The sequence below is a fragment of the Falco cherrug genome, chromosome 7 (assembly GCF_023634085.1).
Source record: "Falco cherrug isolate bFalChe1 chromosome 7, bFalChe1.pri, whole genome shotgun sequence".
Classification (NCBI taxonomy): Eukaryota; Metazoa; Chordata; class Aves; order Falconiformes; family Falconidae; genus Falco; species Falco cherrug.
In genome coordinates, this window is record NC_073703.1 from 4,370,090 (window position 1) to 4,440,394 (window position 70,305).

General features: G+C 47.9%; 3 protein-coding genes across 19 annotated transcripts in view; all 3 read right to left on the reverse strand.

Annotated features, from left to right (window-relative positions):
* Window positions 1-5,356: 5,356 nt before the first annotated feature.
* On the reverse strand, window positions 5,357-22,579 carry KIF23 (kinesin family member 23). Of its 5 annotated transcripts, XM_055716627.1 has the most exons (24): window positions 22,442-22,557; window positions 22,270-22,339; window positions 22,000-22,128; window positions 20,825-20,930; window positions 19,990-20,126; window positions 19,216-19,325; window positions 18,451-18,621; window positions 17,453-17,494; window positions 16,916-17,028; window positions 16,651-16,772; window positions 15,999-16,101; window positions 15,616-15,695; window positions 15,411-15,530; window positions 14,721-14,880; window positions 14,023-14,190; window positions 13,640-13,797; window positions 13,062-13,235; window positions 12,189-12,362; window positions 11,499-11,804; window positions 9,346-9,576; window positions 8,266-8,348; window positions 7,894-7,972; window positions 7,705-7,775; window positions 5,357-6,146 (listed from the first exon to the last, which is right to left on the reverse strand). In XM_055716627.1, exons 1-24 carry the CDS (start codon window positions 22,450-22,452, stop codon window positions 6,131-6,133), a joined length of 2,934 nt encoding a protein of 977 aa, XP_055572602.1. In that variant the 5' UTR covers window positions 22,453-22,557; the 3' UTR covers window positions 5,357-6,130. The 5 variants fall into 5 exon arrangements, with proteins under 5 accessions (XP_055572602.1, XP_055572598.1, XP_055572597.1 ...); XM_055716623.1 differs by lacking the exon at window positions 11,499-11,804 and having other exon boundaries at window positions 12,183-12,362; window positions 22,270-22,336; window positions 22,442-22,579; XM_055716622.1 differs by lacking the exon at window positions 11,499-11,804 and having other exon boundaries at window positions 12,183-12,362; window positions 22,442-22,554.
* A 2,228-nt stretch (window positions 22,580-24,807) lies between these two features.
* PAQR5 (progestin and adipoQ receptor family member 5) lies at window positions 24,808-38,925 on the reverse strand. Of its 7 annotated transcripts, none has more exons than XM_055716982.1 (9): window positions 38,711-38,925; window positions 38,114-38,191; window positions 34,928-35,160; window positions 34,528-34,655; window positions 34,177-34,382; window positions 33,390-33,516; window positions 28,327-28,423; window positions 27,699-27,840; window positions 24,808-27,071 (listed from the first exon to the last, which is right to left on the reverse strand). In XM_055716982.1, the coding sequence occupies exons 3-9, from the start codon at window positions 34,976-34,978 to the stop codon at window positions 26,824-26,826; spliced, it is 999 nt and encodes a 332-aa protein (XP_055572957.1). In that variant the 5' UTR covers window positions 34,979-35,160; window positions 38,114-38,191; window positions 38,711-38,925; the 3' UTR covers window positions 24,808-26,823. The 7 variants fall into 7 exon arrangements, with proteins under 7 accessions (XP_055572957.1, XP_027667199.1, XP_027667202.1 ...); XM_027811398.2 differs by having other exon boundaries at window positions 38,574-38,925; XM_027811401.2 differs by lacking the exon at window positions 38,114-38,191.
* Window positions 38,926-47,970: 9,045 nt separating this feature from the next.
* The window catches only part of GLCE (glucuronic acid epimerase), a 55,630-nt gene continuing 33,295 nt past the window's right edge, over window positions 47,971-70,305 (reverse strand). For 5 of the 7 annotated variants that reach the window (XM_055716204.1, XM_055716201.1, XM_055716203.1 and 2 more), the window contains 3 exons: window positions 58,530-59,092; window positions 54,554-54,799; window positions 47,971-51,887 (listed from right to left, as the gene is read on the reverse strand). In XM_055716204.1, coding sequence (XP_055572179.1) covers window positions 50,863-51,887; window positions 54,554-54,799; window positions 58,530-59,079 — 1,821 coding nt within the window. In that variant the 5' untranslated portion in view covers window positions 59,080-59,092 and the 3' untranslated portion in view covers window positions 47,971-50,862. Of the gene's footprint in view, window positions 51,888-54,553; window positions 54,800-58,529; window positions 59,093-70,305 lie in introns of those variants that run through there. The other 2 variants (XM_055716202.1, XM_027811360.2) reach the window with 2 other exon arrangements.

The window sequence follows — 70,305 nt, forward strand, 5'->3', positions numbered from 1 at the left end:
TCCCAGCATTGTCCCCACGCAATGCCATCCCGTTCTGCCAACACAGGCTTTGCAGTCTGCCAGCGGTTCATCTGCTGCCACAATTTCGTTAGGGTTGCTTGTGCCTGCCAGGATTACTGCTTATAATTATTCACGCTGTGCCATGAACAGCAAGCCTCTCAGAAGAAAAGCAACTCTAATTTTAATTCCTTTGGGCAAGCAAAAGCTGATTCCTGCAAAAAGTCAGCTTCCAGCCTTCACTTCATACCCAGCCCTTAAGTACCACTCACAGACCATCACGGTGGATGGAGCTGTGGGAAGATGGAAGCCACCCCGCCACGGACCACCCCAGGCCAGCAAGCACTGCCCGCACCACAGAGCCACAACACAGGCCACACACGCTCTGCAATAACCAGGGTCGGACATGAGAGAGAAGACCACAAAAGGGAGTGGAAAATAGAAAACAGTTCACTGGAGAAAGTAGATTAAAAGCAAAAATAATCACTAAAAAGCAAGCATATCCCAAGCAGCCAGCAGTGGCTGTCCTTTGATCCCAGCCTGTATTTTGGGGGATGCAGTGTTCGGAGCCAGATGAATTCCTGCATCCCTGTTATGTGCTGAGCAAGGTCTGACAGAGACGGGGCAGCTGCAGAACCCCAGAGTTGCCCATCACAGGTCAGCGCCTGCCCCTGCAGCCCATCCTGCCTCCCCATCACACAGCCAGGACCAGGCAGCAGCACGGAGAGCCCTGGCTCTCGTCCCTTCGGGCAGCGCCGCTTGGCGAGCACAGCCAACGCATAGATGGTCTGCGATGACTCCGAGGCAGAAGCTGACTCCCAGCCCAGCCAGCCTCCGTTACCCCCTAGACAGTCAGGGGTTTTGGCCATGCCTTTGATCCCTCTCTGCAAATAGCTTCCACCAGGCAACGCAGGAGGATCAGGAGACTGACAGTCCCCGGGTGAGTGGCCAGGCTGAGAACAGCTGTAGCCACGCAGGTCAGGGTCAGAGCATGTCAGCATGCAAGTGTGAAGCACGCACAGGAGCTGCCAGGTCCAAAAGCAAACGGGCTCCTCCATATCAGCTTTTTCCTCCCCTTCCCTCTGGCAGCCTGCCCAGTGCACAGCCCGGGTTCAGCCAGAACACTTTTCACAGCAGCAGAGCGCAGGCACTTTTTTTTTTTTTTTGTGAGGCACTTGGCAAAAAGAGCAGGCAGGCTAGCGAGGCAGGCGGTAAAACCCCGTTAACTTCACTGGGAAGAGTTCAGCTAATTCTGCAGGCTTCTGGGACTGACATCCTTAGCAGTGATTCACTGCTGCAGACACAGAGAGGCAGAACACAACCTGGAAGACCAGTGTCCTGAACTTTCGTACCCGATCTCAACCTGTTCTCCACCGCGGACTTTGGAACAGCCCCGGATCAAGACCAGCTCCACTCCAGCTCGCTGTATCTACATTTTCAGGGTTGAGCCTGCATATTATTCTTCTGCTTTTCATTACTCAGCAGATGCTGCAGCCAATTAATGCCAAGAACATCCAAGCAACACAGGCAACAGAGTCCAGAGCCTTCACCTTTTGCCAGTAGGAAACTGACAATCTGGAGCTGGCAGGGGGGTCAGGCAGCGTTAACAGCAGACTTCAGCCTTGTGGCTGGAATTGTTACCTCAAAAGGTAAACATGAATTCAGTTCTCTATTCCCGACAAATGCTAAGGAACTAAAACACAAGCAAACTGACTAAGATTCCTGTCACCAGGCTTGCTCACAGAGCAAGCTCATCACCTTCCAGAGAGAAAAGCAGCTGACTGGAAGTGCAGAAATTTTGCAGGCTTCCCTACGTGAAGCAGAAATCACAGAAACGAGCCTCAGAACAGAAGCGCTAAAGCGCTGTTTTCACCAGCGGGCTATGAGCCTTCACAGCACGGCATGATGCATCACACACGAGTATGGTATGATCCTGTTGGCCGACAGGACTGCCGGAAACAAGAAGGACCTGCAATGAACCCTGTTTAAATGAAGAAAATCACTAATCACACGAATTGTCGTGCCTTTACATCACACTGGTTACTTTGTTTGCATGTAGAACTGAACTCTCCTTGGCAACAGGTTCAAACATTCCAGCAGGCAGGCGAGTGGGTGCTGCCACTTCCAAGCCCAGAGCAAACAGATCCTGAGCAAACATCCCTGCTGCCGACAGCGAGACCCCAGGACGCCCTTGGGTGTAGAGCCTCTGTTCTATAAACTGCTACAAGCCCAATAAAGTGCTCTATTATTAGGCAATAAATTCAGAGCTAACTACCCCCCAAAAGCTTGCCCACTAGAAATTTGAACTTTGAGTTACTCCATCGGGCTACTTCCTTACCGGCTCACAGGAAGCATTAGCTGCAACCAGTGCAAGGCTCAAGGGAATCATAAAGGAAAGTATACATGCTCTGCAAAGAAAAAAAAAAAGCTGAATTTCCGAAGATGAAAATTTTTCCCAAAAGCCCACGTGCTTCAGAAAGGCTTTTCCATCCTCACTGACAGCAGACTAGTGGGAGCCGGCCCTGGCCAACATCAAGCAGGCAGCCTCGTTCAGCTATTTCACAGAGGAACGTTGGTACAGGCAACCCTCCTACTGCGTGCTGCTGTTTGTTTTAATGCTTCCCACTGAATGTCGATGGAGACTAAAGAACAAGTACACAAAGATACCCACAATAAATGCCAGTCCTTGTTAGCCAAGTAAATTGTGTGCTTAGCTAAGTCTTGGAGGAATCTTTGCAGAGTAAACACTGCCAGTACTATGTGCGAGAGTAAATATGTGAAGAAGACGCAAAGACATGAGGGATGACTTCAGAGGAATGTGGCTGAGTGGCACCAAACGCAACTCTGCTGATGGAAAAGCATTGCTAGACCTGGGCTAGGAGTGATGGAAAAGCGTTGCTAGACCTGGGCTAGGAGTGATGGAAAAGCGTTGCTAGACCTGGGCTAGGAGTGATGGAAAAGCATTGCTAGACCTGGGCTAGGAGTGAATGGAAAAGCATTGCTAGACCTGGGCTAGGAAGCCGAGCTCGATGGGCACCTCCAGCCCCTCCTGCATTGCTGCCGCAGAGCCCCCCTGCCTCCCCCTCCCCAAGCTAACGGGCTTCACGAGCGGAGCCCCAGCCCCCATCCCAGTCCTGCTTCTCTCCAAACACAAACCCAGGGCAGCTCACAAAGCTCGTTCTCACTCATTAGGTTTCAATCTTTAAAGCTATCTATGGCACTCATCGCAGGAGGGAATAATGGCATTTGAGTAAATAAAGATGTAACCAAGGAAGATGGGAGGGCGTCGCAGCATGGCACACGGGTGGTGACCAGCCAAGACATCAAGCCAGGAGGAGCGGCCCAGCCTTCACCCAGCCCTGAAATTGTGCTCAGAGGCACAAAGCAGCACAGATAGCCCAGCCACAGGCCTCCAGGGCAGCTGAGGCACACCAGAACGAAACATAAGCTCCAGAGTAGTCGTTACCATGCTGCCACCTTCCTCACAGCACCGGCAAGGACAGACACCCTCCTTAGCAAGGTCTCCTATTTGCACTTTTGATTAACCTTTATAATAGGACAAAGGGGCTGCAGCAACTATTTCTCTGTGCTTAACGGCTTTCTCCTTCAAAACAAGAAGTTTCTGAGCAAAGCTGTTGCAAAAACATTATGCATCAAAATACAGAACTTGGCAAGGACCGAGAAATAACACTTTGGCCACGCATCCCTTGCCACCAGCGATACAAACCCCAGCATTTTGAAAGCAAATTCAGAATGCCTTTCACATTGCATTCGAAGCAACCCAGTCGAAGCCACATCCTGTAGCTAAATACTTTCCTTTACAAAGTTCTCAGCATCAGTTTCTCATGTCTCCCTCCCAGGTTTCCCCAGTAACACTTTCAGTAAGACTTCACGCTGATGACAGGCTGATTGAATCCAAATCAAAGAGACAATGCATTTGACAGCTGGCTCATCATTAATGGTGAATTATTTTAGTGTATGTGAAGGAGTTAATTTAAATGCCAGAAGTAGGAATACGGCCTTATTTCAGCTTCTTTCGTTATTTCTGTTGGCTGCCCTTTCTATCCCTATCCTCCCATAAAGGCAAAAGGCAGGAAGATGGGTGGCCACAGGGAAGCCACTGCACGGGTTAGGGGTTTCCCAAGGCTCAGCAGCACGGAAAGGAGGAATTCCCTCCCCAGGCGGAGGGCAAAGCCTGCCTCAGCACAGGGCAGGGCAGAGGGCTCAGCCCCAGCCCCGATGGTTATTTCACACCATCTAGTGGCACCAGCTCACCGCGCAGCCACAGCCCTGCCGCTTCCCAGCGCCCCGTCACCAGGCAGCAAGGGATTTGCCCCTTGAGCTCACAGAACCATCGAATCGTACAATCATTACGGCTGGAAAAGACTTTTACCATCACTAAGCCCAACCGTTAACGCAGCACAGCCAAGCCCACCACTAAACCACGTCCCTAAGCGCCACATCCACACGTCTTTTAAACACCTCCAGGGACAGCGACCCCCTCGCTTCCCTGGGCAGCCTGGCCCAACACCAAGTTCACAGAAGGCTCCGTTTCTTCAGGCTTCCCCCCCTCCCCCCAATTTCTTCTTCTGTTTGCCACTTACGACATTAGCCATATTCTAAGACATTGCATTTAACTAGTCGGGCAGTAAATAAAAGCAAAACTGTACTTCACCAGCACCCTGACCACACGTTTAACAGGTGCCTGCCTGCCACGCAGAGCTCTCTGCTCAGAGCTTTCTGAAGCAGCTTTTCTTGTCTCCCAGACTAAAGCAAAAAGCCTCCGAAACCATTAAGCAGCACTGCCTGCTCCAGACAGTAGAATAATGCTCTACCTCACGCTTTCTCAGAGTGATTATGATCAAGCCTGCTCTTAGCGAGGTGAACGCTAAGCCTACCAGGGGCCAGCCATTACTGCCTCTGTACAGCTTTTGCTCCAGCTGTGGGCCTCTGACCTGCAGAAAAGATGGTGTTTCTTTAAGACTATAAGCCTCTTCATAGACCGCCTGAAAATACATTTATTTATACCTATAGGTATCAACTACAAGCCACAAACAGGCACTCATGTGCCTCGTGTGCTTAAAAAAACGTCCAAAGCTTCAACACCTTTTAATGAGGCAGTCACTCAAAATGGAACCAGCTACCCTTCAAAAGAAATTTGCAGACATGAAAAAAAGATATGTTTTGGACAACCTTAAACGTCCAAGCAGATTCCTTGGTTTAAAGTTCTGAAGTATCCCAAAAGGTGCATTCATTCACAGGCCTTTGCACAAGACACAGTCAAGATGCTGTGGTGCTTACCTTAGGGGCGTGCTAAGCTACAGAAACTAACTAACAAGAATACACTTAGCAAAAGACATTGAATAAATGTATTTATTTAAACGTGTTTGCAGAGTAACACATAGAAAGCTCTCACCATAACTCTGAGCAAATTACCTTTTACCCCTATCTACAGATGTAAAATGTAATTATTTACTTGCAATACAAAATAAAGTAGGTCTGATGTCATCACCATTACTCATCATATCAGTATTCTTGCTTCATTACTATGAAGGTTTGAAGACTGAAGTGTTTTCACAAGCTGACTTACATATTAAATAATCAAAAGAAACTTCTACAAAGAAATCCGTATTACCAAACTGTTGCTATTTATAATAAAATATGAAATGGCATAGAAACACTCTTAAAGTGCGTTACTCCATCTAAATAAATAGCAGCATTTATGCCTCTTCAGAACAGAGGACCTCTCAAGGAAAGGATAAGTGACCAGAACAGAAGTATTTTGAACTATAAAAAGCTGAAAAAAACACGCAAGGCAAAAGCCTTGTCTCATTAGCCTATAAAGATACAGCTTAGTAACAAGGGCTTCATACACACAAGACAGGTGTTCTTCAGAAGTCCGGAGGACACAATGGCAGAACCCCCGTACATCTATTTAAGATATACACACCCACACATATGCTTCTTTGGGACTGCACAGAGTATCTCCCATTTAACCATTGCCTAGCACAGGCCATTATATAAAATATAAGCCTGTAGTAATAACAAAGCAATTTTTATCAAGTTTATCACTGGCAGCAGATATTACATCAGTTTGATAAAATCAAGAGGTTTCCAACGCAGTACACTAAGTTCATGGTTTTCTTCGCCTAAAAAAAGGAAAGAAAAAAGCCACAAGCAAGTTTCAGTTTTTACACAGCAGCAGTTTTCCCTAACAGTAGTCGGTAGCCTATTTACCTATTCTGCTGTATACGCAAGTCTCACATACCTCCCAAGAAATGCAACGACACAAGAAAACAAAGAGCTTATTTTTCAGAAACACTTGTATTTTGCTTTCTTTTTTAGGCAGCCGTGAGCATAAAATAAAGTTTTGTTTAAATTATTAAATAAGTGAAAACAAATACAAGCTCCAACTTGCACAAGCGAACTAAAGGATTCGCTACAACGTTACAAGGCTGTAGGAAGGCTGCAAGTAGCAGTAGCCACCCTGAGCACATTCCAGTTTCTAATGAGATGTAATAAAGTACATGCTAACATGACGAAAGGCAGGTATTTGTCACCTAATCTGAAAGGGGGATTACAGAGTTCAGACACTCCAAAACACCCTTTCACCATAGTTCTAAACTTTTTGGATTCCAAATGCAGTAAGTTTAGTAAGTTAGTTGATTTTGGCTTCACAGAAACCTGTTTACCTCTCCAGCCCTCTCTCCCGCCTGTCAACATGTCTTGCAAACCTGCAAATTTTCTGTCCCTGAGCTGAACAGGTGCTAACAGTGCCATGGAAGTCACCTATCCACAAGAGGCCAAATCTGGATATTGATTTCTGTTCTGCAACACCTAGTTTAACAAAACTATCTTATCTGAAGCATTTCATTTGTCACTGAAGCGTTTTGTTACATGTGAGGCTCAAATATCGGCACTAGCCTTACAAACTGCAGGATCATTTGGGCTTTTTGCTAGAAATTGGGACTTCCAATCTGGTAAAGCTTGCATTTATGTGTGCAGCCGCCACTGATCCTGCCACGTTAGGGAATGATAAGACAGCCCGAAGATTCCACTGTTATCTATGCATTTGAAAAAGAGGCAAATTTCTTCCAGCATGACTAAAGCCCATGCTTCCTTAGTAGATGCCTCGACAATTACACAGCAGGTAGCAGCTTTAATATTAGCAATTCAAGTTATATATGTACATATACGCTCAAGTATACCATTAGGGAGTCCCTATGGTTGCCTTAGTTCCCTACTCCATATTGTAACTTTAATTTAAATTTACCTAAACATACAAAAATGAGTATTCTTTACTACACCAGCATCTAATAACAGCTAGGGGACAGAAGAGGGAATACAGCTTAGTACTTTGTCACTGCCACCCCTCACCCTATTCCACTCTGGACCTGTCAGGCATCTTACGGTTCCCAGCTTTTTAGCCAAGATAGCACAAGATCAAACTTGACATTCTTCTCACTGCACTAAATGCCAGATTTCTATCCAGAAGACAAGTTAATAATTCTGCTTATCCATCCTGTCACCAGTTTCCAACACTGAATAAGCCTGCTTATCTTACAGTATTAAAGAGGTATGCACACCAAATCTAAAGCGGGAAGGGCAGCAAGGTCAAGGGAGGGAAGAAAAAAAAAGTTCTCTCACTGTAGATGTTATCAGGAAAGAGAATGCAATACCCCGGCTACAAAGGAGAGATGCACTTACTTGGGCTGAGCATGATGCTGATATCCAGGTCCAAGAGCTGACCCTGCCCTCATCTCCAGTGCCACAGAACACTGAGAAGACACAGAAAAATCAGTCTCTGTTGCTAACCCCCAGCCCAGCTATCAGCATTACCCCAAACGCTCATCCCGACCAAGCACAAGATGCCCCCCTTCTTCTGTTTTGGCTTACTCTGGTTTCTACATCAGTGCATTCAGAGTCCGCAGCATCCTCGGGTGGTTCAGGATTGGGAGATGATCTTCGCTTTCGACTGCAAGAGGAGTACCCGGAAAGAGTTACAAGCATCACATACTTTAGCAGATTCTTGTACACAAGAGAATGCATTTTATACTTCCTAAATAAATACTTTGCTCTCAGCAGCAGTCCGGCCTTAAAAGCAGCTACAGTATGTATAAACCTCTCCAAGTTACTTTTGCATGATTTCAAAGTTAGATGCGACAACTTCCTGCTCAATCACATTTGGACCTAAAGCGGTTACACAGGCACTGCTGGAGTTATGCATCTCCAGCAGTGTCAGAACCTGAAATTAAGGCCACAACTCACCCAGTTGGAGATTCTTGCTTCAAAGTCTCTATTTCTGTGAACTGCACAGCCTGTCCACCACCTCTGGTTTTGAACACATCACCCTGAAAAGCAAAAGCAATTAACAAGGTACAGTCACTGGGTTAGTACAATAGCTACAGCACTGGTTTTCACAACTGCCATTTCCTTGCAGGTTAGTAGCCAGCAAGCACGTGTGCAAATACAGCATCCCCCCCATTATATATCTTATTATACACAGGACAATAAAGAGCAAACATCATCTACCCTGATGATCATGCAAGACACCCACAGAGCAGTATAAGACAAAAATTTCTATATGATATTGACAACTAAGTAATACCACTGAACTGACGTCATAGGCTTAGTTTCAACAGTTCCATTCCACAGCATGAACAGGTACGTTGTCAGCTATGCAAGACTTTGCTTTTGGAAACGTCGCTACCTACAAGGTTACCTTACAGAAGTGAAGGCTTTTTTAAAACTTAAAAAGAAAAAAAGGCAATATTGGAAAAATGAACCAAATCACAAAGAGCTCTCAATTTGCCTTAGATAAATACAGTCAGTGTTTTGGGACACAAACATTGCAAGCATTCAAAGCCTAGGCTGTCTCACCAACTTGCTTGTCAGCTGACTACTAGAAATTATGTCCTGGAGCATTCGAGCATCCATCACTGCAGCACGCTCACCCATACCACTAGTGGAAATCAAATAACATGACTCCAACAAGACTGACTCCACAGGAGCAGCTGCAGCCACAAGTCTATGAAGCTTTCGCTACATGTAGATTATTGCATTTTACTAGAGGAAAGAAACCAACTTAATTATTTTCAAGGAATATGGTGACCAAGATAAACGATTACACGCTTGTTTATATGAAGTAACGATAAAGTTCAAGAACAATATTTTCAGACTCTAAAAGCTCCCTTGAATCCAGCTACACAAAACTTTCAAATGAAATCTCTTAGCAGACCGAGTCAAAGGTACCCTTTTGCAAGTCAGTAAGCCTGTAGCACAAATACATTGCCAGAAATAGGTTTTGACAGGATTATCACAAGTTTACGATGAAGGCGTTTGCTTTACCTTAATTAGTTTTGTTTCAATCTCCCCATCAGAGGCTAGCTCCTGGTGCGTCAGCATATACTTGTCACACTTAGCTAGTGCCTTTTCACTTGCAGCCGCTACTGTGATGGCATGAGGGACATGTGGCTGCATGACTGTTTCAGTGGGCAGGTTAGAAGGTGGCTTATGATCTACCCATCTCTCCCCAGCTGAGCGTGACCGTCTGTGTCTGGGACGAACTGGAGGTGCACTCTGATCAGGGTGGAAGAGAATCAGAAGAAATCAACACGCTGTAAATCTTTCAGAGGGAATCATTAGCAGAAGTAAACTGTGCAGGTCTGGTTAAGATGTATCTGTATGAAGATCAAAGCTTCGCTCCTAAAGTGCTTTCAGAGTGAATCCTGAAAGGCACCCTTACCAAGAGCCTTGCATAAAATTATTAATGGATAATTTCCGTGCCAATTCCTACTTCCTGTAATTTTTAGCTAAGTGTTATCCAATCTGTTGCATTCCATACCCAATAAAGATATCCTCCTTGAGGAAACTTTACATTTGGTAATGCCTCTCCAGAGTTTCCAAATCAAAACAGATTGCTATGAACATATTAACCAACCAGAAAAAAAGATAAATTTATGTTTCCATGGATTCATTCATGAAGCAAAATGTATTTGAGGTAGCAAAGCAAGCAGACCAAGCATGAATTTCCAACATCTCTAAAAGGATGCAAGACCCTGTAACACTCCTGAGTAAACAGAGCAGAGAAAGGATCCCCCGTGCTAGTGCTTCTGAACTCAGCTGCTGGAAATCCATGAGAAACGATTGATGTTCATGTGTTTTTATTTTTCGAACGTGAATGCCATTGTCAGTTGCTCAGGAAAATGAGAACATTCTGAGAACTTGTTCAAAAGCCGGTGTCCCTTCAAGATCTTTGAATGGGCTTTTGAAAGAGTATTTGTAGACCCTCTCTGCTACATTTACACACTAGTTTTTGAGATCTCTGAATCCTGGTGAGGTTACACAACCCAAACTTGGGAACACAAATCCCATCTACTGCATTTTCAGGTGATTAGCACCAATTAGGATTTCTTTCACCAGTAGACATGAGATTGGCTGTACCCTTTACAGGCAAGCCTCTTACAAGTCTAAAGCAGCTCTTAAAAACTAAACATATATAGGGGAAGGTGGCTTTTGCCAAAAATCTTCCATAAAAAAATGAATTTCAATACTTCTCCCCACCTTTTAGCGAGCAAGTACTTATTTTTTTGATGTTTTTTTGAAACAGTTCTGCCAAGGTACCTTAGAAGTTATGTTCTAAGGAGAGGGCACACTACCACCGGTCACATTTTACTGTGGCAGAAACCACACCCCTCGCTCTGCTGACATCGATTCATGTATTAGTTAACTAGAACAGCATTTTCTTAAAAGCATCTCCCTTACTTCTAAGGGCCAGCAGGAAATTTCGAGGACACTCTCCAAAATGAATCATGCCATGACAAGCTTTCCTCCTCCCAAGAAGCTCTCTCAAGAAGCGGGGGTTGTACAATTCTCTTTGATTTACCTGAGCCACTGCAACAGTGCTATAACATGACAGACGCCACCGATAAACATTTGCACGCATTAGTTCAATGAAAAAAACCCCAGTCCCCAACCTGTAAGGAAAGCCCCCAGTTTTAACACAGATGTGAAAATTAGGGAAGAGACTATTCAAAGAGAGTTCAAGTTAACAGTCACATGAGTGAGATGTTTGTCCAAGCGCTATTTCCAGTAGACATTTGCAGATATGGCTGATAAGACCACCTTTTAACCTGCCCAAACAGACTACGGTAAATTGCAGGCTGCAAGACAGATTCAAGGAGACAGACACAAGTTAAATCAAAAGGACATTCATAGCTAGAGAAAAAGTCTAGCTAGGTTCAGAGTTCCTTACAAGCACTATCTACATGCCAGCAAGAAATACACACGCTGCTTTTAAGGAGTTTCTAAACATCGAGTTAAGAAGTCAAGAAAGTAAGCAGCGAGACTCAGTTTGGAAACAGTATTGTCCTATGCAAAACACATTTAGGGGAAAGCTCCAGTCTGCATTAGGTATGCTCAATATAAGAGAGCAGCTCTAATGAGGTTTTGAGCCAGACTACACAACACTACATTTAGCTTTTGACAGGAGCAGCACTAACCCTGCAGCATCGATCCTCTTCTACTTCTAGCTCATCTCTATGCCTCGGAACCTCAATGACTCCAGTCCAGCACACCCCTCGCCTTCTGCTTGAGTTCTTATAGTCTCTACTTTGTTCTGGTTCTTGGTGTCTACTCCTTGCATTAGAAGTGCCACCGGTAATCTTGTACGAAGGGGTTTTCTGCTCCCATTCAATAACACAGGATACCACAGAAATGCTGCTACAAGAATTATAATGCCTATGCACCTGCTGGCTGCTCACGAGCTGCTGGCTGTTAGGGACCTGAGTAGTAAGGTTACTAGAAGGCTAGAGAGAACGGGAAAGAAGTTAGTGAACATACAGAACTGTCAATTTGTAAGGCAATAAAACAATGAACACTGACAATGTGCAAAGTGCCAATTCAGCTATTCAAGCTTAAAGTTTTGGAGAGGTATTGTGTTGCAGTGACAGCATTAAGAATCGGGTATTCTTCCAGCACCAGTAGCCTTAGAAGGTAGAAGCACGAATAAAGATCACCGACTGATAAATACAACAAGAGACAAAGAATTCAAAGCAAGTTTAAGTTACCTAGATTCTGTGCTTGGGAACTAATTTCTAGCCACTAAAAATAAGTAGCCTGCACTTTAGTTTGCTCTTCTAAATATGCTTTTCCCTAAATCAGGAGGTGTTTCAAAGGCCACTTACTGGTACTGGTGAAGGAGACACTGATCTCTGAACAGGCTTCTCTCTGTCTCTCTCCCGCGAAGGCCTCTCTGGCTTTTCATTTTTTGGTTCAGTAACAATGGCCTTCAGTTGCTTCAGTTTTTCATCTTTCACCCAAAGTTTGTTCTGCATTTCCAGCTGCTTTGCTGCTACACGACGCTCCTACAAAGACAAGCAAGGAAAAGCATGAAGTACCTTACACAAAAGCACAAATAAGTGTGCTGAAAGTTTGAAGAGAATTGTATATTCCACATGGAACGAAATTCCTCCCCACTGAGATAGAAGCTGTTGGAAATAACCACACATCAAGCTAAAGAAAGACTTCCCAGATTATAAAATAATACCATGTTTAATGCCACAATCATTTTGCTTCCTAATTTATGACAAATGGGAACATGTCTAACCAGTTTTATCAATGATCTTGTAGTAGTAAACGGTCCTGCAGTAGTAAAAGGTAATCCTGCAGATTTCCTTCCCTTATCACTTGTCAAGTGCATAGCTGAATAGGAGTTTACATGAGATAAACGGGAAATTCTGACAGTAGGCTTCCAGAGACAACTGACAGAAGAGAATCACTCCTTAGAGTGCCACAAACCCAAAAGAACAAATTCTACGTATTGAAGTGACACAGTGCTTAAGAGAGCTGCTCTAGCTGCATCAGAAGTCCTTGATGAATTTATCATACCTTACTACATTTATAAAAAGTTAAGTTCAAAATGTCCGTTAAGCCCATAATTAAAAGCTGAACATCTCCATTCTTAACGTTACTACTGTATAAAAACACTCAGGACAAACAAGCTGTCCAGCTTCCCCCAGCACTGCTCCATTACTCATTTCTAACGGATATGGCAGTACACTTACACACTCCTTCTCCCATTTCATGGCTGTTTCTGCCACCACGCCTTGCAATCGTGCCTCCAGCCGACGCTTGTCGGAAGCCTGACGTTGCAATTTCTGGCTCTTGCTTTCTAGTTCTTGCTGAAGATTACGCTTGTCATCTTCATAAATTGTGGTAGTTTTCTCCAAAATCTCAATCTGGAGGAAGAGAGGAAGGAATTGGCTATGCTGCTTAGAAGCGCAACCGTCTAAGCCCAGAATTGCTAGTTATATCTGACTTAACATATACTAGAATATATTAGCTGATGTACAAATATATCCAGGTAAATAGTCCACACTGCAAACAGTTTAAGAGATTTTACAACTTTTTTATAAGTTGTCCTTCTTAATGTTCTAAGAAAATCCTCACCTCGTAAGAAAGCCAAAAAGCTAAGTGTTCAGTAAAGCTCCCCTAAAAATACTACTTTTTTTTAGAATGATTTTAGAAACAAAATCTTGTTTCTAATATTCATCTTGTAAGCAACTTCTGATGTCAAGAAGCTTGCCAAACAGTACATAGAAAATACATTTTGTGCTTAGCTTTAGATAAGGAAAAAACTGACCTTGTATTCCAGAGTTTTAATTTTCTTCTCCAGGCGTTCTAGCTCCATTTTCTGTCCTGCTATTGTTTTTTCTTTTTCAGACAGTTTTCCTTGAATATAGTTTTCCTTGGATACAACACTGGAGTCAAATTCTTGTAGCGCTGTTTTAAATGCAAGCACTGCAAGAGAATTGATATATTTCATCTTCTCACTGCATCTCTGTAATATCAAAAGCAGTTCTGTTTTTATCCTATCAGTTTTACACTACCAGCTATTTCATTACCTCAGAAAAGGTTTTTTAAATGATCAGTCTAGACAACATACTTTTGTGTTGGTAAAGAGATGCTTTGAGTAGTAATAATGACACAAAATATCTAGCTCTGCACTAATGTTCAAATTCTTACCATTTTTGCCAAACTCCTTTAACAACATTTGTCGCATTTTATGGCGTTTTTCCAGGACTTCAATAAGCCTTGGAAGTGTTTGATCATCATTAACATCCAATAATTCACATGAAGGCAACGGTGGAAAGTTCTGCAAAAACATTTCTGTAACAGATTGCTCTTCTGTTTCTGTAAGATTTAGAGCCAAGAAAGTCTGTCAGCAAGCTACAGAACAGAAAAATCCCATTTGACAATGCTCAGTCACAGATCATTCATTCCACAGTATCACGAAGCAGACAGAACTTAAAATAATTAATGAGAACTAGACGTTTTCAGCAGAGATGACAGTCTTGAGAAAAAAATTAAAGGTGACGTTCTCAATTCATTGCTTTATAATAGCTCCAGGCAACTCCCGATTTCTAAAGTAGGCGTTAAGCATTCAAAAACATCAAAGCACCATCCTCAGCACAACTTCCTTTCAGGAGCTGCATTAACAGGACCATGAATTCAACTGATCTCCAATAAGAAAGAATCACTTTGAGACTTACCCAGGCAGGCAACACTGCAGTATGAGCAGAGCAGTACCAGCTGCAGAGAAGGCTCACAACCAACAGTTAAGTGAAGTTCCTTTTGCACATTCAAGCCTCAAATAATTTGTTTCAAAATACCTTACAGGAAAAAACCCCTGTGCTGTAATCACCTAGCATTCCAGTATTTACCTCCATTTTTCGGGCCACCCCGCAGCTCCAATTTCTGCGAGAGCTCCTCCCTGAAGGCCTGATTCCTAAAGCGCCGGCCCGGCGTTAAACCACAGAGTGGTCTGTCCACAGGTCTGGCAACTTCCACTTCCTGGGTCATTTCTGCAAAGCGCATGACTTGCTACAAAAGAACAAAACCAAGTTTAACAAAACTAACCAGACGCAGTCCAATGTAAGTTTAAAAGTGATATTTTAGGTCAATAAAAGTGTTAGAGAAGACATTATCAAGCTATAATCTCTGGTAGTTTCCAACTAGATAGCTTGGGATTCTGAAGTGGAGCATCCAGAAACTTTCCCAGTAAAACCTCCCCAACTTCAGCCCCGAAGGAACTGTGAAACAGACTGTGCAGACAGCTGAAGTTTCTGCAAGTACTGTCACAGGAGGGATTAAGCACCTAAATAGGACTATTTGGACCTCTGTAAATAAGAGAAACCTTTCTTATTTTACAAGCAGCAGTTGTACTTTTTAAGAATAAAACCCAAGACTTGTAGGGCACATTTGCCCTACAATATTATACTTGATTATCTGAAGTGCACAAGCAACAAAGATTATCATTCCTCTCATCTACTAAAGTACAAGAATTCAGTGACAAACAAACGAAAAAAAAAAAAAAAAAGGAGGGAATGAGGCAAGATCTGCAAGAAAGTTACCAAGCTTTCCTCGTAGTCCTCAGCTTTAGGATTAACGCACACAATCATACGCACTTTTCCTTCACCATCAAAGTAGTTCTTGAAGAGATGAGTCAGTTTGGAATCTCTGTATGGAACCATCTTAAAATAAAGCACACGAAAGATCTAGTAAGCTTTCATTACACCAGATCATCATCAGAAGACAATTAGATAATGGGCTGCATACCTTATTTGTTCCATACATCTGGTTTTCCCGCAGAACTTCAATACATGTTCTTAAAGTCATTAATGACTGATTAATATTACCTTAAAAAAAACCCACAAGACAAAAAATTCTGTAAGCAGCCATTTGGATCATGTTCCCAAATTACTTAGCAGTTTACTCAAGAACAAATTGCTTGGACTTAAGTTGTATTTGTTACAGATAACTGCTTTAATGAACTGAAGCATCAGAATAAGTGCTACTAAAAACTTCCAGTTTCCAAACTGGAGGATTTGAGATCATCAAATCAGACAACTGAACACTGTAACAGAACACGTCAGTTCTTCCTATGATAGTCTTTAATACGAGCACGTAGAATTACCAGGCTGTCCAAAGGTGGTACATACCTGCTTCTCGCAGCCTGTTCCCTTCAGCTTTTGTTCTATTTGTTCTTTCACTTCCAGCCAGATCAACTAAAGACAGCTGGCTTAAAGTGATTTGTTCTTTCTCCTGTTAAAGAAAACAAATTATGTTAGGCTAATGATTAGCTCTATGTTCCTTCCAATAGAGTAAAGGGAACACCCCCTGCCCCCCAAACCTAAACCAGCATGCACACTTAAAAATAATGCGCGTTGTGCCTTTCATTTAAAGTCTGACTGCATTTTTACAGCCCTTAATGTAAGAAGCTGTGCACCAACGGCTTTTCTTGTAAGTTTCGCAGATCCCTTGTCTTGGGCCACAAGTTATGTCTGCACTCATTCAGATTCTCCAAGTTTTAGATCTTAAATAGTTTTTGCTCAAAAGCAGCAGAGGCTAAAACCTAAAGGAATAAGCAGCTTCACCCGCCATTTAATGCCCCATTTTCATTATGAAAAGATCAATTCTGAGAAAGACTCAAAAATTTAAATAATTTTAACTTCTGCCAAAGTGAAATTTCTAACCCTCAAGACACAGTAACTGTTTCAGTAGGCCATGCTGTCAGGTTCACCACCTTTTCTAACCTAAATATACATGCTTAACACACACAGCTCTCCTTTAACAGCCGGCCCCACAATTCACCTGTAGCACGTTATCTCCATCTGCATCCAGGGGTGCCTGAGCCAACTTGATTATAAAAACACCATGAGAGCGACTAGATTCTCGATTCAGCTGAGTGTGTGCAATACGCCTCTTCTTTTGACCTGTTCAGAAGAAAAATAATCCCTCCAAAAACCTGTTTTATTTAACAAACTTGCCACCTGGCAAAGACCAATCTGCTTTCAGCATGATAGCGTGAAGAATTACATATCTGTACCAAATTTAAGTAGTTAATTTGAAGATTTACCTCTCCAAAACACTTCAAAAGCTTCTTCTGTAGATTTCACCTCTACTTCTGTGCATCCTGTGACATACATGTTGTGATTCTGGTCTTCGCGAAGCATTTTGGACTGTGGAGGTCTTAAAGACAAAGGGCAAATGAAAGAAAAAAAAGCCAACAATAAAACTGAGTGGAGTTTTTTGTACAACAATGCATGCCATGCAAATTTTTTTTTGTTTAAGTACAAAATTCAGAATGAATATGTCAATTATCCATACAGCAGATGGAAGAGGAAGTGCAGGTACACGGACACATACTCAGCCAAGATTAGTTACACTTCAGCTACTGCTTTAATTTAGAAGCTACATTTAATTGCAATTCTTATCGGAAATTATGGGTTTGGATGGCAGCTACTGTTTTTCTACATGCATACAGAAGCAAGATGGCTTCAACAGTGTTCTATATTTGCTAGTAAAGCAAGAAGAGAGAGGGAGTTAGTGTCTTTTCTGCTTCTACTAAAAACTTCACTTTTCAATATTGGGAATACTATGCTCATGCACATACATAAAGTCACCATTTCGCACAGGAGTGTTGCAATTGTTCCACCTACCAAAAAACCAGGGTTAAAAAAAAATTAAGTCATTTAGCTCGCGTCTACAATCTTTTCACATATACACTGTAGCTTCCATAAACAGAAATAATCCAAGGTTCCTCATCAGCTGATTTTTGGGTATAAGCACAAACACTAAACCAAATAATTTTATTTTTCTTTAAAAAGCATTCACAGGTATTCAAACCCCTTTTCAAATCAGTACCCTGGAGACAGCTCTTGACATTTCAGAGACAGAGCATGGTTTGCTCTAGTCTTTGCAAATCATCCAGTTCTTTAACACATGTGCTGATGGACAGGCATAGGGCTTTCTTTAATGGATTTAGAGTTTTTTTAAAAAATCTATTCAAAGTCTCATCTGCAGACTTTTTTCTGTCTCAAGATTTACCAATTTTAGACATCAGCCAAATACACACCTTTCTAAAAAATACCCAGAATTTCATTTACGAGACAATTCACTTCTGTTTTCATGGAAACTACTGACATAAGTGAAATAATAGGCAAATTTGCATTAGCTATAAAGCAACAAGAAAACAGCAGCTTTCACCCAATACACTGTTTCCAGGACAAATAATGTCAGCTGTGGAACAGCTTACTCTTCAAGCTATAGTCGCTCTAAGAACAGTACTCACAGAAAAGCATGAACAGACTTAGAATCTCAGTGGGATACAGTAACACAACACACTCCCTAACAAATAAAATATTTGCTTATTAATCTCCCATTATAACGAGGAAGGGAGCATCAAGTCTTAGCAGCAACAAAACCACCACCAGTACTGGGCACACTTAAATACTATAGTCTGGACCCCTTTGCCACCACCTTTTTCACGTGGCTTGTTTAAGTGATTCCCATGAATTGAACTAGACTTGCCAAGATTACAGCTGCAAAGACATATTGCAGTTCCTACAAAAGTGTAACTGAAGTAGCAGTAACGGTATTCATAACACTAACTTTGGTTTTATAGGCTCAAAGGGAGCTTCCTCCAGCAGGTCATATATGTAGTTGTTGTAGATCTCGATATAGGAGACAAAGACACTGTAGACATTATCTTCATCAACCTCTTCCACTTTGCAGTGATCTTGAACATTGATCATATCAGCAAATTCTGGATCTATTTGTCGCCTGTTAAACACACACAGTAAGCGATTGCAGCATCCACAGACAGCTAACACATCAGACAGAGACCACACAGTTAAAAAGCAAATCTACGTACAGATAGTATGATGTGAGTATAGAAATGCTCACACTAGCATTCTACAATTCACACCACAATCAGTCACATTACATTAAAAAAAAGCATTCTGAAAAGTTTAAGCAGATGAAGTTTCATCTGACACCACCGTACTCTGCTGCAGTAAGAAATGCCTCGCAAAATTCCTGCACAGTCAACACTTCTATCCTCCACTCAGCAATCTCACTATTTCACAAAATATCCAAGTTTAACTTCACAGTACTCCTACTCAAAGTCACAGCACTTTACTCATGGGTTAACTGGTACAAAAAATAGACTCCCGTTGCCTGATTTTAAGTCTTCTAATCTAAATACTTAACCATCCGATTGCTCAAACCACATGAAATATACTAACTTTCCATTAATATTTTTCTTTATTTTTTTCAAGGGAAGGATAAAGAGACCATGATTAAGCTAAAACCAAAACAACAGAGTAACATTTATATTAATTAAATTCATTCTGCCTGTTAACAATAGTTACTTACTTGCCAGATGGAATTTTTGGAACAGGCATGGCATCTCTTTTCTGGCGCTCTAATAGAGCATCTACTTCACACTGAACATCCACACCATTCTTGTCATCAAGCTTAAAAACCTGGAGTAGTGAATATATTTGGACAATATAATGACAAAAACTAGAGAACAGAAGGTGTTGGCCAGCAAAACAAATTAGTTGATTAAGCTGTCTGGCGACTAACAAATACCATGCCCCTCACTAACACTTGATCTGCTGGCTAATGCAAAGTAGATCTGACAGAAAACAGATATTTCCAAGAAAACAACATTTTGCAGAAGCTACCAAGCTAGTATGCTACCAAGGAAAAGACTTCCGGTATTATTTCAAATATATTTAGATACCAAAAATCCAGAGATGTTTGACCATGAGGAAAGCCTTGCATCTCCTGTATTATTTTAGATATGGTTTCCTTTGGCTTTTGTATCTTTGGCTAGATCTCATTCCCTAACTCAAAAAAAACCCCAAAAAACCAAGAGAGGAAGCTTCCACAGTAGTTAATTAAAGAATGAGCAACAATTATAAGGATAGCCAAACCATACATCTTCACAAAATGTCCATCCTAGCTACTATGCCTGTGTCCTTGGCCCTGCTCTTCAAATCTCAAGGGGGTGGGTTCTGTTTGGTTGAAGTGCTCCAGCCATATGAGTAGACAGGAGATAAACACTTTGAACAGAACATTTTATCTAGTGGTTTTAGGCTGTTATAAGCAACAGCATGGAGAATTCACTGCAAGACTACTCACAAATCGCTTGGCCTGGAATGGTCCTATGCTGTTGAAGATCATATCCAAACACCGTGGGAGGAGCCCTCCATCACCAGGAGAACCCGTCATGGTGTGAGTTTTCCCGCTGCCTGTCACACCATATGTAAAAAGGAGACCTAGGAGGGACAGGAGATTTATGTAATCATGCTCGCTGTCTCAAAGAAAAGCTCAGTTATAATCACATGCCCTGTCTTTCCTGGGTCAAACATATTTGGAAAAAAACAATGACTCCTTTTGAACAATTAACAGTAAACCATTCCAGCCCATCAAAAGCCACTGCCGTTGCTAGTGTTTGCATCTATCACCAATAGTCGCTTCAACTACAGCTGACAGTAGCTATCATCCTCTCTGGGGAGACTGCATTTGGAAGCCAAAAAATGGAAGGAATTCGCCAAGTCCCAGGTGTAGAGGGCTGATTTGTTACGACTGTTACTCAGGAGTCTGACATAAGCCAGATATTTCAAGGACCATGATATCAAACCCTACATAGTGATTACTGTAGTCAGTCTTTAGGTGGTAATCATCACTTTCTGCAGAAAAAAAGCTTCTCCAGTTAATGGCGTACAAAAAGATTAAACCGTGACACAAGTAACATTCGAGTCATAATGAAGGTAAATAGGTTTAAAAGTAATGAAAGGCAAGAAGAGCTTCCAAGGATGTTGTACAGGGGAGCTGAACCACAACCTTCCATTGCAAACAAGATACACGTTTTTAGTTAGACAAGCTAAGAAACCTTGAAAGACATGAAATCATAGCAATATAAGAAACTGTACAGTAGAGGTGCAGAGAAGTCGTAGAGAACAAAATTGCTTACCATTTTTCCCATGAATGAGATCTTCCACTAGAGGTTTAGCCACCACGTCAAAAAGCTCCTTCTGAGCAACAAGGGTGCCAAACACTTCTTTAAATGAATATTGCGTCTGAAGAAGAGAAGATACATCATCCTAAACATTAAGTTTGCCTGTCCAGAAGTCCATTGCTTCATCCATTAGAACTGCTTTCTATCGGTTTACCAGAATGATAAAAGATTCTGCTTTAGGATTATACCAGTGTTTGAACCTGGGCAGTTGCTCCAATTTAACTATTCTGAGAATAAGATGTGTATAAAGAAGAGCAACAACAGTCTCATTTTCACAGAGGTTAAGTCCAGAAATAACCAAAACAATCACAAAGCCCAGTTACTAGAGAATATCACAATTTACAGTTTCAAGCTCAAATTTATTTGAGCTCCTACCATAAAATACGCAAGCATTGAGCAAACGGACACCTACAATGGCCAAAGTCAAGTTGTTACGGCATTTAATCATTTTGTTTTAAGCTTGTGTCTTTTTCCAGTCTAGCCTCAATTTCCAGTCATAGGTTTTCAATATGCTTTTTTTTGGGATAAATTTAATCACTTTTCAATCAAAACACCTACTTATGTAAATATTTGAATTTCAAGGTTCTGAGCAAAGGTTTGTTTACCAAATTTTTAATCAATCTTTGCTTATTTTATTTAAGCCTCACTTTGTATACACAGCCTACAGCTCGGCCCCCGTCCTATACTATAAATAGGGAAACACTGCTTTTTGCCCGACTTCAACCGTTATTTCATCCGTGTCTGGCTTAGCTTAGAGCTGGTGCCTTTCAATCAGCCCTACATGAAGAAGTCCTTCACTCTAAATATTCGCCAGGTTTGCTTTTGCTCCTTTTACCCTCTTCCTCCACCTTGTAGAAGAAGCCTCTTCATATATGAACAATATACTTGATGGCTAAGGAAATGGTGCCTTTTTGCTCTAGATGGGTTTCTGGTTTTGAAAACCCACTTTTCTGAAAGCACAAACCAATTTGCACCCTGCAAGAGACACTGCAAGCCAGGGGAAAACATCGACCGCAGGGAAAAGGCGCCCAGTCCCCGCTTCCAGGCTGGAAGGCAGCCCCTTAGCTGAGCACTGCCCCACGGTGGGCACACGCGTGGATACGGGGCCCCACCGACCCCCAGGCCGTTACCTCCCGGTACTCCCCGTTGCGGAATATCCTGTATCTGTCGGGCGGGTGGATCTGCACGGTGGTCTCGTTGATCACCTCGATGCAGCCCTCCTGGTCCGGGCCGCTGAGCGGCCGCACCCTGCAGTACACCTGCGGGGAGAGGGCGGGCAGCGGGGGGACCGGGCCCGTCACCCCTCAGCGCAGCCCCGGGGGGCGGCGGCGGCGAGCCCAGCCCCCAGGGCCCCCTCCCCGGTGCTCCGGCGCCGCCGGGCCCCGCGCCCCCGCACTCACCCCCACCGGGTCCTTCAGGCTGGGGTGGGACGGCTTCTTCGGCGCCGGGCGCCGCGGCGTCCTGGCTCTACTGGGAGAAGGGGGAGGCGTGAGAGGCGGCCCCGGGCCAGGCCAGGCCAGGCCGGGCCGGGCCGGGCCGGGCCGAGCCGGGCGTGTGGGGGAAGCGACTTACACCGCCTTCATGCCGCGTGTGGCCGGGTATCACGATCGAGACGGTCGCGCCCGAGGCAGACGCCACCGCCCGAGCTCCGCGCTGCCTCCAACGAGCGGCCCGCGCGCGCGCGGAGATTCAAATGCAACGTATCAGCGCTCGCAGCCCCGCCGACGTCATCACGCCGCGCGCTGTCGCTGTACGGCGCCGCCGGCCGCCAGCGTTGCCACGGCGACGCCAACGGGCGCGGCCCGGAGCGCCAGCGCCCCCCGGTGGGCCCGGCGGACCCGCACTCGCGGCACGGCGGGACCCGCGCCCGGCGGGAGTGGCCGGAGCCCCGGGGCCTCGCTGAGGCCTGCTGCCATCCCCGGGGGCCGCGCTGGGGGCACTGCCGCCCGGGCGGGCCCAGGGCCGGGCCCGCAGGCTGGGGGCGCGGCGCTGCCGCAGGGAGAAGGCTGAAGCAGCCGCGGGGGCTCTGGGTGCCCCGCGGGGCAGCGGGAAGGCGACCTCCACCCCCGGGGCTGCTTTTCCACCCGCTGCTCGCCTGAGGCAGCTGGGGGCAGCGGGTGGCTGCGGTGCCGGGCCCGGGCTCCAGGCCCGGCCAGGCCACGGCAGCCCCCGCCCGGGAGGCCCGGGATGTGTCTGGTCTCGTATTTGTTTTATCAGCTCGGTTCAAGTAAAGGCTGAGGCTCGGGGAATGCGCTGTAACCCGGCAATTCTGCTGTGCCAGGCCCTCCCTGTTGCAAAGCCGCTACCTGCCTGGAGGTAAATTAGTTAATTCCTGTAGGAGATGCTTAGCGGTGGAAAACAAAGCCTGGAATGTGAAGTTTAGACACCCATGAAAAACCCGGCCAAACAAGTCTATTGAAAGACCTAACTTCCAGACAAGGAAATGCATTTCTAATTCCAGTGGGGAAACTGGGGTGAAGGGTGAAGTAACTGGGGTGTTAACCCTGGGTAGCAGTTCTAGAGGTGTCCAGCGGGTTGAACTCCTCTCTTAAATCACAGACTCCAGTCAAGTCTCAGTTTTAGTGCAAGTTAACCAAATCAAGTAAGCTTACCCTCTTAAGGGAAAAAAAAAAAAAAAAAAGGAAGAAAGAAGATCCAGAGAAATCCCAACCCTTTTATTCTTTACTGTGACTGCTATCAGGAGAAGCCAGTGTCCTGGGCCAACCTTAATTTTTGAACAGTGTTTTAAAATACACTGAAACGGAAGAATTTCTTAAGTTCTCATAACATATCAAGGATACAAATGGTCAAGATCAAACGGACCTACCCAGGAGCAGAAACAGAGACCCACGTGCAGTCCCACTGCCACGGAGCGCCTCGCAAGGCACGACCATCCTCACCCTGCACCCTGAAACTGCTAAGGTGGGGCTGCCACCCTAAAAACCAGACTGAATTCCCAAACAGTGTCTGAAGCTGCACTTCCCACAGCAAAAAACTCCACTCACACTTCCGCTGACTGCCACAGCAGCGGCTTGCTTCTCGTGGATCCCAGACCACTTAGGACTTAAATGAAACCCAGCATACTGATACCCACCTGGAAAATGATACACGCAGGATGGATGATAGGACGGTTCAGTGTCATCGCAGGAGGAGAGGCGTTTTAACAAGCAAGCTAACGATTCGCACACGGGTGCCTTTCCCAAGACTGAAGGTACAGCCAGTCAGACAACAACGCCTGCCTCGACTGGGGAGCTGTTCCGGAAGACAGTCCTAACTCCTGCTACAGTCATGTTCATACCCTCATTCCAGTTTATTTAAAGCCACATTGTGTGTTATAGTTTTCTGGAAACAGACGTGTATTTTGGATTAAGCGTTATTCAGGAATATTCAGATTCACCTTTTACCTTAACCAAGGGAACCTGATAGACCTAAAAATCTGCTGTATCTGCACAGTTCATCAGCGCAGTAAAATCTGCCTGGCTGAAGAGGAGATAAGTGATGATCTCTGGGATTTGGTCATAAAGTTAATGGGTTTGTTTGGGATTTGCTCCAGACTGGGCACAGACACACACTGAAACAACGTGTTTCAACAAATAAATATCCTGTATTATTTATTTGTAACAATTTGACACAGAATTTTTATTTCTTTATGTGAATAAAATTTAGTACATTGAGTAGATTTTTGAAGGCCTGTCTCCAACTGAAGAAGAAATCTGGCTGACCCGTGCTGCTTCGAGGTCATTCACTTGTTCAGTGTGTAAAGTATGTGCCAGACAAAGGGTCCATGCAAGGCACTGCAGGATCCAAAGGGATTATGGTAGTGTATAATATGGTGCTGCATTTTTTTATGTAGTTTTCCTACAAATAATGTCACCTGAGGAAGATGAGAGGAATTCCCAAATTCAAAAGTTAAATGGCCAAGAAGAAAACAATTCATGTAAATTTTACAGACTCTTCAATCATGCTTTGCACGCAGAGCCAGATTCCTTTCTGGTCACACGAGTACACAAGGTAAATAAGCTTTGCAATTATTAGCAATTATCTCCGAAGTGATTAATTTTCACAGACAGTATTTTTATGAAACTATACAAATCAGGTTAGCATATATCAGTGCGATAGTTATATTAGTTTTCTCTTTCAATGAATTAAAACTGTTGAATAAACAATTACGTTCCAGTGCTCATAAATATTAACATAAATCTTGGTCAGCTTTCAAAAGAAAGCTATTTTTCAAAAGACTTATTTGTCCCATAATATATTTAATGAGCCGTTGTATTGTCACTCAAAAGTGCATCAATTATACCTTGACAGAGGCAATTATACACAAAACAAATTATACACCCGTATGATTATCAGGAAGCTTGATAATATTCCCTAGCAGTAATCTTTGCATCACGTGTTCCTGTACCTCCTGCGTGGCGTTGGGTAAATCCAACATGACAGCCTCGTGGCTGGAGCCACCTGCCGAGCTCCCCCACGGGCTGCCTCCCCCTCGCCCGCACCAGGCTGAGGCCTCCAGGCTCTCACCAGGCCTCTCTGCTTCTGCTTCTAAAATCCAGATGCAGCAGCAAGGGAAAGCAAGGTGAGCAGAGGTCTAACTCTGGAAAGGCTTTAAAATTAGAGGTTTTGATCCCCCGTGCATTACCAGCTCAGCTGTTCTGCAGTCCTGCCTTTCACCTAACAATGCCCCTGTCCCTACACTGTACAGACTCCCACTTCTTGCTCAGCTGATGTTTTATTCTCCCCAGACACCCCCATCTTATTCACTCATGACAAGAAAAACATTATTCTACTCGAGTGGGACCAGAAAATAGAGAGCTTCAGAGGTGACACATCTACCACCAGTCACACACTCAGACCAAGTGTCCATCTAGCCCAGTATCGTGCCTCCAGGAATACCCGGGAGAGGATGCCTCGGCGTGGCAGTCATGAATTTCTCAGCCACTGCCCTCAACAAGGTGTCAAACACCTTTTCTGAATAGCACGGCTTCACAGCCGTGTTAAACACTTGACACAAAACAGTGCTTTTAAGGAAATCCACGTCATCACCTCGTGGGTGCAGGGAAGATATTTCTTCCTCTGTTTACGTTTGATGCTACAAACAAGTTTAGAGAAGGAGCTCAACTGCGACTGCAGGACGGAGTTGTCTGGTGCAAGGGGGGAAGGACGGTGCCCCCACACCCTGTGCTTGGGGCTGTGTCAGCCACCGAGCACTTGCATCACCCACACAGTCGGGAGCTCAGCTCTTCCATGGGAATTAAAATCCCAGGACTTACCTACGTGAATTGGACCCCAAAAAAAGCTTTTCTGGAGGAATGTCACATGGAGAGTTCTTCCAGAATAACTCCTTCCAGGTAATGATTAAAAATAGCTGAATTTAAAATGTAGGCAAACTCTAGTCTCTCTCAATCCCCATCTGTCAGGCACTTGGGTTTAGCATAAGGCTGTGTAACATGGATATTTGAGGTTTTAGAATAATGCCACTTTCAAGGTGAAAACCTTAGTTAGGGGGCCCCTGGGAGAGCCCTTGCTCGTGCCTTCGCCGAGGAAGCTTGGCTATCGGTCTAAACTGGTGACAAGGACATCTGTGTCACCAGATGACCGGCATTACCCACGTCCACTTGCCTCCCCGATTCCTCTGTAAGGCAGACCTGATGAATGCCTATTGCTTTGGAAAGTATTAGCACTTATCTCCCTTTTACAGAAAAAGTTAAGATTATTTTAAATATTTCTTCTGGTGAAATGGCAACTTGATTAAAAGCATTTCATAATCTGTTCCTAGCTTTAAAGCTAAATGTACAAAAACCAGTGCAATATGTTTTGCTCTTGAGAAAATTTTGAATAAATATTTCCTCAGAGAGCATAGGCAAATAAACTCCTCCTCATCCATACCATACATGTATTGTTTAGGGTCTTTCTTGTGGAGCAGCATAAATACTATCTAGACCCGAAGCCTAATGCCCGTGTGGTTTTTCTCTCTGCAGAGGCTCTGGCATGAAGCTCAGGGACATCGAGCAGAGCCCGATGACAGCAAGGCTCACGGCCATGCAGATGCCCATCGACCCGAGAGTCTGCAGGGAGGAGGGAAGCAGCGAGGTGGGCAGGAGCCGGTCACGGCGCTCAGACATGTCCATCATGATGGCCTCCATCTGGAAGTGCGTGCCAATGATCCCACAGACGTGGAAAACTTGGTGGCTGTGCCCTGCAACAAAGCCAAAAGCCAAGAAACTCCCTGGGCTTCATTAAACCACCACTGTGAGGGCTCAGCGGACCTTCTGCCTAGCATCCATTGCCTTTAAATATTTATTCTGCTAATTACTGTGGCTTTTATCATTGTACCACCAGAGCCCAGCGATCTTCCTCTCCAAAATGCAGCTGGCTCTAATGGAAATGAGGGATGTGAGCTCGCTGCTGCGGTCCTGGCACAGGCAGCATGCTAAACAGCACCGTGCTTGTGCACAGCGTGGCGAGGGGAACGGGGAAAACCCTGGTGCGGCCAGGACTGCCATCCATCCTCCTTGGTGGCTGCTCCTACAGTGCCCTGACATGGCACTGTGAAGCACCGTTGTGCCACAGGTGAGGGTTTTTTGCATGAGAAATGAGTGCTTTGTGGTCATGAAACCCTCTGTGAAACAATTTGGAAACAGCATGCTTCCGGAGTTGCTCCCACTTTACCTAGGCAGGAGACTGCTGTATCTCGTATGTAAAACTACATTTCAGATTTCCAGCAGGGAATATATTATAACCTCTGGGAGTCACGCATGCATTAATGCGCTTTCTTCCTGAAAATAATGAGAAAACAATGCCAGCTCACCCTTTGGGCACTTACCAATATAATCAAAGTGTCCTGGCGCAAGCCTCTCTGGCAGATGGCTAGCAAAGATGAAGCAAGTGAGGAAGGCAAAGACGGTGTGCTTGTAGTGGACCAGGATCGCAGCCTCTGTGCAGCTCTCCGCCGCGCACAGGTAGAACTGCAGCAGCAGAGAGGGGTCCGCACAGGGTTCCATGCAAGGGAGAGAGGAGAACAACACATTTCTAAAGGAGGCAGCACTGTTCCCTGAGCCCCCATTGCCTCTGGCATCACCCAACAGAAGAGCTGTCGCTTCCATTTCATGCAAATCCAAGCCCCACACCTCCTGCCCTTAGACCTCACTGCAACAAAATTCCCACCCTGTTCCAGTTTAGGAACTAGAAAACTTGCAGCTTTCACAGGCAGTAATATTGCAGCGTGGGCAAAGTTTGAGTGCAGGGCTTTGAAGTGGAAGGAATCTGCCTGTCAATAGATGCAGGAAAAAATAACCAAATCTCTTTTCCTGCCGGAGTTTGTTTTGCTTTAAAAAAATAAAAGCTGGCATATTTTCCCAAATATTTTCAGACTAAGACAAAGCAGCAGATATTTCCAACCCTGCAGCACACCAATGTCTTGGTGCTGTGAATATGGGCTGTGGGAGGCGTACCCTGTAGAAGAGAGGGATGCTGTCGAAGAGGTACGGGTACACGAAGGCCAGGGTGCGGGAAGCCTTGCTGAACCTGGGCCTCTCCGCCTCCAGAAACCTAGAGGAAAACAGAGAAGGTATCTCACATGGCACGGCACGGCACATTAGGTTAACGTAAGCGCTGAATTCTGTTTGCCAGTTGTCTGCTGGGGACTGTGGATTGCAGAATATAGACTGCACATACATCCTCCCACGGATAACTGTGAATTCAGCCAGAGTAGCGCAGGTTTTGTCTGCTGAGAGTATTAAGGCTGTGACCAACCTCAGCTCACGTGGCTGAACCTTCCCTGACCAAACCTTGAGCCGGGGCAGGAAAGATTTAAGGACCACCCTCCCCTGTCCTATTCTCTGGCTCTCGCAGGTGCATCTCTGCAGCTCTGAGAACAATCTTTTTTATACTGTCCTGGCACGGGTGATTTTGCTTCTTTTACCATTGCTCATTAACTGTTACCCATCAGCAGCTAGGAACAGAGCTGGTCTTTAAACAGCTGCTTCCCCTGCAGTTGTTTTTAACTGAGTTTTCACTCTTGATTTTGAATCCCAGCTTTCTGAGCATGGCAATCAAGGAGAATACATCTGCCTTGGTTTGGAAGGCTTTGTAGGCAATGCAGCACCCAGGCTGTGATTGTCACTGTTTGTTAATTAAGCTGTATTGCAGCTTATGTCTGAAATGCATGAAATGTCGCAGCATCCTTCTTTTTTACATCCTGCCAAGACTTTGTGATTGTCGTTTCAGAGAATGCATGGAGAGAGTTACTGAGATCACAAACTAAATTAATTAAACAAGTTACTTTTTAATGACATCACCATTATAATGGAAGAAGCAGCCTGTTGGTTATAATCACACCGTATATGAGGAGGAAAGTGTATGTCTGGACAGGGAACACTATTCTGCATTTTGTTCCCCAGGAAATCATGCTGCTGAAATGTAGGACATACTTTGCAGCTGAAATCACAAAATAATTGACCATCCAGGTCCCCCAAAAAAACATTCTAAACCCTGGAGCTGCGTCGCAAGCCCTGCACCAAGCCCCAAGCCTGCTCTGGCTGCATGGGGACATGCACAACCCAAACAAAACCTGGAGACGGAAAGCCCAGGAGAGCCTCGAAGAAGCCTAGCAGCACACGCTGGCCTAGCCGCCAGCCATCCTGCCCCATGCAGCATCTCCAGCTGCCCGCAGCAAGACCGGCACAGGCACCATGCCCCACACCAACCCTTGCCCCTCCGGCGTGGGGGCAGCTGCGGGACAGCAAGGTGGGCATCAGGATGGGCCCTACCACGAGGAGGGCTCCAGCAGCAAGCCCATCACCCTGCCCTCCCATTGCAGCCACAGGAGCTCCAAAGTAGGAACAGAAAACTTCTCCCTCCGATGCTTCCCTGCTGGGAAAGACCAACTTTTACAGGGTATTAGCCCACTGTGGAAACAGGGAGATGAACTTGAGCAGAATTACAACAGACCTACCCACAGAGCAGAAGGGCTTTATCAATATGGCCCAAAATACAGGTTGAAACCCCCACAATTCAAGTTATACTCAAGAGCCACTGACTGATAAGGGCTTTCATCTTGCTCGTCCTCAGTTTAGCCATCCACCGTGGCTTGTGGCTTGCTCAGAAGACATCACGATGATGCTGGAGAAGCCTCCTGCTCTATTTTCCCCTGTATTTCTGCATGATTCCTGCTGTATTTTCTGACCATGGTTTCACCTGCCCAGTGCTGTTCTCCCATCCTGCTCACCTGCTGCTGCGCGGTGCTGCGCTCACCCTTGTCACGCATCTTCCTGCTCCTTCGGCCACGCACCGCTCCAACCTGCCCCGCTCTGTTGTCAAAACAGAGCCACCATATCACAGCCTGGGCACGTGGCCAGACGCACGGTGACCCTGGGGACAGTGCCCTATTCACGCAGGATGGCGTGAAGTGTAGCAGAGTTAAAGCATACTCTGTTTTCATCGTGAAAAGCACGTACAGGTTTTTCTGCTTTTGCGGGGATGTCTGCAGGGAGATGCCAAATCCTCAAGAACGAAAGAAACCTTTCGTGCAGCTGCTTATCATCGGGGTGGGGGGATGCAGGCGGATGCTCGCTATTTCAGTGCTACAGGGGTACCTAGCGCTACGTAAAGGATAAACATACTTATTTCAGTCCGTCTGCATGTGTTTCCCTGTATGGCATTTCAGTGTTCTCAGCGCACAGGATGCAAAAACCAACCAACAAAAATCTTACTGTTGACTCATCAACCAGCCATCTAGGATTGGAATTTTTTCCAGTGAATTTGGTAAAACTTGCTGCAGTAGCTTAGCAAATGCCTTTCTTCAGATGCCCCACTGCAAGTCCCTGCCTTCATCATGTTGATGCATCCTCCTCTGCATTAACCCCTGCTCCTGTCGACCTCCATGGGGTGCATCAAGAGGCTGGGCACACTCTGCTGCTGCGTCCGGCCGTGCTGCAGAAGCTCAGCCAGGTTCTGGTAGTGCTGACAGCCTGAGCACGAACCAGCTCCGAACCAGAGAGGTGTGTTGCCAGCCTCTCCCCTCGAGTGGCCGCAGTGCCAGAGAGCCAGTGACCCTCCCGGCTCCTCAAGCCAGCCCTGCCCAGGGTGCGGTTGGTGGAGCAGCCCTGACAGCATTGCCGGGTGGCTGCTGAGCCTGTGCCGGGCTGGGCAGGTCCCCTCCGAGTGCACCTGGCGCGGGAGCATCACCACCCATTGCACAATTCGGTTTCGGGTCCACTCCTGTCCACCCCCCCCACTTGGATGGACATTTTGGCTGGTGTGACTCAGCCGAGGATGACACCAAAGTGAACACAACCAGTGAGCAGCACCCTGCGGTGGGAAACAGGGCGGCCCAGGTGCTGGTGGTTTCACAGGGGTCTCAGGGCTGGCCAGCCCTGCTGCCTCCCCATCCCCAACCCACCAGCTGTGGCTCAGGCACCGCGTGGTGCAAGCCAGGTGCAAGCCACTTGTGCAAACCGGGGAAGCGCTGTGGCAGAGGCAGGTGCAAAACCATGCACCCTCATCCTCTGCAGCCCCACCAGTCTTGCTCTGCAAGAGAACAGACAGGAGAGGTGGGCGGCTGGGGGCTGCCCACGCAGCTGAGATACTCACAGGTGCGGGCATGTGGAGGGGACACTGGCATCCCAGCCTGCGGGGCACCGTTCCCATGGCTACCGTGGTCCCCAGAGGTGACCCAGCCTGTGCAGGGTGCGGGATGAATTACAGGGGCTCATTCTGTGCTCACCAGCCTGGGGGTAAACCGGCAGCATTGCTGGCCCACACTGGGACGGTATATTCAGCATTCCTCCTCACCCAGGAATGTTTTCTGGATTTTTTTTTTTTTATTTTTAAGCCTAATTTGATGGATTTACTACTTCTTTAATGAAAATTACTGAGACAACAGGAATTGCTATTCTATCACATAGCAATAGTTGCATGTTTTTCACATACCTTTACTTACAGTTTTGTAGCAGAGAGATGCTGACAATTAAATTTGCAGACCAAGAATTTTTTTTTAAACAATCCAAATTAATCTGGAACTGATCTCAAGTTGCTGATATTTCCTAAATGTTATCTTCAAGTGGTAAGTACTAGGATTAGCACATGGTCAGTGAGCTTCGTTTGCTAAGCCCATCTAATAAGACAATAAAGAGACGCACAGGACAAAAATAAGAGGGGGAAAAGAGACAAAAAGAAAGAGAAAGGAATGAGGAATATAAGGAAAAAATAGCAAGTCCCAGCTGGCATCATCCACTGAGTGAGCCAAGAAAGATCCTTGAGTTTGCATTACTGCTTAGTAATAGCAAGGACAGGTCCAAATCTTCCACCCCAGGGAGTTACTCCAGCGAGTAACCCTCAGATCAAAAGGTGAGTAAATCCCCCCGTACTCAACAGACACTTAAATGAGCCAAATTTGCAGGATCCGTAAGGAATACCGAGAGCTCAGCACTCCCTCTCTCAGGAAGACACGGCGATGCTCAGCTGCATCCCACCCTGTGGCAGCCCCTCTCCTGCAGCAGAGCCAGCCGGGCAGTGTGATTTCTTCCTGCTGTGTTTGTCAGGACATAGGAGAATCTTCCTCCCTGCTGAGGCAGCATCATCAAAACACAGCCCTGTGCCGGGGGGGTCCTGGGGGCTGCCCGGGCCATGCCCAAAGGCCTCCCAGGGTTATGTGATGTCACGACAGGCGACCACATGCCAAAGAGCAACCACATGCTGAAGACACACCAAAATACAAAGACACCCCAAAACAGAAGGAAGGGATAATGCCAAACGATTCACGCTGCTTGTGAAAACAGGAATTGTACATTTTGCAAAGCGAACTGCATGTCGTCGTAATGGCAGACATGAGTGCTTTACAAACACAGCCTTCAGGGAGGTATCTACCATGAGTTAAATAAAAACCAAACCAGCTAGAGATCATGGCATGCATCACTGGAAATCAGCCAAGTGGTTTAAACATTTGAGATATTCCAAACAAATTGTCTAATGCCATTCAGGAACAAAATACAGCACACGCAATGCTGCTCATGCTTTAAAAATTAAGCAATTGACTGCAAGAATGCTGAGGTTCCTCCTCTGCAAATTTGTTGCCCGCACCTATAAACACACACACGCTCGCACACATATAAACACGCACACACAGCACTTAGGCTGATACATGCCTTTGGCACGACCATGCTCATGTATAAACCCAAACACGTGCTTAAATGTTGGGTGCAGAGGAACCCACCCCTTTTTGCAAGTTATGTTAGAAAAAACAATGGCCAAAAAAAGGTGGATATTTTCCTGCCAGGCACGCACCATACAAAATCACCTTTTGAACTTTCAAAAATTAAAGCTACTTCACTTGTTTTGCATTTTTGGTTGTCAAACTCTCCTAGTGCTAACATGCAACATGTTTCCCAAACCAAAAATCCCCTTCTTCCCCTTCCTGAACTTAAGGCTTGTATTGTTACAATACAGAAAGCCTTTATTAATAATACTAATTAATGATTATGCTGTAGCAATCATGGCAGATAAAGCAGAAGCTTACCTGGAATAGCAGGACAGACTGGTGCTAATGACAGTGTTAAAGACTGCAATGGGGACGTAGCAGTGGTGGAAAGTGCTGTTGACCCATTCTGCTGGGAAAATGTACGCTGAGTACGCCAGCGCAGACCCTGGAAATACAGGAGGTGCCCAGTTAGTTCCCGGTCCCACCAGGACCCTCAGCATCCTCCTGGGCCCAGCTGTGAACCTGCGAATTGGCGCTGGGCACTCTTAGGGAAGGGAGATATGAGCAAAGGTAGAAGAGCAGCTCAGTTAAGGGGAGCATCGGGCAGACACCCCAACAGCCAGCTCCAGCAGACACCTTTCCATGAGGAACTGGAGGCGTGTTGTGCCATGCTAAGATCCCAGCTGCTGCTACGGCTGCTTACCCTGGGCTTGCTCCCCAGCGAGGTGCCACCAACTTCACTGACAGCACTTGTCTTTAGTGTGGGTTGTTTTCATTATTCTATTTACTACAAAGACTGAAGAGCATCACACAGCCAAGCCTCCATCCCGGGGCTGCCCGGTACCAAACCCAGCCCCAAATTATTATTTATGGTGGTGTTGGAGATGCTTCACAGTCCCTCCCAAGCACCAGGCTGTAGGGAGGAGGAAGAGGAGGCGCGGAAACTACATACAAACAGCCACTGTCCCCACTTGTCCCATGGGTACAAGCCATCTGAGCACCCAGGGTTCAGCCCTGTCCCTGGTGTCACCCTGTGCTTCAGCTCCTGCTGCCCCAGGGAAGTGCCAGCGACTGACACCCCACCAAAACCTCTGCCCGTCCTTACCCAGGCTGTACATGCTGAGAGCTGCGTAATCAAAGAAGTAGCAGATGTGCCGGGCACGGGTGGACATGGTGCTGAAGGTGTGGGCGCAGCTGGAGGCGAGGGGGTAGATGCAGCAAGTCAGCAGGTAAGCGAGGAGGGGCCAGGCGTGGGGGTCCTCCTGGCCCCCCGGCCCTCGCAGCCGCCCCACCAGGGTCCATACGAAGTACCTGTGGGATGGAGGAAGGTGAGCATCATGCCCTGGCGTGTCCCTCGTCCCTGCTTCCCTAGCCTTGCTCCCCCCTCCTTGCTCCCCTGGCCTTGCTTCTACCACCTTCTCCCGTGGGTGCTAAAGACCCGCAGCACGGTACCTACCAGGCAGGCACAAAATGTGTCCAGATATTCAGGGTCTCGTTGGTCATTTGGAAGACGCTGAGGAGGCAGTCTGCTGCTGAGCTTCTTGGAGGGCGATACCCAAAGAGGATCCCCTGCTCCTGGTAGCCCTGCAAGGCAAGGACTGGCACTGGGGGCAGTCAGAAGAGAAGGAAGGACAGATCGGAGGAGAAGGAAGAACAGATCGGAGGAGAAGGAAGGTTGCCAAAAGGAGGGTGCCCATAATTCAGGACCCAGGACCCTGCTGTGAGGACAGAGTCATGTCCCTTCCATGGGAGGTGATCTCAGGGAAGGGGCGGCCACCCCGACACGCTGCTCCCACTTGTCACCTCCCAAAACCCCACCAAGCCTCGGACTTAGGGAAGAAAAACTCCTCTCTGACCTTAGGCACTTGGTTGATGCTGAGCAGCCGGGGTAACTTCAGGCTCAGCATCGTGTGGGTTGGGGCTCCGGCTCCGAGGGACGTTTTCGGCTCAGCTTCCCTGGGGATGAGCCCCGGCAGTGCCTCACACCCCGCCTGGCCACATCTCACACCCCGCCGGGGAAACGATGGGATGGGGAAGGGGCTGCCCAGTGGCAGCTGAAGCGATGCTCCCTGGGCTCAGGACAGGTGGCCTGGGGGAGACAAGCATTGGTGGGGATGTGGCAGAGTGTCACCATGCAAGGTCCCAGACCCATATGTGCAAACACCTCCTGGGGTGTTCCTGTGGCATGGGGAGGGGAGACAGCATCCACCCCTGCAGGGGATGTTGGGCTCCCTCTCTACCACCCATACCCTAAAGGGCAGGGGGAGAAGGACAGCATGTCCCTGTGTCTACTGCCCAGAGGGACTGAAACTCCCTGTTATCACCCCAATCGAGCTAGGGGTGATGTGGGAACAGCGCTTGTGTCCCCAGAGCACCCCAAGGTTGCACAGAAAGCCCTGAGCATGCGCTGGGGGTCTGTGGGGTACAGGCAGGTCCCCTCAGGGCAGCAGCGAGGACTTGGGGTCCCAGGCAGCACCTGGGCTGGTTCACCTCCGCCTGCTCCCCATCGAACATCCCAGTGCTACAGTGCAGCCCCTCCAGCCCCAGTGTCTCCATCTCTTACCCGCTAACACCTTTGGCAGTGCTGCTTCTCCCCCTCCCCCTCCACCTCTGGTCTGTGAAATTAAGGTGGGAAAAAAAATTATTTCCTGCACCCTCCTGCAAGGGACCGCCTGGCCTGGGGGAAGCAGGGCGGGAGGGGACCCCGAGGCTCGGTGTGCTGGGTCAGCTTGGTCACACAGGCATGTCACTTGGAAACCAGCAGACTGGTCCCCCCATGTTTCTGAGAGATGTCTGCAACCCTCCAGCCCACGGAGCCAGAAGGAAGAGCCTCCGCATCCTCCAGAGAGCCGCTCCCGGGATGGCATTTCGGTTGCCTCAGCCATCCCATAACTTCACACTGAGACACACCAAAATTCAGCCTTCGGCACACATTGCCAGTGCTGACAGACTTGCCAGTCCCATGTAAACCACCTCGCTGCCCTTTCCCAGCCCCCAGCCCCTGGCATTACTCTTTGCCTTCTCCTTCTCTTCCTCCCCGCCCAGACTCCCCCTCCCCGCACGGCCAAGCAGCTCCGGTGCAAACCAACATGGGCAACGCGCCACGGGCCACCGTGCACGGGGAGCGCCCGGAGAGAGGGAGGTGGCTGGGAGGTGGTTAGCAAAAGGGAAAAAATTAACGAGGCAAGAGAGCAATAAACCCAACGTAAAAAAAAAATTGGAAATGGCTTTAGTTAAAGATTAAATCAGAAGCTTTTTCTTGTCTGTTGAACTATAAGCATGCCGCCTCAAAGCTACCCAGAGCCTGCAGCAGCCTTCCTTGATGCCCGTTGGTATTCCTGAACTTCTCTGTGGTGGAAAGCGGACCTGAACCCTGCGGTGGTTTCCAGAGCCTCGGGACCCAGCTGGAGGGCAGGGGGCGAGGGCTGCCCTTGGTTATTTGCATGCTCCAAAAATCAAGGGCAGCCTGGCACCGAGCTCTGACCCCCACACGCCTGATACAAACACAAGTGAGGGCGATGATGGGATGGAACAAAAATAATGTCTCTTATCTCAGTAAAGGCGAGGAAGCCGCACAAGCCCTTCACAGAGGCACACTATGGGGTGTGGGAGCCCTGATTTGCAAAGAGCCTTTGGAGGGGAGCCTGAGCTGGGCGCGCTGGGGTGCAGCCCAGAGGGACCGTGTCCAGAGCCAGGAGCTGGCCCCCTCGTGCCCCGCACCGGGCTGCCTCCGCCGGGGGACGTGGGAAGCACCGGGCCCAGGCTTAACCAAGAACTTGTATTTTTAAGAGCAAAATGAGTCAGCGGAGCTGCGGGGAGCAGCAGCAGCCCGGGCACACCCTGCAGTCCCGTGTTTTCCTCCTCCTCCTTCGGTGGAGTTTTTCCACCCGGGGAGCAGTGCTCCCGTGGCAGTGGCGTGGGACCAGAGGTGGGGGCATGTCACAGCCGTGACCTCTGCAAACGGCTCCTTTGCAAACAGCATGTCACCGACTCCGCAGGCTCACCCGACTGGCTGCAAACACACCTCTTCCTCCTCCTCCCCCCCCCCCTCCTCCTCCTCCCCCCCCCACGGCCACGCACAGAGCCCCGTGGGGATGCCAGGCACCACAGGCTTCAGGTCCAGCCCGGCAGCCTTTGTTTGTGCCAGGTTCACCCAGGGAAGGTTCCTCCCTGGCACCAGTTTTCACCCTTAAAAGCTGTGGTTTGTCGTTGGTGACAGGAGCCCAGACATGTCCCCTGTCACCCCATCACTGTCCCACCACCACATGCACGGACTGGGCTCCAGCGAGCGCGGCCGCAGCGGCTCTCCCCTCGGCACAGCTCTCCCTGCCAGCACCAGCCAGCAGCCGGTGTCTTTCAATGGAGGGAGAAATATTTTAGCTGTTAATCATTGACTTTTATGACTTTCTTACGGCAGTGCAAGGAGACAGACGAGTTGAACTGCAAAACTAGCAGCTGGGCTCCTTGAGTGCTCAGCACCGGCGTCAGCAGCATGGGACATGCCAAGACCTTTTCCAGCAGAACAACAGAGGCTTTGTAGGAGGTTGTTATTGCTGCGGGTGGCTGCTGGTATCTGCTCGGGATCTGAGACGAGCAGGCAGCTCCAAGCAATACGCAGAAGCTTAAGGCTTTCTGAAATCAGTGTGTCTCAGGCACGTGTTGGAGCTGTTTGCCAGACCCAGCGCTTTTATCCGTCCTCCTTGGGGGACGCCCGCGCCGCTGTGCCTTGTCCCGCTCCTAAACCGCTGCCCAGTAAAACTTCCATAAACTCCACAAACACCCAGCACCGCCACCAGCTGCTGGTGCTGTAGGAGGGCAGTGAAAAAGCAACGGACTGCCGGCCCTGCCGCCCCATCCATCCCTGCCACACGCAGCTCTTCCCCACCTTCATCTTTTCACGGCGCGTGCGAAAGACTCCCAGCCTCCCAGCACGGACCCACGGGCGAGCTCATGCTGTGTAAACCCTCAGCATCCCCGGGGCAGCGATGAAAAGCAGCGAGCCCGACTGATCCAGGGGATAAAGCTGAGCGGCCGGTACTTACGGCGCTGCTCCTGGGAGTGGGGCTGGGTCGGATGCTGCGTTATCGCCGGCGCTGGCTCCGGGTGAACGTATTACTCATCTGTGTACAAACACAGCCCACATGGCTGAGCCTGGCCGGGCGTAGGCAGCCAAGCAAGCGGGCTGGGGCAGGTTTGCCAAAGCTGGCAGGAGGGCAGAGAAGCTCTGCCCAAAGCCCTGCTCGCCCCCCGCACCCGGCAGGATGGGTCCCGCACCCCGGCTGGGCTCGGCGGGAAGGACGCGGCGGAGGTCAGCCCCGCCGGCTGCTTTCCCAGATTAGGAGCAAATTAATTCTGGCTCGTCTTTGAGTGGAACAGGAAAAAGGCAACAAAATAAAACCGGAAATAACTGTGGCCAAACGCTCTCCGATCGTGCTCTGGATTAGCTTCGGCCGGGCTGCAAGGAAGTGGAATAAGGGCAGGAAAAAATATTAACTCACAGACCTCCCTGCGCATCTTCAGCTCCCAGGCCCCACCGGAAAACACCCGAAACTTGCTTAACTGTCTCCACGGAGACTGTAAAGCTCAAACTCTCATGTAGATGAAGAGGGAGGTGCTCCCAAACTGGAGAGAGTTCTTACATCATTCCCAGCTGGACGGAGGACCACAGCTGGCCCGTCATGGGGGTCCCCTCGGTCACCACGGAGCAGGAGCCACTGGCTCTCCCCGCACCTGCACTGGCTGCAAAACCCAGCATTTCCCCTTCTACCCCGCTAAAGCCACCGGTTTTACTGCGACGGTTGGTAAAGTGTTGCACAATATTGGAACAGTGGTAGATCGCGAACCACGAGGGATGCACGAGCATTGCTCCTGTATAATTAAGTAGTTGGAGGAACTGGAGCCAGGCGTAATGCGCTGCCCACGGGTCACGGGGAGAAGCACTAAAGGGCATTTGAAATCAGGGCTGGTGAATGTGCAGCACTATCCTGCATTCTAATTGTAAGGGAAAGTCTCTTGACAGCAATTTCTGGGTGTAAGGCTGTTAACCCTTCCCTGCCAGCACTGCAGCACGGCTTCCCCTCGGACAACGGCTTCCCAGGGCTCTGCCGTCTCCTCTGGGGTGCCGTTCCCACCAGGAGGGATGCCCCAGGGCTGAGGTCATGCCCCATTTCCCAGTGTCGGAGCCTTGCTGGCTGACCCCGGGATGGGGGGGGGGGCGGATGTGGGGATTTGCAGCAATGGGCCCAGTAACAGGTTCCTTAACAACGCAACCCCCGTGCAGAGGGTCAGATCCTGCCAGCAAAACCCAGACCCCGTGGTCACGACTTCTGCTACCACGAAATCCAACCCTGGCAGCAAAGAGGAGCTTGCGGTGTTCTTGCCCTGGCAGGGATGAGCTGGGGATGCAGGGATGGATGCAGGGATGGATGTGTGCCACTGGAAGCCAATGCTTACGCTCCAGCGCTAGCCCACGCAGGGCGGGGTTTATAAACATCCCTGCTATTTGGATGAAGAAAATAAAGCCATCCCCAGGCAGTGCAAGGAAGACAATTTCATCACAGCTCTGCTCGGAGGAGGGGCTGCATCATGGATAACCGGGTGCCTCTGGGTCACCCACAGCTCCTGCAACGTTTTTCCTCCCTGCTGGCAAATTGGCACAAAACAAGGATTTTGTGGGCATGGGACAGGTGAGGCCGTGGCCGGGCTGGGCACACGCATGTCTGCATCCAGCTGCATGGCAGGGGTCAGCATTGGGAGATTGTCACCAACTTCATTCCCTCGCAGCCCCCGTCCCCGCAGGACTACGGGCCAGGAGAGCAGCGAGCAGGAGGAAAGTGCTGCCTCTCTGCCCACCCCATGCATCTGGCACTGAGCGTGTGTTTTAAACCATCTCGTGGGCTCTTCTTTCCTCCGAACCATTGCCCGCAGAGGCCAAGATGTAGATTTACTCTACTTACCCCCTCGCCTGCACAAGTTTATGAGCTAGAGCCAGTCAAATGAGGTGGAAAGGATGAAGTCTGCTACTGTGCTGTAATAAAACCATGAAAAACTTTAAAATTAGTCCTGATTGTTTTCACACAATCGCTGACACAAACCCATCAAATAATCCATCCACATTTATTTGCACTGGCGGCTTGTGCACCAGCACCAGCTCTGCCTGGCAGCAGCGGAGGAGAGATTTTATACCCAAGTACTTCGACCCTGCTTTGGGCATGACCTCCAGCCCGAGGCAGGACTTTCTTCCCAGTGCCGTGCCCGTGTACAAGCAGCCTGGAAAACCTCGTGTTTCCAAACCCAGTGTTATCAGTGCCTGCGAAGGTTGTGCCAGCCTCATGGTGCCTCCAGTGCAACCGGTGCAATGAGTTTCAAACCAGTGGAAACTTCCCAGCACTGAATGGCTAAAGCCCAGCTACGGTTTTTGCAGCAAAATAGGAACTGAGCTGAAGTACAACCAAGCCAGCAGGATGTCCCGGGGGCCTGGAAACCAGCAGCGAGCACAAATCAGCCAAGAGCTTCTGCTGGCTCTTGCTCCTGGGGTCAAAGCACTGGGAAAAGGCACTTTGGGGAAGCTCCCAGCTGCACGGCTCAGCTGCCCCCCAGGGAGCTGTGCTCTGGGTAAAGGTCTTGCCGGCACGGCACCAAGGCAGTGCGAGGTGGAGGGTGCTGCTGGAGCACCTGCACCTTCAGTGAAGGTCCGTGCAGCCCAAAATCCTGTGGGGTGATGTGCAAGCGGGACATCCAGCCCTGCATCGGTGCGAATGCCCGGGTGGTTCTAACAGGGGAGGCAGAGATGCTGGGCTCAGTATCCCAACCACTCTTCCCGAGCTTCGCCGCTAGCACATGTTTGCCAAGGGCTGACCACAATCCACCCCAGCAGCATCAAGCTCCATCCCAGCATACAGCCTGAAGCCCAGCTCCCCAGCAGCTCTGCTTTTACTGAGGGTGTTAAAAGCCAGAGGATGAAAAATGAAAAATCGGTATGTGAGTGTTGGCCGGATCCTGCTGCCCTGCTCTGTCATTGATGGAGAAGGGCGTGAGCTGCGTGCAGGGAGCACTGCTGATGTGAGGGGGGTCACGGCAGCTCTCGGTGCATGCTGTGGGCAAGGGGTGCCCATGGGAAAGCCCCAGACAGGGTGCCCAGTGCAGATTTTGGGGGGCCCTGCAAGCAACTGCTGGGAACTGGTGGCTGAGCGGTGCCAGCAGAGACGTCCCGTGGCTCACGATAGGGACAGTGCTGGCTCCGCTGCTCTGACACCAGCCCTGGAACACCACACGGCCTGGGGAGCACTGCGCACACACACAGCCCTCCGCATCATCCATCCCCCAAGCTGTGTGCCGACACAGCCCCATGCAGATGTGCACACCCACCCCCAGATGTGCCCTGCACCTCCCCGTGCAGCTGTGAGCATGCAGCCCCTGCACAGCCCAGGGACAGCCTGGGGACAGCCACCACCCAAGGGGCAGGGGATGCTGCTGACCCTCATGCATGGGAGCAGAGCAGAAGCCGTGCCGTAGGTGCCAGCACTCATCCCACCCTCAGTCACAGTGGCGCATGGGTCCGGGCTGCACCCCCTGCACCTGCCAGCACAGCGCACTCTGGTTTTAATCACCCTCCGTTTTTTATTTGACTTACAACTGAGCAGCAAGAGCATAAAGGTGACTTTTCCCAGCTGGCTGTACCCCAGAAACACAACCTCTGTTTGCTGAACTGCAGACAAACATCCGCCCTCAAAAAAACGAATGACTCAGTGGGAGCTGCGGGGCCCAGCGGCGCACCCAGTGCCACCAGTAAAGCCCCTCCAGGCTGGGGAGAGCCAGGGGCACGCTGCAGCCATGGGGCACGCTGCAGCCACGGGCACGCTGCAGCCATGGGGCACGCTGCAGCCATGGGTACGCTGCAGCCACGGGCATGCTGCAGCCATGGGGCACGCTGCAGCCATGGGGCACGCTGCAGCCACAGGCATGCTGCAGCCATGGGGCACGCTGCAGCCACCGGCACGTTGCAGCCACGGGCACGCTGCAGCCACGGGGCACGCTGCAGCCACTGGCACGTTGCAGCCACGGGCACGCTGCAGCCATGGGGCACGCTGCAGCCATGGGGCACGCTGCAGCCACTGGCACGTTGCAGCCACGGGCACGCTGCAGCAACGGGCACGCTGCAGCCATGGGGCACGCTGCAGCCATGGGGCACGCTGCAGCCATGGGGCACGCTGCAGCCATGGGGCACGCTGCAGCCACTGGCACGTTGCAGCCACGGGCACGCTGCAGCAACGGGCACGCTGCAGCCATGGGGCACGCTGCAGCCATGGGGCACGCTGCAGCAACGGGCACGATGCAGCCATGGGGCACGCTGCAGCCACGGGCACGCTGCAGCCATGGGGCACGCTGCAGCCACTGGGCACCCCAGCCTCAGGCCTGGAAGCTGCAGCACCCGCAGCAGCCGGGACAGGCAGTCCTGACCTTGCAAAGCTGGGCACGGACGTGTGCGGGGTTGACGGCAATGTGCTCCGAGCAAGTATTCTTTCTGCTTTTTTTTTTTTTTTTTATTATTATTCAAATTAACTCGAGAGTCTGGGTGCAGCCTTTCCCAAAATTTCTGTCGAGGGGTGAAGACCAAGCGCGGGTAGGGTTGCCCCCACCCAGAAACATCCGAGTAGGTGAAAGTCATTGCTGGGCGGACCGAGGAGCATCCCTGGCCCTGCAGGTGCTGTGGGTGGGGCTCAGGACACAGCTCCCCACAGAGCCAGGAGCCAGCATGGACAGAGCCAATCCTCGGAGCCGTCACCCTTCCCCTGCCCAAAGCCTGGTGGCGTGGCCCCATCAGTCCCCCACCATTCCTGGGCAATGGGGTCCACAGTGCCCAGCACGGCAGCGAGCGGGTCCACCAGCTGGTCCTGAGCCCCTGTGCCAGATCCTGGGGGGTCACCGTGGCCAGAGGGAGCCTGGTCTCCTGTTCTCCTACAAAGGGACGGGCCTGGCTCATCCGTCCTCTCTTGGGCAAGTTACCTGGCGAGGAGCCGCTCCCGGAGCCAGGGGACTTCCCAGGCAGCCTCCGAACCCCACAGCACCACCACGGAGCCACTAACAGGAGGTGCAAAGGGAGAACTGGTTAATATTTAATTTAGCCCTAAACCCGCATGTTTAATTGCACACATTTAATTCTTTGCCATGTTATTCATGGTCTACCGCAAGCACCGCCTCTTCAATGCAAACCTCACCAGGAGCCAACCCGGCACATCCAGCTCCCGCAGCCCTGCAGGGCCTGATCCTGCTGTGCCCCAGCACCTGGCGCAGAGCAGCTCAGCACTGTGGACGCCCAAGGAGGACGAGGGCTCCCACCACAACTCTGCCTGCGCTCCGGCAGCAGGATCTTTGCAGCAGGCATGGCTGCTGGCGCTGCTGGGCACGACCGTGGTGCAAGCACCAAGGGACAAGTCACAGGGTGATGACTGCGGAATAGGAACGCAACTGTTTATTCTGCTCATCCAAATTCGTTTTTTTTTTCCCTGCCATAAAAGGGAGTTAGTTGGCCATAAAGTTAGTCGTCGTGAGCTGGAGTTACTCTAAATGAAGGCGATCGGTTGTTCCAGACCCTGTGCTAGTTTACGGCGAAGCAGAGCTGAGCTCAGGATGTGCCCAACTTGCAGAACCGTGTCCCACAGCCCCTGCTTCGGCGGGCGTTAATGCCACGTGCTGCCAGCGGGACTCGCACCTGTGAGCGGCTCCCGAGCACGCCACGACCCCGCGGGCAGCACACCTCCGCCTGGCAGAGATGGTTGCAAATGAGAGGGCAGGGTGGGTAAAGGCAGGCGGCACATGCGGGCTGAGCAGCATCCCTGCTCCCTGCTCTGCGACGGGCAGGGAAAGCTGGGCAAGAGCCACGGGGGCTTCGCTGCAGGATGGGGATGCTCCAGGAAAGGTGCTGCACCAGCACTCAAAACCCCAAAACCTTTAGAAAATTTTAAATTCATCCAAATCCCCCTGAACATCAGCTCTGTCTCTGGCAGGGACACAAAGGCTGTACATGGCTGGGGGAGGGGGGGGGGGGGGGGCAGGTTTGCTCCCCTGCCCGGGGGTCTGCTGTGCTGGGGCAGGCTGGGGAGGGCAGGGGGCCGGGAGTGCTGCTGTGGTGCCATAGGGGGATGGAGGGGACCGTGGGTGCCCTGGAGCCCAGCCACAGCCAAGCGTCACCAGCCCTGCTTGGCTGCTACTTCAATGATAAGATAAATCCTATAAATAAGAGCTGGCATATCTGCAGGGGCTGGAGGGTCTCACGCCTCCTGGGGCTGCTCCTCCTGGTGCCCCCGGCCCTGCTTTGCACCTCGCTTTCCCCCAGCAGACCGACCCTCCCTTAGCACCCGCTGTGCGAGCGGGAGCGGCCCCGCAGCGCCCTTGGAGACCATCCTGCTCTGCCCTCATCTCCAGGCCCATCGTCTCCCTCTCCGCCCCGAGGAGCTGGGGGGCTCGCAGCAGCCGTGGGGTGGGCTTTGCCCCCCTGCAGAGCAGCTCCGGTGCTTCCTCCCCTCCTGCTCTGCCAGCATCCATTCCCCACCTCCTGCATCCTGGTGGAGACCCCTACATCTGGAAAGCGAAGTGGGGAGCACTGAGGCGGCCGAGCCTGGGTGGGAAAAGGGGGTCTGGCCAAACCCACCACCTGGCAGCGAGCGGGACCCCCTGCCCCCTCCGCCCCCACACACAGCCAGCCCTGGCTGCTGGCACAGCCCAGCTCACACAACACGTTTCTGGCTCCAGCCTGCCGTCGTTAATATTTTTAATTACAAAATGAATATGCTGACACATTCTGCTTACGAGGCATGTGAGATGGAGGAATGTGCCAGTGCTGACGGTACGGTTACATTTTCGGAGGACGTGGGGGTATGGCAGCCCCAGCCGGCAGCAGGGATGCTGGGGGGAGCGGGGAGGGAAGCGGGTGCTGAGGAGGGAGAGGAGCCAGACCCCTGCGGGAGCACTGGGACTCCACAGGGAAAATCACCCCCAGCCCTACCTCACCATCCCCAGCACCAGGTACAAACCTACATTTGGGAAGTGCTTCCTCACACCCTCCTCCTCCTCACTATCCCTTCCCCGGAGCTTGACGCACTGGTCTGCCTGCCTGTGGCACCCGCGGGCACAGCTGGATACACAGCTGGATACGGCCCTGCTCCGCGCAAGCCGGGCCCAGTGCATTACAGAGAGCAATACTCGGTATTAATATTTAATTCTCTCTAAGCAGCTCATCTCCCAGCTGAGCACCCAGCAGCCAGTCCCGCGGTCCCTGGGCACAGGGAAACGGCATTTACCACCAGCTGCTTCTGCTGACATTTGATTGTGCAAACAAGGCCCAGGGAAAACAAAAAGCTACAGTGGAATATCAGAACATTTGATAGGATCTAGCCAAGCCCTGTGAGTGCTTGGGATAAAGACGGGATTTCAACAAAAAGGCTTCTTTATGATCAAATTAAGGGGTTAGTATTCCCCACCCAAGTGATACCAGTTGGATTTTCTTTCCCCCACCCGCTTCCCAGCAATGGGCTTTGCAGAAATGTCTTTGTAGATGCTTCCTGCACACAAGGGGCTGAAGGTGCCACTTGGTGCCTGGGGGGCCCTAGCCGATTCGGTTCCTTGGAGGGCACCGTGCAAAGGGCGGTTCGATATCTCACCTGGAAAACAGCAGGGAAGGGAGGAAACCCCTGGCCCGGGGCCAGTGCCCGCAGGGTCCCTCTGGAGGGGCTGGGGAGCAGGGTGGGGTGCTGGGGGGGAGCGGAGCGGGGCGCTGGGGGGGAGCAGAGCTGGCGGGGGGCAGAGCCGGGTCCTGCATGGCCCTGCCATGGGCTGCAGCCAGCCCTGCGCACACGCGTGCCCGTGCTCACGTAGCCCCGAGCCCTCACAGCATCCTCAGCGTGAGCTGATGCCAGCGCCTGCACGAGCCCCTTCCCAAGCGTCCTCAAAAGCCTCTTTGCACACCCAGAAGGGTTCAGCTGAGATTTTGCTGGCAAACAGGCGCCTGGGCCTGGGGAACGTGTCCATGCACCATTTCTGTCTCCCAGTGCGGGCAGAGAGGCTGCAGCCTCCTTCGCTGGAGCCCAGCTGTGCAGGGAACCCCCATCGGCACAGGGCACAGTCTCTTGTATTTCCTCCTCGGGGTGACAGAAAGCCACTAAAGCGTGATGAATCCATTTCGAAGGGAGTGCCTTAAGGCAACGGCATCGTTTAAGCTCAGGAAGGCAATCAAACTGCGCTTACCAACAGGGACGACTCCCTGGAGCAGTGTTTGTGCTGACAGAGGGGGGCCAGGAGGCACACGGGGCGAGGGATGGAGGGAGGAGGGACAGACCCACAGCGGGATGGTGCACAAGGAAGGCTGTACACGGAACATTCTCCTACTAGAAAATAACAGTAATCTAGCCTTGCTTTGGAGGGGAAACCAAACCAAACCAACAGAGAGACACCTCACCTTCATCACCACCGAGAGCATAACCCGGTACCAGCACCTGCACACGCCGAGGGCAAGAGAGCACCTGAGGAGCTGGAGGCCAGGCCAGTACTCTCGTTTCTTCCCCCCGTTAGCACCAGAAGCCTGACCTTGCTGTAATGAACCGATCACCTGTTTTACATTTCAGCTTAAGCGATGTTGGAAGGAACTTGAACAACCCCTGGGAAGGTGCTCTGCCTCCTTAGGGACATCACCAGCAAGCAGGAACATCTACTGCTCTTCTCCGAGATGGGAAACGCCGGAGCAGCGGTGAGAGCAGGCGCAGAACCCCTCTGCTCCCCACTCCCACCCTCCCCTCGTTAGTGGTTATTACCGTGGCACAAGGCGCTCCGTCCTCTTAATCTTCAGTTCAACTCAACGAGAACTACTCGGCAAGCTGCTAAGAGAGAGAAATTCAACAAGATGAGCTCTTAAAATATTTACTGTCCTAAAGATTCAAGCTGGTGAGTGCCAGGATGTCTTTCAACATTTGCACTTCACCATTGCAGAACTCCACCTTGTTTAATAGGCTGAAACGCCGAGCGCTTGGCATTTAAATAGCTCCTGCCGTTTTTGGAAGAGATTAGTAGAGTATAGAAGCAGCTATTTAACATTCAAGAAGTGCAAGGCATACATGGGAGTTATCAGTCACTCCAGGCAGATGGTAAATGTATCTCCTTTCACCACAAACTGAGCAGCAAACATTCAAATTCATCACCAAGACAACATATTTAAATCTACTTCTATTTTCAATTCGTATGTTTTTAACAAACTGCTAAGTAATGAAAATCAATATTTTCACTCAAGCAGTTGGGAGACAGTCCTGAAGCTCTGCCCGGCTGCAGATTTGCTCTGTGCGTTTCAGTCATGCGAAATTATCCACGACCAAGTCAAACGTGGCATCCTGGGTGCAGGTCACGTTTACAGCCAAGGAGGCACCGACTTTCCATCGTCAAGCTCCGATCTAATGGCACTTCTGCATCAAGGTGGGAAGCATCACTTCAGGCATGGAATGGCTTCGAAAGATGATCTCAATCCCAGAGAATTTTTTGGGGGGAATTTTGATAGGACTTGCAAATTTTTTGCTGAAAACAGGAATTAAGAGAGCGGTGCACTTCTTACACATTACAGGCGACCTCAGCCAAACACCTGTCATCTTGCTTAGGCTATTTTTTAGTGACCAAGCCCTTAAAATTGTTATTTAACAAAAATAATGGAATATCAAAAAAATGAGATGCATTTAGCAGAAATAACTCACACCAGCAACATACTGTGTGAACTTTACTTGAGCAGGCAGAGAATATAGATCTGTGGTCCTTACCTCAAATCGGAAAACTCTTCACTGTTGAAAAAAAAAAAGAATGTTTCATCCACAACCACACGTAGAGCAGAAGGTACCGACTGAAATAACAAAGACACAATGCCCCATGTTTATCTTAAGATAAAAAAATTTATTTTACAGTCTTATAAAGCAGCTTTACATTAAGCACAAACGTTGATCCATTTACTTTGTATATAAACATAGTAGAACCTTTCCTGCTGCAAAAAGTCATGTCTTGCTGTATATAAAACTAACATGTGCACATTGTGCTTAAACTGCAAAGTCTGTACAGCTTTACAAAGGACTACCCTTTATAAGAGCATCCTGTAAACAATTTATTGCATATTTAACACATGGTGTATATCCCACATGTAAAAAAAAAACAAACAACAAACAAACCAAAAAAACGTAGAAAAAATAAAAGTACAATTACAAGGTGAATGAAACTAGCAGCTTTCAGTGAATGTCTTGCACGATGGCCGAGAAAAAACAGCACTGCCACACTTGTACAGTTGTGCTTGTGTGTCACTGGTTTGCGTATACCCATGCGCACTATGCTTCCGATGAAGTCTATGTACAGTAAGCCCCATGGAAAGATTAAACAGATCTTAATCCCTAAGATCTTTGTCAGCTTGAAGACCGAAAACAAACAAAAAACCCCCAACTTAAGTGAATTTGATGGAGTTATGGGCACCAACATCCAATAATCCTCTTCCATTGCACAACTCAATTAAAAAGAATAACAGGAGAAACCCCACACTAACTCTCTTCGGTTCCACCACCTCGGATGGTGGCTGGTTTAAGTAACGTGTGTGCTAAGGCCAACAAAAATGCAATGGAGATGTCAAGGATAAGGTGGTCTGACAGGACCGACGGCGTTGGCTTGGCCAACCTACGCTTCTGAGCTCACCTATCCAACAGCTGCCGGGCTGGCTCTCACGAAGCATTGGAAGATGAGCGACACTGCAATTTGTTAACTGGCATTAATTAAAAAAAACCAAAACAAACAAGGAGATTGTGGCCTCTGTAAGGCACCGATACCATCTCTTGAGCAGTACCCAGAGAGTCTCTCTAGATTCTCCAAATCCAAAATGGGCAAAAGATGAAGGAAACATGCAGGAGAAAGATGTTTCTGTGTTTGCAGTAAGGACCAGTTGTTTGTAAAGGAAGCACATTTTTCTGAGTTTTGTGTGTGCGTGCGTGTGTGTGTATACACATGTATGTAAAAAAAAATTCACCTCTGCTACCTTTGGTATTGAACTTTCTCCTGTGACTTCCACTTCTCATATTGACATGTTCATAGCATGCGTTTGCAAAGATCAAGTAATTAAAAAGTTGTTTTCAAATAACTGCGAGAAATAGAAAAAGCATCAAAAAATAGAGGAAAAAAAAAAATAATCAAGATGCATATTGTCCTTGTGCCCAGCCTTTTTGTGATTCGAATGAACTTCATCCTCAGTATGAACATCTTAAGCTTAACCCCCACTTACATGTACAACATGTAATAGGATGAGTGGAAAAACCCCAAAGCCAATACGTGTCCTTCCCATGCCGGCGTACGTCGGGAGCTTTCGAGCCTGGGACTCCTGCAGCAAACGCCAGCATGCCTCAGCACAGCTGACAGCCCAGCATTTGCTACGCTACCAAATAAAACACCCCGATCTAATGATGGAATCGGTTGGATTTACATTTCTGGATCACCCCGGATGCCACACGCCAAGCAGGCGGACTGACGGTGGCTGTACAGGACCGATAAACAGGAAAAAGAAGTCGCCTGGTTTCTTCTGCATTACAACAGGACGGTGACAGTGTTGGGGTTTAGACGCGTGTGTTTGGCACCTTTGCTCGCTTGGCAGAGCCACGAAGACAAAGCACACCCAAGAAACCGGTGCTGGAGATGTAACAACCCCTTACACTCTGAGTAAAACAGTAGGCAGAGGTGACACTTGGTATTAAAGCACAGGCGGAGCTGGAAAGCCCTCTGGGGTAATTTTAATTTTTAAAATACTTGATATGCTCAAGCAGGTTAAAAATGAAAACCACCACAGGAAAACGTTAACTACTTCCAATGGAATTTCCTGCATGCTACTCAAAATGAGCTCCGCATCACTCCGGAATTCAAGACAGGTCTCCCACAGAATGAAATTGCCAAAGCTTAGAGAAACCTCTGAGGTGTAAATAAAAAATACAGTACAAAACATCGGGCTCCACAACAAGATTCCAGCTACCAGGGAGGAAGCAACACCAGCAAACCTGACAGGAGACGGTAAATTGGGCTTTACAAACAGAGGGTGGCATGGCTGCAGGCTTTGTGCAGTCCGTGAGCCCCACCGAGCTGTGCTTACGTGACGTGACTTTGAAGCCTGCGCGCGGTCCACATTTCTTCTGTCCACACGTCTGTAAAGAAACCGTACAGCTAAAGGATCTCCGTACAGAGAACCGGGCGGGGGCAGGGGGAAGTTAAAGTATTTTTCACCCCAAAGAAAAAGAATTCAAATTAAAAAAAAAAAAACCAACAAAACACCTTTAAAAAGATACACTGTCCACTACCCAGGCTACAAGTAAATATTTACGGCATTACACCACACGATCTGTTATGCTGTTCCAACATAGACACATATAACTCCATTTTAAAAGAGGCCACAGACTAACTTTTCAGGCAAGTGCTGGACTTTAGAGACCTGTATGGCTTCTGCAAATATTTTCCTACAAAAAGGAAAAAAAACCCACCCAACCAACCCAACCAAAAACCATCCTCAAACTCAGGAGCACAAAGGGGTTTTGCTTCATGCCAAAAGTTTCGCTGTGGAGCACTAAGGACAGGTGAAGTTCCCGAATCGTACCCATCCAACCCGAATGTTTTCACACTGGAATGCAATGATTTCAGGAGATCAGTTTTAAGGATCACTTCTTTGAAAAGGTCCGTAAAAAACTTAGGATGCAACCTTTGAAACCGTACCTCTGCGAGGCAGCAGGACCGAGGGGTTTGGTTGTCAGCTCTAGTTGTGCTTTGCCCGGCCACCTCGCAGGTAGCTCTTCCACCTCTTGACGAACTCTTTGAAGATGGGGGACTCGTCTATCGTGCTGAGGAGCTGGAGCTGGTTGATGTGGGTGGTGTGATAGTCCCACCGGGCCAGGTTGGGAGCGGTGCCGAGCATGAAGTGCCGAAGGTCGTAGATGGTCCCTGAGCCGGTGTCGTAGAGGGGAAGCATGGCCTTCAGGGACTCCATGCCGCGCTCGTAGAGGACCCGCGCCTCCTTCCCCAGCTTCTCCCCAGCTGTTTCCTTTAAATCATACAGCCCGATTAAGGAGTACATGAAACCGTTGAGCACGAAGGAGCTGGGCGAGGTCGGGTACTCCTCGTACCAGTCGTGCCGGTTCATGAAGACGGCTTTCACCCCGCGCTGCTCCGACAGCAGCTTGTACGGTGCCGTGGCCCGCAGAGCCGAGCTGAGGAACGCGTGGTCCTTCGTCAGCAGGTACGCCCGCACCAGCGTCGAGATGGCCTGTCCTTGCGCCATGGCCGAGTACCAGCCCGGGTCCAAGGACTTAAAGCCTTCCCCCAGCTTCCTCGTCACCATGATGGGCCAGCCGCCCCTCTCGTCCTGGTTCCTCACCAGCCAGTTACTGGCAGCAAAAAAAGCCGCCATGTGAGCAGTGGCGGAGATGGTGACGTTATCGAGGAAGCCTCTTCCCTTCGCTACCAGCCTCACCACTCTCTTGGGCATGATTTTGGTCTGCTTCACGGCTTTTGTGTTGGAGAGGCCAACACCTTTCCGCAGGTCGGTCACCAGGTCTCTGGTGAGGGTGCTCCAGCTAGTCCTGGGACCGATGCCGTAGTAGATGTCTCGGTCCTTAAAAGCGATGAGCTGGGTGTTGGAGATGTAGTGCACGGTGAAGAGCTGGTTCTTCTCTGTCGTCTCAAGAACCACAGAAATGCTACCGTTTGTTACAAATTTGAGATCAAAAGAAATAATAAAATCTCGGGCGTTCCCAAGCTGCAGAGATACCCCCTCAGTATTTTCTGCAAAACAAATCAGAAAAGCCTTGTTCAGTGGTAAAGCGCACACTTCTCCAAAACATTTAAGCGATGAAATGCAGCTTCCAGAGGTAAACCCTCTTACCAGGCAGGATCCAAAAGCTTTTAGGGCAGCCCATCAATAATTGAATCATTTTTTTCTGCACACTATCATATATTATTTAATTAAGCACAAAAGTAAATCTGCGAGTGAAGGCCGGCTCCCGCAGCACCGGGGAGAACTCGTTCGCATCTTACATTAACGCGCCGCAGCACTTCGCTGCGGAGCTGAAGTGCCAGGGGCTCCATCGATCCCTTTATCAGGTGCTTCTGGTACCTGGTCGATGGAGGAGTGCAAGGGTAAGGGAAAGGGCCGCCAGCATGGGGGGCTCACTGCCGCTGGGATACGGGGCAGGCAGAGCCGGACTTTTCCTATGGGATGGGGCACAGCAGCCAAGCTGCAAGGATGTAGGTGCTGCGGGATTTTCCTCTTCTGTAATACAAAACGTAAACCGACAACCCCCTTTTTGTTCCAAACTGAAAATTTCACTTGGCAGAAAAGACACCAAAAACGTGGCATCACTGGAGGAGTCGTACTTCTGAATAAAGCTCTGCTTTCAGGAAAAGGAAAAAAAAGAAAAAAAAAAAAAAAAGAAAAGAAAGGCTGGGAGTGCCGAGAAGCAGATATTTAGGATCCCCCCGGGACTAATATTTAAATATCCAACTTTTTTCTTTCACAACCTGGCAGTTCCAAAAACCACTGCGCTGTTTATTTTGGGGGGAGGGAAGAAAAGACTATAGAAAGACTAACATGTTAAAGTATTTATTAACCTCTCCATTGGCAAAACCCACTTTAATTACAAAAAAATTTAAATAAAGCTCCTAGGCAATACCACATAATAAAATCCAGTGTCCTCTCGCAAGCTAGATTTTAAAATGTAAAATCAACTTCTCCCCAAACAACCTATGCTAGAAGATCAAAGGGCTAATTAGTTTGTAAGGCTGTGGGCAAATCCTGTAGCTTTGAAGGCACAGAGGGATGATAAACACTTAAAGACAGTCATCTTAAATTAACGGCTTTCCATAGAATAAAATTCTCCCGTGCGAGGCCATTGTTTCCTTTCTGCTACTTCTCGATGTGTGAAATATCCCATAAACGTTTCTACGTGCAACCATCGGGCTGGGTCAGCTGCTTCTGCACAGCAGGGGCTTCTCCCCATCTCCCAAACGAATCTATGGCATTTTGGAACATCTTGTGTTGGAAGGTGCCATCGTACAGTACCTATTATTTAGACTGAATGTCATGTTTTCCAGTATTTTAAAGTAAAAGCTTCACTCCTTTGAGTTTTGGAGATCAGTATCTGCGCTTTGGGAGAAGAAACCCCGCGCTCTGGTACACAAAATTTTGCTCCTGTGAAAAATCTAATTAAAAAACCCCACTTGCAATTCCTGTCAAGGAAGTTCTACAGCTCCTGGTAAATAAATGCTTGTGAGATAACGAAGCAAATTATAATAGAGGGGAAAAAAAAAAAAAAAAAAAGAGTTTTAAGAAGCAAAGGAGAACTAAAGGCTACCCATCGTTTGCGCTGCCTTAAGCGCCTATAAATCCATTACTTAAGGCCATCGAAGACGACTGGATGCATACCATGGCCTTCGAGCCCCGCAGATTACTCTGCCATCAATAAAGGATGAGGAGAGAATACATAACAGATCTTTTAGCCTTTCCTCTCCCCGTATTTATCTACTACAAAGACACAAGACTGTTCAGCATTTTTTTCCCTAGAGACCCAAGCCTAAGGTGCCAACTGAAAATTACTTCATTGTCTTTTTAAGTAAGGGACTCATTAATTCTAATGGGTATTGATTGAGGAAAAATACATTACGTCCTTATTAATGACTCTGTCCTAGCACAAAGGAAACTCTTGCATAAAATAATGAATTTCCCTGCTAAGTACAAAACAGAACACGGTAAATTGAAGAGACGGCAACAAAATGCATCTTGCACATCTGCAGGTGAAGGAGAGTGCCCGTATCCCGCCCCAGACCTTCACCGTCCTCCCCCAGCCCCCCGCAAACACTGACGCAGCACGAGGGCAGCTGCTCTCCCTTGCTGCCGCCTTGTTTAAGGCAACTTGGGTTAACCAGAACCAAGAGCTCAAATGTTGCAAAAATAGTTGCATCCCAATGAAGAGAGAGATCCTGGGTCCAACCGGAGAGCAGCACGTGCTACGCTTGCTCCAGGCTGAAAATAGACCTTATCTATCATCTGTCAACATCTGCTTATCACACGTCAGCGCTATTTCCCAGGCTTCACAACTGGCTCCATTTTTGTGGGGTTTTTTTGGTGGTTTTTTTTTTTTTTCTTCTATTTTGAGACAAAAGCTGAAAGGCTCAGGAAACGTGACTGTAGCTTCTCGCTGCCCTCCGTGCACACAGCCACCCATTTTTTCATTAAAATAGTGTTGAAAAAGCAGTGATGGAGAGAAAACAGAAGAAAAGAAAAACTCCAGAGACACAGAAACGAGCTGACATTCTCAGGTGAGACCTGAAGGACGGGGAGTCACGCAGGACAAATGAAAACACGCTAATCCCAGCCAGTTAAAAGCTCCCCTGGTACCATCTGTGCAAATTAACAGACGTGGCTTAGCTGCCACGCATTTAGCACAACCCACCTGGAGCGACAAACTGTTTGACGCTTGTGAACTTGGCTTTATCGGATACTGTGGAGAGAGAGCAGCCTTTTGGCACCGTCCAGTCCACGGCCCTGCCGCCTTTGTCCTTCTCTTCAGCCGTTTCGTACACCTCGATGTGAGGTGGTTTCTCTGTCAGGTTTTTGCTGTAGTGACTCAGCCCGTACTGTGCAATCTGGATGGGGTAGAAATAGCCTTGAGGTCCCCACTGCGTGGATAACGGCACACCTATGAGAGGGGAAGAAAAGTAGTATTTTATCAGTCTGTTTAAAAAAGCCCCACACCACCAGTGTTTGCAGCTCTGCGTGCTCCTCCTCCATATCCCATCACTCCTTTACTTCTAGCAAATGGTATTTCTAGGCTTCACCATTAGCCAGACTCAAGGAAAGTCCAGTTCGAGGAGTGAATTGCTCCCTTTAACGCTGAGATCCATACCTAGTCAAAACTAAGCAGATGTGAGTGGCAGAGAAGTCCTTATTGGGGTCTTCCATACATTCTCATTTAATTGTTTACTGAAGCATCACACTTATTTTAAAATACATTTTAAATGCCCTAACAGATTTTTTTCTCCCCTACCCCAGAGACCACTAAACCTCCAAACGACATTACATCTAACACAGCCCCTTTAACGCCACATAAATCTTTGCAAATTAAGTGTATATGTTATGACTAGATTTTGGTAAGAGTTATTTGATGCTAAAAGAGCAATTTACCCAGCATCCACAAATCTGCTCCAATTACCCTGGCTCCCCTAAGGGCATTACAAGCGCAGTCTGAAATGATGCCTGCAGAAAGCAGCCGGGCTCTCCACACAAGCCCAGCAGAACGTGCCCCAGTTCTTCTATCCAAAGTGGTCCCCTGTCTTCAGAGCTACTGCTGCAGCCCAGCCGTCCCTGGGATTAACCCTTCACACACAACTTGCTGTTCCAAAAGCTGGGAGCCTTGCAGGAGAGAACATTTCTCGCTCTTAAACTTTGGGTTAAGGCAACTTTAGATTTCAAAGTCTTCACAGACCAGAAGTACCCCCTGCAGCAGCACTTCTTTAGAGGATTCAAAGCAGGGACATGGAAGAGTACATCATCTGTGGCCTGACGCATTGCATAACACATCGAATGAGCTCAGACAATGTCACAGAGCTGTCCTCCAGATGTAACTTCCACCCTCCGCGCGATCACTAGCAGAGATGCACCCGCAGGAAACCCTGCCGAGCTCCAGGCTCTCCTCTGCCTGCCCTCCACCAGCTCCCGGGAGCTGCAGCCTCAGGGTTTGGGGGAAAAACCCCTCATGCCATAAACTGCCTCTTGCACCACGGGCTGTGTGGGAAATGAAAACAAACTGTGCGGAGGAGACCGATTGATACCCGTCCCTCCACAAACCAGCAAACACAGGATACTTAGAATACGGATAAAACCAGGGTTCTCCTAAAGTCCTGAATTTTACATGGAACAAACTCCCAACCTCTAAATATGAATACAAATGGGAATAGATCAGTAGGACCCTCTCGCAGGAAACCAAGGATATTTAGGAATGCGCATCTTTGCATGCGCATAAGAAAAGAAAAAAGATGAAAATAAACGAATTGGTGTTCGCACCATTTTCCCCCTTGGCAACGTTATGCTCAGAAACCAATTTCTTCTGAAATCTGGTACAATGAAAAAATTACTTATGCTAAATATAAGAAGATACATTTTCAGACATATTTTGGTGCTTTGTGTTACCAATAAATATTACTGATGGAGATGTGATGGTTTACTGCTGCCAAAAGAGAAAACCATCACAGGAAATATTTAAATACCGCATATTATCTCCTGGAAGCATCTCACTCATTAATGCTAAGCATTTTCAGTTAAGGGTGCATTCATTGAGACTGAAAGACAAAATTAAAAAAAAAAAAAAAGAAGAAAAAAAGAAAAGAAATCTGCTATAAGAGCTTTACTTGAAATGTATATAAGATGACAAGATAAAATTCTCCAGGTCATAGGACATAACACAATAACCTTGCAGAAAAAGAGAAGGTGAAAATGTAACACAAGGCTTTTTTCGTCAGGCAGCAACATGAGAATCTCTAGGGCTGGAATGGTGCAAGGCAAGAGCCTAAAACTGTCTGAAAACGTGTTTTAATATTAAACCCCCTTCCCTACAAACTACAACTATTTATCTCCTCTGACCTGTTCGCTGGGTACCAGTAACTCTATTGCCTTTACAAAACCCAGGCTCTGGCACCCCATTTCATAATGACAGCTCTTACGCTACAAAAAAGCAAGCTTCATAGCTAAATAACCACATTGTTGAGTATTAAACTCACTGGTCTCTCGAGGCTTAAGTAGAGAGCAGCCACGCACAGCACCATGTGTCCCCAGCATGCACATCTGGGGAGGCAAGAGGTGCAGAGTCCCTCCTGGTTCTCAATTAGTTCTTACTGAATTTCAGCTTTTTGCTAAAAAAACATCACAAGAACTGCAGAGTCCAGTTGCAAAGGGCATCTCACCTGTCTTCCTCATTTCATACAAAAACTGGGGGGGCTCTAAGGCACCAAGCACATCCCCAATGACAAGAACAGCACCCATGGCTATTATTCATATTCACAAGCCATATTTAATCAGCAATGTGTGCATCAGTTGGAAAGGAAAGCCATCTCCTCAGCCTCTCACAGTGCACGTAAACCCTGAGCAGGGCAATACTCACACGTAGCGGATGTGTAGTTACCAGGAAGCATTTGAATCTTTAGGAAAGCCCTGAGTTTCAAAGCCCTGCTTCCCTTCCTTGGCAGATGTAATGAGGATGAGAGTTAAACATAACAATAAAAATGTGAGAGCGTACTTAAAAAGAACCCAAAAAACCCACGGACATACCCTATGCATTTGTTTACGTGAAGCCTTTCCAGACAAATTCACCATAAGACACGCCAGCTTTCTGCAGTGACCGTATCACGGGAAGAGCTTACATCAACACAGCAGAGCATCACCGATCACTGAGGTGCAGGAAAATTCATATATTTTATTCCTTCAGTGAAAGTTGGTCTTTAATTTATGAGGGGTCACAGTGTCACATTTCATAATAGCTTTATAAAGTCATTAATTCTTGAATATGAAACCCGCCACAAATTTTCCACGATCAAATCTTCACCGAGACGCGGGAAGACCTTGCGTACTAATTACTGATTGCATGGTTTAGCAAAAGCGCAAATTGGAAAGGGTTTACCGTATATTAATTTTATACAGGGACATTCTAGTGGCTGGAGAGTTTTTTGACCCTTCAGCCGTTCTCTGAAACCTCCTGACCTTGCTGCGCAGGATGAGGCCAGGCGATGCCCTGCCTGCCCTGGCTGCAGCAGCGCGGTGATGCCCGTTTACCTGGACCTGTGCAAAGGATGAGCTCTGGCAAGAGCTCACCCCACGCTGCTGAGCAAAATCCTCTCCGCCTGCTCAGCAGCAGCCCAGCGGGGAAGGCTTGACTGCTGTGTCTCCAGCACTGCCCCAGCAAGGCAAGGAGATGGGATATTGTTAAACCTGAAGACAAAACCCCAAATATTCAGCTGCCCGTGAGCAGGTTGCTAGCAGGGCCGTTTGACTCGGAGCGTGGGGCTGTCTCTGTGCCCACAGGGAAGCAGGAGCCTCCTCAGAAAGGAGGGCCAGGCTTTTTTTTTTTTTTTTTTAAATTTTGTATTTTCAAACAGTTATAGCTCCCTGACAGATACAAGCATCCGTGGCAATGCCAGAACCTAACAGCAGCACTGTAGGAGAAGCATCCTGGCACCTCTGCGGTTTGCTACAACCAGTAAAACCCAAGATGCAGGACAGGAGCTGGGAAAACTTGGCATAAAGTGGAGACTGCAGGTGAGTTCTCATATTGAGACTACCATGACAAAACTAACATCACTTTGCATCTCAAACGATGGCAGCAAATTTTAAGAAGCATTTCAACTATTAAAAAGAAATTTAAAATGCTCGATACAAACCTTCAACGCCACTTATGCACTTCACTCTGTCTCGAACCTCTACGTTGTAGCCCTCAAAGGACATGAAGACCCCGTCGGGGTGGTAAGGTGCTCGCTGTGTGTATACTTTGGAGTAGCTATGAGAGAATTCAAACCTGTCATAACCATCGTACTGAGCAATTTTCCCATAAACCTCAAAGTATTTCTCTACCCAGCTGAATGGCAGGAAGACCTCGTTGCCTTCCCTCCTCCCTTTAATGGTGTGCTCGTCATTGATCAGACAGTCAATCTCCTCGTACTTCAGCCCCGGGGCTTTGTTGCTGTTGAAGCCTCCCGCGACGGGGGGAGCCTTCTGCTGCTCCTGGGGCGATGCCTCCTCGCTCTGCTGCCGGGCCGGGTCGCTCTCGGAGGCGGCGGCGGCGGCTCGGCGTTCGGGACCAGCGAGGCTGCGGGGGAACGGGCCAGCTCTGTCGGAGGAGCATCGGTTCCAGAGCAGCACCATCACCAGGGTGAAGAGAGCGCAGATGATGATCAGAGTCTTGTAGTTGACCCGAGCTGCCAAGCAACGCATATTCACACCATACCTGCAACACACAGAGGGGAGAGGTTTTCGAGACGTGGTACTTACAGCTGGAGCTGGTGATTCTGCGAATTCGGAGCACCGGTGCAGCATCGCCACGTCCGTACCATGATGGTGTTCAATAGGAAGGGGGCAGGTGGGGGCACCTGGAAGAGAATTTGGGTTTTTCCAGTCCTCCGTAAGCAAAGAGATCAAATGCACCAAGCCATGGCTCACCTCCCGGCTGCTGCAACAGATTGTTTCACCAAAGGCAAAGGACGCAAAGAAATGGCAGCGATCGCAGGGCAAGCGCTTCTAAATAAAAAGCTCGATGTTAACGAGATGCTCAGCAGCCACCAGGAATCAGCAAACAAACTCTCACCGGCCTCAGCACACAAGGGAAGAGAAATCCTCAGCAGAATATAACTGCCGCCTACCCAGCACCATAAAAGAGGGATTTCCAACAAAACAGCCCTATAATCAAAACCTGGAGCCTAGAAATATTCACAGTTCACACAGCTGAAATCACTGGAGATATCAACATAACAAAGGATGCCTATTTTTGCCTTTTTTTTTTTTTTTTTGTTTAAAGCTATAAACACTTTCTGAGAAGCAGCTCAACGCTGGATCGATTCTTGATGTTACTGCACCTCAAATGCACTTTTAAAACAATAATGTGTATGAGGAGCAGCAAGCGGGCTTGTAATGGAGGACTTTACAGCCAGAGCCCCAGCGGGGATGGTGCCAGCAGCCCCCAGCCAGGAGCCTCCAGAAGAAGCAAAGGAGGAACTGGGAAAGTACAGGACTGCCCCCAGGGACAGGACCTCCATGGACATGCTTGGGGGCTCACGTGTCCTGGTCCCCCAGGAGAAAGCAGGAACTATGTAAACTCTCTCCTGGGATTTCCTTTTATTTATTCTTTTTTTTCCTGCAAGATAAACCTCCTGCTGCATGCAGCATGCTCCACCACCACCGTTACAGCCCCGGCAAGAAGCAAGGCTGAGCAGTGTGGAAATAAAAGCCAGCAGTTGAAGTGCTTCCAGCACATTTGCTCTGAAGACCCTACTTTTGCTGAGGAATGAAGTCGTTCAAACAAATGACACGCGCATTTTCCAAACGTGCAGGAATATTTAAGATACACCTCATAAAATCCTTATTAAACAGAAGTTTAATTTCGACTCCCTAGTAAGCCGCAGTATCAGAGCCGCTGAGTTAAGTTTTAAACCCGTTGCTTAATTGCAGCCCCGTCTGACATCCCCGGGGGCTGCTCGTGGTGCCAGGATGGCACAGCGGTGCTGGGTCTGGCCGGCAGCAATTTCACCAAGGTGCTTCCAGAAACGGCGGCAGATACTGCCAATATTCTGCTGACAGGCAGGAGTTAACCATACAGCAATTAAAAGGAGTTTCACCTCGAGTCTCACCCCACCCCCCTTTTTTAAATGGAAATAATCAATTATCTCTCACCAGTTTTATGCTTCCATACTGTAAGCACCATCTGGTCATTTAAAAATGGACTTTAAAAGCTAAGTGTCTTATTTTCTGAAAGCCCAGTTTACTACAAGCTTTTAGAGAACATAAATTTATATATAATTGTATTTTTATGGAAATGCTAACATAAGAATAAATCCAATTTTCTGCATCAGCAGATAATTTTTAGTGATGATGCTTTCAGGATGACCTCAACAAATATGCTCTGCTCTTTTTACACAAAGGGATAATTCACTTTTAAATTTCTGACACACTTCACCCCTACCTATAAAACTCAAAATTAATTAAGCCATCTGGATTACCAGGGGATGGGGAGAGAGGGAAGGGGAACCATCATCACCACACTTTTTACATCCCTATTACCCCATGCCCGTTACTTCATGGTTTTAAACAGATTCCATAGCTGTGAAAAGGTCCTGGCTATGCCATTATACACTGCTTTTATTTTATTTTATTTTTTGTTCTGCTGCCTTGGACAGTAGAGGATTTGGAGTAGTGCAAAGCATTTCCTATGCTTGCCTCGCAACTCCAGGGAAGAGCTGGAGATGCTGCAGGTTGGGTCCAGCTGCATCCACTGCTTCCTGGCAACGCTGCTGAAATACGCAGGTTTTATGAACTATAAATGAACTGAAGAGGACTTGGAAAGAAAAGCGGAGTCTTTTCAGAGAACCGTCACATTACATCTTGCCAGTCACCGAAAAGATCTAGAAATATCAGTGCAGGAGAGAGGCTTATTACATGTTAAATGGATAGATGGATTTTTATTCAACTGCTGAAAAAAAGAATTCAGAATTCCAACAGTAAAAAGAGGTAATTTAAACCCACAAAGGGACCGTGTTAAATCGGTTTATTCCCTTGCTGCTCTTATGAAAAGGATTTCATCATACCATACTTAAAAGATTTAAGGAGTACAACACAGGAAAGTCGTTCTCAGGTATGAAGTAATATATCCACAAGATCCACTTTTGTTTTCTCCTCGTTTTGCTGGATGACATACCCAGCCTCTCCAAGACTGTGCACCGAAACATCTCTCACCCAAATTTTATCAGAAAAAGTTTATCAGAAAAGCCGATCCTTAGCCCTCAAGTAATACCGGAGCTATGGGTTTTAAAGGACAAATACTTCTCAGAAGTCTGGCTAAAATTCCTTTAATTCCTACGCTGAATTACTGGGCTCCAGAAGCTGCTGCAGCAGCGCGATACACTGCTCTTATTAACTGTGGGGCCATCACGCGCGCTAGCCTACAGCGACAGCGCAAACGATCTATAAATGAATACACCTTTAGTTCTACACTGTTTACACTTACACAGTTGCTGTACAAACCATTATACAAATTCTAATTAAAATGCAGTGAAATGGCATTTCTTACAGAGCGAACGACTAGTTTCAAATGTACCCCAAAACAGGGATGTGATTAGAGATGCTGACTTTGCTAATTCAAGTGAGGTGTCAAGCTTCTGAGACACTGTTTTTAATATAAGGAGCAACTGAGTTAAATAAAAATAAAATCTTGATACCGCTGCTTTATTAATGATGCCTGGAAAAAGGACAAATCTTGGTATTCCGTGCTGTGAATTAGTAATTCACAGTCCCAGTTGTGTATCTGAGTGACAGATTCAGTCCTGGTACTCAGTTCTTACATAAAACCAAGTTATTTGCCTTCTAAAAATATGTACGTCTCTCTCTTTCTTACAAAGTCCCTTGTAAGATGGGGTTTTTTGATCTGCAAAACTGTGTTGAATATATTAAAAGTAAGAATTTCTCTGAAGATCAGACTATTGCCAGGTTTCTGTGTACCTGGCACAGGAACCATCCCAGTGCTTTGCTCGTCATTGCTCAGCTTCAAAGCCCAGGACGAAAACGGGAGGCTCCTCTCTCGGATAATAACCATCCATTTAGGCCATTTGTAAATCCAGCAGGCAACGCTGCCGTCTTTCTGTGCATGGTTGTGTTTATAAGCAATAGTTATAACATTATACAATATAAGCTCAGGAAGACCTTGGGGTATTTCCTAGGTGGGAAGATGCAGCTCCTCTGGCTGGGAAGCACCGTCTGTGCCTCCAGGGAGGAGGAAAGGAAGGATGCTCTCTGAAAAGCACTTCTGCCTTCCCAGTTTTCATCGATGTGATGTAGCGAAATCATTTCAAAACAAGTGGCATGGAAGCGGGAAACCTGCAGCAATTCTCAGACTTACCATCCCAATCTTGTTTCACAGAGTGAGATTTTGTTTCAGCAGAGGGGTGAGGTTGCAGTGCTGCTGCTGCCCACCTGCCCGGTGAGAGCATCTTCTCTCCAATGCTTGCACAGGTCCTCGCAGGAGCTGGGTTTCCACAACCCGAATGTATCTCAAGTGGAACAGGAAGACTCTGCTGCGAGGAGGACCCTGAAGCAGCGACACGGTCCTGCTGCCCCAAGCCCTTCCAAAAAGCCCACAACTTCAGGTGTTTCTCAAGCCTCCCTGGCATTCAAAGTTAAAAAAGGAAGACTATTAAAAAGTGGCACATGCTGACACTGGCCACAACAGCTTCTGTAAGGGCTGATGCATTTCACCGAGGCTAAAGGGGAGAATTATTTAAAGCTTTCTCACAGCTCCAAGTCCCATCTGTGCAAGCTGCCGGTGACACTGACAGCAGGATGAATGCAGACAGGAACACTGCTGCTGGCCATGTGCTTTTACTTATTTTTAACCGTTCTGCCTGTTTCACCTGGGTGACACAGATACAAACTGCGCTTTCAGATAAGCACGCAATACCAGCCGCCGGTGGCTACTTCAGTGCTGTCATGTTTTTTGCTCACATTGCATGGATCAGCTTTTAATAAACCCGATCAATGATTCTCCAGCCAACAGAGATGACTCGCATTTAACATGAATTAAAAGCCCCAGAGGATGCATCACGTGCAGCAGGAGCCCGACTTGCACGGTTCTGCAACCACCCTAGCAGCATGAGCAAAGAGCACAAAGTGTTTTAAGCTAAGTAAAAATACTAGGCACCTTCCTGAACACATAACTGAGTACGGACTCAAGAAACCACATCACAAAGTATGTTTCCCAAGAACACGGCACTTGGCAGCAAGTTAAAGCACTCGCGTTTAAATTCTCTGTGTTTAAACAATAATCAAAAGTAAGTTGCCCGCTGAGTCTCGGAGGTCTTCAAATAGTCCAACACACCAGCTCTGTGTTTGCTCGGTAGGAAGACAGACAGTATTTTTACTTAAGAGCAGGGATTTCTGCCGACTAGCGATAAGCTACCTATTTACTTTGAAGCCTCTACGCCAGACTAAGCTATTTAGTAGAGAGAAAAAAACCCAACCCTGAACAGTGACTGCCAATCTGAGACACATTAAACTCAGTATTTAAAGAAAAGATACACCGTACAATATAACAAAATAAAGCAACGAGACTAGAACTTCATTACATACCCAGATTGAAAAATTATACTGGGCTACACACAGACCTCAGACAGAGTTTTTTTCCCCATTTCCTGTTTGTTACACACAGCAAAATACTATTTAGGCTAGTCATTACAACATTCTATAATAGGAAAAAAAAACAACAAAGAACTTGGGAATTGTTTTCAATAACTGGAAAATTCTTTTTGATAACCAAAATGACACCAAAATTTCAGGTCCTTCGCCAAAGTTTACTCACATCTTAAAATGTGATATTCAGGAATCATCTAACTCCCTGACAGCTCTGCATTTCCCAAACATGTTTTACCTGCATCTTCAATCTGCTCGTGTTGGCTCCTTGGACTTACTTCCTATCACCTGCTTCATTATGCATCTGGTTCCCCACCATGCATACAAACTAGCACTGTTTTGCAAAATGCTAGACCTGAGGAAAAAGCATTTGAAAATATTCTGGCAATACATACAATTTATCAGAATGCTAACTTGGGCAAGCTGGTTCCAACAGACAAGTCTAGCTTCTAATATTTTATTTATACTTGATTTGCACTGAGCCTGTATTCACTCAGTATTTTAACACACGGCACACTGTCAAGATTGCTTGTTTTTTCCTTAAGTGCTAGGAAATTACAAGACTGTACAAACAGAAACAAATGTATCTACCATAACTGAATCTAGATTACCAGCCTCTCCACTGACGCTTTAGCACAGATTTACTATCTAATCCTCACTGCTTCCAGTGCTCCATCTGTGGATCTAAAATACGAAGCGAAGAAGCTGTATCTAGCAGCTTATCCTAACAGTTTTCCAGTCCAATTAGAGCCTAATACGGTTTTATTTGCATTAACACATCTATTACTAAGGATCACAGTCTGTGGCTACGTAACAGTTAATTCAAAAAGTCAAACTACTCTTCTATGGATACTGATGTAGTGGACTTGGCAGTGTTAATGGTTGGACACAATGATCCTAAGGGTCTTTTCCAACCTAAATGATTCTATGATTTTATGTTGTCATTTTTTATTAGGAACTCAGATTTGTATCTAATTTTAGCATCGGGCGCATTCAGTGCTGGCATCCATGCAGCTACACAATTCGCAAGGTTTCCGAACCGGCTTAGCTGCTGCCTCGAGACACCTGGGATGTGCCTGTGCCCCCTCGCCCCGCTCCCCCCTCCAGCACAATTCTCCACCTGCAAGACAGTTTGCTCTAACTTGCATTAACCATTTCCCCACACAAGAGCACAATTTCAGCGACTCATGGGCCTTTGACTGTCACGCAATCAGGAATGGTTTATAATCTAAAATTGGAAAAAAACCCGCTGTAAAATTGGAAGAAACTTACACACTTCATTGCAACCAAGTGGACAAGTTGCTTCAAGACCCGGCAAGGCCCTGGATAACCTTGTCCAAGACCTGCTTTCAACAGGAGGTGGGGCTAGATCATCTCAGATGTCCCCTGCAACCTCAGCTCTTCAGGAATCCACAGTAAGATGCACAACTTTAAGAAGGCACGTTGGTGTAATCAACAGAAAATGCAAGATCTGTTGATGTTGGTCCTACACAGCAAGCACTGGTCGTCTTCCTCCGCTCCCGCATATGCTGCACACATTGAAAAACCTCATCAGCCAATATTAAAAAAAATAATCTAGTACAGCTCAAAGAGTAGTTGTAATCTAAACTAGATAGAACATCGTATTTTTTCTAAGATGCTAGGAGGGTGTTCGCTTGTCCTGCACTGCAAATGATGGCTTTATCTGTGTTTCTTTGCACAACTGCCCAGCACATTTGCATTCAGACGAGCTGGCCAGTCCCAGTCACTGCAAAGGCTCTCAGGCACCAAAGAGATTATCGAGGTGCCTTTGTTTTTCTAGTAAATCTAGTATGGAATAACACTTCAGAACTTTGAAGATGAAGTTACTTGTCTATCATACTTTTGTGCCATATCAGGAAAACCAGTTAATAGGGACTGCTGCTGTAATTATGAGCCCATTTATTGTACAGTCTAATAAATCTACTTGCTTTCCAGATGGATTAAGCTATTAAACCCCTCACTAATGGCACAAACAATAACTCCAAAATCTAGTGCTGCTGCTTGTGGAGGCATTACACTGCCTCTTTCCAAGCTATCGAGTATTATATAGTTACTACGCAGATTAATGAAGCAAAAGATGAAACCATTTCATCAGTCTCCCTTATATTTAGGCTTTGAAAGCAATGCCTGAGCAAGCCTCAAGACAGCAGCCTAAGGGCTCTAACAAGGCCCTCGGGAGGAGCCCTGCAATATTATTTCAGGGAGCTGGGGTCTCTCTTTGGGCAGAAAAGGAAAACCCACTGCATCGCTGGTTTTATAGCACCCCAGTCCCTTCTTCCGTAGCAGTACTCTGGATGGCACTAGCTACGGCTGTGATTTGCCTCTCCTGGATGCCGCTGCTACCGTGTTCAGCTCAAATTGCTTTTCAATTAGCTATACTCTTCTGACAGTGTACCCGACCGCCGAGGAAACGCCAGCTGGCAGGGGAAGGAGGGCAGCATGTGCAGGCATCATCTCAAGCTTCTGCAGGGGTCGGTGGGGGGCTGAGGAGCTCCCACCGAACTGTCCCAGCAAGCCCGGCAAGTTTCAGCAGCTTTAAGCAGCGACTCTATTGCTGGTTCTGCTTTAGAGCAACCCTGAGACCTATGGGGAAAAATAACTGCACCTGCAGACTGTATTTAACTTACAGGCGCTACCACAGGTATGTGCTCTGATCACACTGCCAGGCACAGGCATTAGAGCTGCTCATTTTTCTGCTCAGCCACACATTACTACCTTCTTAGAACAACGTAAAATGCATCATTCCAACTATTTGTCTTCATAAAGTAAAAATACACCACCACCAAACTGAATGGGGAAGCCCTGTATGCCTTTTTCTTCAGTGCTGTTTGGTGAGAAGTGACGAGTGGACTGTCAGGGAAGGTCTCACTGTGGGTTAACCACTCAGAGCAAACAAAAAACCCAAACAGCTAAACAAGCCGGCTGCAGGCAGCATTTGCTGCTTTGTGGACATAGATGTATCATCTAGTCCATCCCGCCGTGCAGCCTGACTGGCAAGTACAAGCAATTGGATTGTTTTGTTCCTCTGGATCATTAGTAGCTTCCTCACAACAAGGCATCTGATCACAGCCCCAAAGAAGAAAAAGCAGATTTCACATCAAGAAAGTAAGAGTGAGCGAGCACACGTCCTTCCTCGCTCTGCCAGAACTCCCACCTCCACCCCCGCAGCAGCCGGCGGGTCCTGGGGAGCTGGGCGCCTGGGGGTGATGCTGCAGCCTCCCCATCCAAGAAGGGTGAGGCACACCGCAGCGGAGGACAGCCAGCCAGGTCGCGCACGAAGCATCCAAACTATCTGAATCCTCAGCTGCAATGAGTACCAGTAATCCAAAAGGTTCATAAGAGTGTGGTGCGACCAGTTATTTACATTAATAAGCAATGTGGTTTTACTTAAGTGAAACACCTCAATTAACAACATTTTTGTCCTTAAAAATAGCCTCCGTGATCCCTCTTGTTACCAGCTTCTCCAGTCCTGCAGTCTCCATACAGGTCACGTTTAATCATCAGCACTGGCAAGCATTACATTATCCTGTCAGCTCCTATTTGTTGCTGACTTATTAAAAAAAAGAGAATCATTTCATACCGATGATGGGGAGCAGTAAAATTTTAAATTAATATAAATCCCCATCCCCTGTCTGCTCTGGCAGCAGTTCTCTCGCGTGTGTGTTATGAAAGTGCGGGCACCTGCTCTCGCTGAACAGTGCTATGGCATTCACTGCAACTATTTGCCTTTCCCAAAATATAAGCATTTGAGCTCACGAGTTATTTTTGTCCAAAAGTTACTTCAAATGCTTATTGGAATGAGTGTGATAGAGAACATTTAAAAGCCACAATTACAGCTGTGATCCTCACCAACACACCACATCCTCAAACACCCACGTACCAGCTGTTAGGCAGAATAATTGTGAAAATATACGAAGTACACACGTGGGTTTGGCAGCACGATCTCTAATGGACGGATATGCTGATTTATATCCTAAGACAACTTTGCTGATAGAAAGCTGCAGTACCTGCCAGCGAGTTAAATCATTATAAGCTTTATTTTAAAAGCGAGAAGGTATTTTACATTCAAGCTACAGTCAAGGCATAGTCAAATCATTAGGAAAAGGAAGATAACACATTTAAACAATAACGGCACATGTTCTCTAAGCAGACAGGTATTGTTCAGCCAGGTATTGAACTGAATGCACAGATCACAGAATCACAGAAGGGTCTGGGTTGGAAGGGACCTTCAAGCCCATCCAGTCCCACCCCCCTGCCATGGGCAGGGACACCTTCCACCAGCCCAGGTTGCTCCCAGCCCCGTCCCACCTGGCCTTGGGCACTGCCAGGGATAAGGCATTCCAGAGAAGCTGTACCAGCACCTCACACTCTCGCAGTGAAGAATTTCTTCCTAATCTCTAATCTAAATCTACCCTCTTTCACCTTAAAACCATTACCCCTTGTCCTATCATGACATGCCCTTGCAAAAAGTCCAGAAGGGCTGCAAGTGGCACCACTGCTGGATCGCGTTGAACTCCTTGTCCACCAACACCTCCAAGTCCTTCCCCTCAGGGCTGCTCTCAATCCATTCTCCACCCTGCCTGTATTTGTGCTGGGGATGTCCCAGTGTATGCGCCGTAGGGACAGGAGAGCCCAGCTGAAGTCTCTGCCACCCCAGCCACATGGCTATCTGGAAATTCATCACTCAGATCTGAGCTTTCTGCTGGAGGCCAGCCCGTAAGGCCAAATTCCCTTGATGCGGGGACTGATCCAGTACAGCGGCAGTAATTTATATTTTGATCATGCCACTGGAGAGAAGATAAACCACATAAATCATGGTCTATTTAGCCCTGAAAAGTCAGAACATATCTGCCTTGGAAATCCCTTTCTACAGCTCAGCGTTATGCATGTACATCTTTAAGGTTGATAAGGCACACACACACACACACACAAAAAAAAAAAAAAAAAAAAAAAGCGCAGTTTCCCCTCCTGCTGCTTTGCTTCCTTTACCACAGCATGGTGAACAGCTATCAAACCTACATACCTGGAATAAGTTTTGGAGGATCTTTAAGAGGAAAAAAACCAAAACCACTTGCTTTTCAAACCACAGACACAGGATTTCCAACCTAATTCTAGGCTGGATTTAGGAATCATACAAAACACAAAAATGGTGTTTAAGACGTGCAGACCACAACAACGCAGGACAAAGCACCTAGCTGTGCATCTCGACGTTATGTATCTCAGCATATCCGTGGCTTACAGCAACGGAACTGAAGTAACAGCATCAACCCTTTGGTTAACAAAGCAGGTTTAACGAAACGAAAAAAGCCACATCTCCTTTTACCCAGCCCAGTACCTTCACCTGCTTCAGGACAAGTTCTGCACATCACACATGGCTACCCTGACCAGACTGTGGGAAATCAGCCGGATCTCTTACTTGGTTCCCTGTCTCTGCAAAAATTGGATGAACAAAAATGCAAAGCCAGAGGCTTGGTTTCCCTCCTATATTTTTTCAAAGACAGGGCAACATCAAAAGCATCCCTCTCCGCCAGACCCGAGGAGCTGCCCAGCTGCGGGCACGGAGCATGGCTTCTGCCACCTGGAAATTAATGGAAAGCAAACACATAAGCTAGGATCAAAATGAGATTTTTCACTATCACTTTACATTTTATTGGCTTATCAGAAATGCTCGAAAGTTGTCTCATGCAGTTATGTACACATTAGTAACTACATTTTGCAACTAAATTAGTTCACCAAATGACATGACACTGTCACCCAGGCATGACACCGAGCCAGCTCACAGTCGAGCTCTCCGTCTCCTTTGCTTTCCTAACGGACTGGGAAATAATGGCTGTAAGTATCGCACAGCCAAAGCAGCACGAGTTTCCTTCATGCTGAAAAAAAACTCGTGTTCATCTATTTTGCTCCCAGCATATGCTCCAAGACCCTTTACATGAAGAGAAAAGGAAAATCTTTTACCCCGGTGCCAACAAAGGCAGCTCAGCTCAGCGACCCTGACCACGTTAGACCTGTTGATTCTTCTTGCTGCTCAGAAAGGTCGAGTTTGCTTTGTGCGTTTCATTTCTTCCCTGCCAGGTTCCCTCCAGGAGTTTCCACTTAAAAATCCCAATTATTTAGAACATCATCATTTTCTTCCTGCCATTAAGCAGCCTGATAAACAATGCACCTTTAGTGGGAAAGACAGAGTGGCGTTTTCTTTCCTGACAGGGTTTCACGGACAGTAACCGAGCGGACAGAGATGCAGGCACT

What these genes read in the sequence shown, in the direction of transcription:
- KIF23 (XM_055716627.1), bottom strand. An exon ending in GCCTGAAGGACCCGGTGGGG is followed by an intron (nt 22,129 to 22,269) that starts GTGAGTGCGGGG and finishes CTCTCCCCGCAG; the next exon opens with GTGTACTGCAGGGTGCGGCC. An exon ending in CATTCCAGGCCAAGCGATTT is followed by an intron (nt 19,326 to 19,989) that starts GTGAGTAGTCTT and finishes TCACTACTCCAG; the next exon opens with GTTTTTAAGCTTGATGACAA.
- PAQR5 (XM_027811401.2), bottom strand. Translation starts at nt 34,978, where the DNA reads ATGCTGAGCCTGAAGTTACCCCGGCTGCTCAGCATCAACCAAGTGCCT. An exon ending in TCTCAGCATGTACAGCCTGG is followed by an intron (nt 33,517 to 34,176) that starts GTAAGGACGGGC and finishes CTGTATTTCCAG; the next exon opens with GGTCTGCGCTGGCGTACTCA. An exon ending in GCATCCCTCTCTTCTACAGG is followed by an intron (nt 27,841 to 28,326) that starts GTACGCCTCCCA and finishes CTGCTGCTGCAG; the next exon opens with TTCTACCTGTGCGCGGCGGA.